Source organism: Ascaphus truei, chromosome 8 (genome assembly GCF_040206685.1).
Source record: "Ascaphus truei isolate aAscTru1 chromosome 8, aAscTru1.hap1, whole genome shotgun sequence".
Classification (NCBI taxonomy): domain Eukaryota; kingdom Metazoa; phylum Chordata; class Amphibia; order Anura; family Ascaphidae; genus Ascaphus; species Ascaphus truei.
In genome coordinates, this window is record NC_134490.1 from 56,085,800 (window position 1) to 56,146,942 (window position 61,143).

Below are 61,143 nucleotides of genomic sequence, written 5' to 3' on the forward strand. Positions count from 1 at the left end.
GTCTTGCTGTTTCACTTTATTATTTTACTAGTTCACACACATAAACAATATTTTATTTACATACATACACAAATAACAAGAATTCATAGATATTATTCATACACTTTTTTAATAGTCACATTTACATATATATATTCAACTTCCGCATATTCAACACGGTTATTTCACACTTATTATACACTATTATTATTATAGTTATTATACATCTACACTCACATAAGGTTACATATTAGTTACAATACATTATACACCCAAAATTCTACATATCATTTTGATATTTCTTCTGTCCTTGGTAAGTAACAACTTTTGCTGTACCTCTGATTCAAATAGTTATCTATTTTTGCATTGATAATTCAATTACAGGTATGGATGTGATTTTCACTGAGGTTGGATTTACCCTGCAATGGAATAATTATTGTTTGCCATGTTAAATGATATGTTGGGAAAACTAGGTATTTTAATACTTACTGTCACTATCCTTTTCCAACTCTTGAGAATTTGAATAACTAGATTTAAATTTATAAATAAATAGTATTCAAATTGTGTGGTAATTTATCATCAATTAATTCATTTAAGTTACAAACTATATGTCTAAACATTCTATCTAGCCATCACAATTGTTATCCAAGTCCTATTACAACTATCAATTTGAATTCTATCCTAATTCTATCCTAAATTTATTCCTTAGTTTGTCATAAACCATTTAAGTAAATTATATACATATACAAATGAGCTATGTTTCATCTTTTGCAAAAGCAGTGGTGTCTTTATAATCATTCCATAAGAATTAAGGCAATAAGGTAACTTTAGACCTATGGAGTGAATCAAATCATGTAACTAACGATTTAATTGTTTTCCTAATCATGTATGCAAATTGACCTTGCTATAAGTACTGTGGGGTCACAGCCAATGGGCATCCCCTGAAGAAGTCATCTTTGATGACGAAACGCGTTGGGCGTGGCTAAGACGGAGGAGGCACTTTCCCACTGAATGCAGCTATCGCGGACTACTTGGATTGCAGTGTGAGAGCGGCGAGCCAGACAGGAAAAGCGGACACATCCTTACCACTCCTGGGAGTGCAGCAGCCAGACGCAAGCAAGCTAGGGCACAGGCTGTGGTTCCTGTGGTTCCCGGAGGGATATCCTATTGCGGGGCACACGACCGGGAGGACGTCACTTCCGGTGAAGGAGACTGAGCCACACGTGTAGGACAGGTCTCCATTGCTGATCCGGACGCTACTACTGGCATATGAGAGCCAATCTCATAACTGCTTTATTTTACCGTTTGACTTGTGAGTGGGCATTTGTCTTTTTTAATGTTCCATAAATTGTTTGTTTTACCTTAATGCACTAGGTGTGCGCCTGTTTTTTTCTCTTTTTCTTTCATATATATATATATGCACACACACGCACACGCACACATTATATATACTACAATGGATGTCTTTCCCCTAGCTCGCACACTGCCCCTCCCCCTCAACATTTCCTGTTCGGCTCGGATTCCGCCCCCTCCATCCCCCCTATTCCCCGAACTCACCGACCTTTAAAAGTAACAATTTTGAGGGAAAATTAAAAAGCTAAAAGCTTGATAAAAATATGAATTATATATAACTAAAGTGGCTTGCGTGGATAATTTAAAGCACTTAAAAAAACAGCGCCCTAAAATAAGTAATCAAATTCAATTAAATGAAAATCAGCGGAAAGGTGCTGGGTTCGGTGATGGAGCGGCCTCAGAAAGCAGAAGCACATTGCAGGAAGGGCTCGGTCCAACACTGTTCACTGGTCAACTCCATTGGCTGGGGAGACCATTACTGTACAATCAAAACAAATCGGTTCAGTAGCAGGCGTCTCTTATTCTACTTCCCTTAACCAGCCTCTCTCCAGTTTCCATATCTCTCATTTCTTTTTCTGCATTCCCTTTTCCCTCTGGCACTATCTCCAATGTATGCACCTTTTCCCTCACACAGAGCAGAGACCACCATTTTGAAAACACCCAGGCCTATATTTGCTCAGAGGTGTTAAACCATAAGGCAATTTATGGGCCATTCACTTGTCAATACCAGAGGCAGCAGTGATGCAGTGCAACGCAATGTGTCACTGGCCCTGCTGGCAGTGAAGGGGTTATACTTGCCATAGTGGTACTGTGGCTGCAATACTCCTCCTCAGCAGCATCTTGGCATCACAAAAATAAAGGGATTACCTGGGGATCTGGCCACAATCCCAATCCCAGAAACGGCTTCTATTGATATAAAACATATTATTGGGAGATGAATGGCTTTATATCACGGAACAATTGCAGTTTGGGAAATGTTTCTGATTAAGTGTGCACATTACAACCTAATAATGGGTCTTCTGTGGCAAAAAGGTGACATTCGAGTGGAGTCCTAGGGAGAAAGCGATGATGCTGAATCAGAGTCTCTCACATTAGTGGCTGTCTCCTAACTTGTGTAGAGCAGTATGTTCTTATCAGCTGGGGAGAGAGGGAAGGGGGTTGGCAGATTGTTTCACATGAAAGAGCTTTGCTGCATTTCCTCTCTCTGGACTGATTCTGGTAGGTTTCAGCTCTGCTCTGAGGGATCATTATTCTTCACTTCACTGGGTAATTGGGAGATTTCAGGAACTTGGTAGCAGTGGAGTTCTGACAGGTCTGAGGATGTGCAGCACAGACTGTTGTAATTAGTTCTGTGCACCCACGCACCTCCACCCCCTCCCATCACAGATCCTTCAGGATACATGGAGCCTCGGCTGGAATGACACTTACCCCCTCCCTCAGCAGTCACTTAGAAACTCTTCCTACAGAGGAAGTGCATGACCGTAGGCATCACTTTATATGTGAAGCTAATGGAAGTTCAGACAAACTGATTAGCCATCACAGAAATAAAGATGTCACAGTTTTACCACACAAGACCGTAGGAACACCCACACACATACCTAAACACCCCGCCAACATAGACCTGAATAACACACATACCAAAACACCCTGCCAACATAGACCTGAATAACACACATACCAAAACACCCTGCCAACATAGACCTGAATAACACACATACCAAAACACCCCGCCAACATAGACCTGAATAACACACATACCAAAACACCCTGCCAACATAGACCTGAATAACACACATACCTAAACACTCCGCCAACATAGACCTGAATAACACACATACCAAAACACCCTGCCAACATAGACCTGAATAACACACATACCAAAACACCCTGCCAACATAGACCTGAATAACACACATACCAAAACACCCTGCCAACATAGACCTGAATAACACACATACCAAAACACCCCGCCAACATAGACCTGAATAACACACATACCTAAACACCCCGCCAACATAGACCTGAATAACACACATACCTAAACACCCCGCCAACATAGACCTGAATAACACACATACCAAAACACCCTGCCAATATAGACCTGAATAACACACATACCAAAACACCCTGCCAATATAGACCTGAATAACACACATACCTAAACACCCTGCCAACATAGACCTGAATAACACACATACCAAAACACCCTGCCAACATAGACCTGAATAACACACATACTTAAACACACCGCCAACATAGACCTGAACAACACACATACCTTAACACCCCGCCAACATAGACCTGAATAACACACATACCTAAACACCCCGCCAACATAGACCTGAATGACACACACATACCTGAACATCCGCCCCCATAGACCTGAATGACACACACACATACCTAAACACCCCGCCAAAACAGACATTAATGGCACGCACACATACACTGGCGACACACTTTATTCGAGCTCGGCTAGTCCCACGAATTCGGGTATACCCGGCTGTATTGAGGTTTGTGACTGTTTTCTGCCCGAGTGCATTGCGTTATTTTCCAGGCAGGGATTGAAGCATTTTATTCCTGCTGGCTGCAATACTGCACAGTATATATATATATATATACTGCATTACAATTCATGAATTTATGCCATCTGGTAGACACGCGAAGCATTGCAGCCTATTAAATCCTAATCATTATCATTTAACAGTTCAGCCGCCCGTCAGCCAGGCATGAACCCAGGCTGGGAAGGCAAACGCAACGGGGCTTGTCAGAGGTGAGGAGCGGCGCATTCCAGGTATCTGCCAGGTACATACTGGGTATTTGCTCGAATAAAGTGTGTCGGTGCAGTAATTGAACATCCGCCAACATAGACCTTAGACACACACATCCAGTATGTACATGACAGACACATATTGTACCTCTCATCTCTCCAATAGAGATGTGAATGGCATACACCTTGAACACCTCCTACACACACTTCAGTACAGACACCCAGGGCAGTAGACAGATTTCCCAGGGCACATGACTAGAGTTACGTTTGCTCCCCCCCCCCCCCCCCGCCCTGGCGGTATTGCGAACCCTCCCCCCCACCCCCCATTTCACACCTCACGAGTCACCTCCATTTCCCCTCCTCTACCCATGTATTTCTCCCCTCCATCTCACTCCCTCTTCCTCAATCATCCCCCTCCTGTCTTGCATGTATTTCTCTCCCTTCCATCTCAATCTTACTCCCTCTTTTCCTCACTCCCTCCCTCCCTCTCCACCTTTCTCCTCTCACTCAACCCCTCCCCCCACAAAATACTTATTACCCCACTCCCCCAATATATTTTAAAAAGCTCCCCACTCCCCAAATACATTTCAAAAAGCCCCCCACTCCCCCAATAAATTTTAAAATGCCCCCCACTCCCCCAATACATATTGAAAAGATCCCCCACCCCCAATACATATAAACAAGACCCCCCACTCCCCAATACATATAAACAAGACCCCCACACCCCAATACATATAAACAAGACCCCCCACACGGCAATACATATTAAAAGACCACCCCACAATACATATAAACAGGACCCTCACTCCCCCAGTACATATAAACAAGACCCCCACCCCCAATACACCAATACATATAAACAAGACACCCCCAATACATATTAAAAGACCCCCCACCCTCCAATACATATAAACAAGACCCCCACTCCCCCAATACATATTTTTAAAAAACAGACTTACCTTGTGGATGGTCTACGGGGGGCCCAGCTGGCACTGCAAGTTGGGACCAACCTCTAGCCAGGCCCGGTTGCCAGTCTTCTCGTGGCTGGGCCCCGGCTCTCACTCACTGCAGGCCTCTATCCCTCTGTCCCATGCTGAGCTGGCGCACGCCAGGTCTCCCTCCATGCCATTGCACGCCGGATGCTGGGCCAAGCCTACTTGCGGCGTGCTGACATCACAGAGGCCCGTCGGTGTGGGACAGTGATAGAGGCGTGCATCTGAGAGAGAGCTGGGGCTTGGCCGGGATAGGACCAGCAGCCGGGGGCCCGGGAAACCTCTACCTTCTGTCTCCCCCCTTGTCAGCGGCCCTGCAGACACTCACACAGAAATATAAAAAATGAAAAAAACAATTTACAAAAGGAGGAAGTCACAACCTATATTAACATACAAATAGTTACCGCGGAAGAAAAGCATAGGCGACTTGATAATGTAAGGCAAATAAAGCACCTGGCCTTGATCACATGCACCCAAGGGTTCTTAAAGAGCTAAATGTAGTAATAGCAAAACCATTATGTTTCATATTCAAAGACTTTTGTTCCACAGGCTCAGTACCACAAGATTGACGTAAAGCAGATGTGGTGCATATATTTTAAAAGGGTACTAGATCCCAACCAGGGAGCTACAGACCTGTAAGCCTGACTTCAATAGTGGGAAAGCTACTTGAAGGTTTAATACAGGATAATATTGAGGAATACCTAATGGGAAACAAATGTATTGGTAATAGCATGGATTTATAAAGGATATATTGTGATAAACTAACCTAATTAGTTTATTTGAAGTAAGTAGGAATTTAGACCAGGTTAATGCAGTTGAAGTGGTCTACTTATATATTGCAAAGGCTTTTGATATGGTGCCACACAAGAGGTTAGTGTACAAAATAAAGGAAATTGTTCTCTGTAAAAATATTTGCACCTGGATTGAAAACTGGTTGGAGGATAGACAACAGAGGGTTGTCATAAATGAAACCTATTTAGGTTGAGAAATAGTTGTAAGTGTTATACCGCAAGGTTTGGTACTGGAAGCTTTTTAACTTGTTTATTAATGACTTTGAGGTTGGAATAGAGAATAAAGTGTCCATCGTTACTGATGACACTAAATTGTGTAAGGTAGTAAAATTAGAGCAGGATATACTGGAAACCTAGGCAGGTAAATGGCAGATGAGGTTTAATACAGATAAATGTAAGGTTATGCATTTGGGAAGCAAGAATAAACAGGCTACTTACAAATTTAATAAGGTCAATCCTTGATGGATAAGAATTTAGGAGTGCTTGTAGAGAGCAGGCTTAACAATAGTGCCCAATGTCACGCAGTAGCTGCGAAGCCAAATAAGATCTTATTTATGCCACTGTATAAACCATTAGTAAGACTACACCTTGAATATGGAGTACAGTTTTGGCCACCACTCCATAAAAAGATATTATGGAATATGGACTTTTGGAGTCAGATCTCAGGTGATAAGTGCTGCATGTGGTAGAGCTGAGGAGCTTGTTCAGATAGGCAGGTAGCTTGACCAAAAAGTATTTGAAGGCAAGACAGGAAAGATTAACTTTGCGCCTAGACTCAAGTGATGACCAATCTAGTCCTTTGAGCATTTGCTGTGATGTGTGTTGTAGTTGCATTGGAGGACAAAGCGGCATATTGAGTTGTAGAGGGTATCAAGTTTGGCATTAGCAACTGCTGTGTGATGCACTTTTTGACCAGCAGATTTAGAGAGGATTTGTTCCTATATAATACACCTAGTTTGGCATAGGTTTTGGATATCAGGAGACTGTCTAATTTTATGGAGACTGTAATGGCAGATACAATACAGTAGATATCTTCAAAAAGGTTAGACATCTTTTTAGAAAGGAAAGGTATACAGGGATATACCAAATAAGTAAACATGGCAAGGATGTTGATCCAGGGAGAAATCTGATTGCCATTACTGGAGTTAGGAAGGAATTTATTATGAGACATCATTGGATAATATTTCACTGGGAATTCTTGTTTGCTTTCCTCTGGATCAATATACGGTAAATGCAAATATAGGATTAGTAGCTGTTGACTAAAAGTAACATAGATTTAACTCATGGACATAAGTTTTTTTTAGATCTCATCTACTATGTATTTATGTAACAATGTAACACCTGAACACCCGGCCAACACAGACTTGAGGGATATACACATACCTAAAACAAGCCGCCAACATAGACCTGAGGGACTCACACACATACCTGAACACCCTCTCACAAATACTTCTCCACCATCCCTTATACTGTATAAATGTAAAACACCTAACTCTCCCATAGAGATGTGAATGACATACACCTCCCACACACACTTCAGTACCTACACCCACACGCATATAAATTATGTATGGTATATGCCTCAAACCATCTAACGGAAATACCAATACCTTACAAGCTACTAATAGGTATCAGTGATACATACGTGCACCTGTTATATTACATCTCAAGCACATGAAACACAAAATGTTATTTAAAAGACACATTAAAAATTGAATCATGAAAAGACATCAGGGAAACATGCATGTCAGCTCTTCACATTGTGACTGGAGGAAATTCTACCATACCGTTAACATATAGGATCTAACCCATGTAATTCACTACTCACAATAGTATTATAGTCTTATAGCTTATAGAGACATGCAATGTTTTTGTTTTGAATACTATTGAATTCCATCTATTTTGAATTCTCTTGGCGGTCTATTATCAAACTCCAAGAATCTACACATCTCCAGGGCCAGTATGGCTACTAGAACGTTCAATTACTGCACACCATATCTCCCCTAAATATATGACGATACTTGAAAAGTCTCGCACCATCAGATCCAGAGCATATACATCTCACCTTCTCTCACATGTAATATGAAAACAAGAAAGATGCAACAAGTCTCTGTCACAAAGACCTAACTATGTTTTGTAATAGTATTAATATGTAATAACTGGTACAAATAAATATACTGTAGATAACCTTGCTCAAGGTTACATATAGCTGACAATGAAACCACACATGCTGATTTATTTCACTGCTGTGGGCAAATCATTAGAGACTTACATTCAAATTATGCAGAAATACCTTCTATTTCCATCCAAGCCAAGCCTGAGATGTGTTTCAGAATTTACAGTGTTCCTTATAGAAAGATGTAGAGGGTATATTTCTAGGACCACAAGTTGCGATTTACAACCCTAGAAATGGAGTATAGACTTGTTGGCCAGTTCTCTGTGAGGGAGATATAAATGTGGGTAAATAGAGTTAAATTCCAGGTACAAGTGCCTTACACGAACGGATTTTTCAAAAGTCAAATATTCACCCGCACAGTGAACATAAATTTGGTCGTTCCCTGAAATACAAACCACAATACACAACTCTTATTAGAATGTTTTAAGACTTGTGTCGTGTGTATTTTATTAACCCCTTCAATGCCACGATGGCAGTCAACACAATTCACGAGATTTTGATATGTCCTAATTCGTGTAAAACTCATACCTGTGATGCATGCTGACTTCAAAGACTGTTTGAAGGCTCATCCATGATAGAGCCCCCTCTATATAATGGGAGCCACTGTTAGGAGAAATAGGTCCTTAATAACTAGAATAATATACAGTATTTCCATCCTGCAGATTTTAAACAAATGAAAGAAAAAGAAAACCTTTCATCTGTGTCCCTTAATGAGGTATTGTCAGCCCAGTTTCCTGGGATAGCATTCAGGATGTATCCACAATTCTTATAGTACATAACAAATATGTGTGAGAGCCTGTACAGTATGTATAACCTTTGACTTATTATATTCTGGTTAATGCTCCTTAATTCATTGCACTGCCCCTTTCCCCTCTACACTTTATGAGGGTCAAGTCCATTTAAAACAACTATACAAATGTTTCTGTATTTTATTTTCTTATTAAAACTCCCCAAATCCAGGGATTATGCTGCTTGTTAAGTAAAAAGAGGCATATTTGAAGCAACCTATTCTGGTGTGCAGCCCTGTGCAGAATTATAATACTGACTTGGGACAAATATCGTTTTAAGGAGTGTGTGATGATAAAATGAAGTCTAAATGCACTTTGATAATGGTCTACAAAATAGGAATTGATGAAACGGAGAATTATATAAAGGCTTTTATATAAAGAGCTCATGTGTATGAAAGGGGGGGGGGGGGGCAAGGTGCATTACCGATCAAGGACTCTATGGAGAGGCACCAAGATTATTTTCTCACAGAAGAGTGATGACACAATGGGACTCTTTCCAATACAAAGTACTGGCTGCTCATTCATTAAGCATTCTTAAATGCAAATACATTATAATGTATTTCTGAGTTCTCCATTCCTTCCTTTCTGTAGCAAATGGATTATAGGTATGTGCAAGTGCCCTACTGACTAATTCCATGGACACAGAATTTTTTTTTTTCATATTTACATTGTAAGTAACTATATTGAAAAATGAAAGGGTACTTGTACGAAGTATGAATTTCTAACTGGGTGTTGAAATAAGTAAATCCTATAGAGCAGTCACATCAATTATATAATATATGACATAGTTTGGATGTAATAAATATATATATATATATATATATATATATATATATATAATCACACATTCTATCTATCTATCTATATCTATATATATATCTATATCTATATATATATATATATACACACATATATATTACACACATTGCTTATTAGAGGCTTATTAACATGAATAATTAAAAAGCCGGCCACGTCATCTATGTGAACATGACACATTAATTGTTATACATACAGTTGTACACACACATATGCCGAATCTACAAAAACACACATCTGCACAATACAAAGATACTAATGTGCACAGTCTCATTCTTAAGTAACAGCTGCCTGTCCCTTATTCATTTTGCATTTCAAAAGCAATAAACTCATAACTACTGTATCAGCTCAGTCAGTGCAGTCGTTACAAGGATGTAATCAGTAGCACATGTTCTGTATACAGCTGCTGTCCGATGCTGGGAGGAGAGTCTCGATCTCAAGGAGAGCCTTGATCTTTGGCTTTGGTTGTCCAGCTGCTGGGAGGTGGGCACCGCTCTGAGTCTCTATGAGAAGGTTCCTCTGGTAATAAGTTGGATTGATTCTCACAGAGGGAGCAGCTCTTTCTCTCGCTAAACCCTCCCCTTACCATGCATTGCACTGTGCAGCTTCCAGCTCTTTTTTTTAATAGCACAATAGGCTCCACATCTAATCTGCATGGAAGGATTTAATAGAAATTGAAATTAAAGCAAATTCTAAATAACCTCTCACCTGTACTCCTGCCAGAGGGCTCGGAGGTGAAGTACATCCACAAGTATCATCCAATGATTTAATCTCTAGAGGTGCTGCGAACAATTCGCATGCTTGCTACAGAGCATCACAAGAGGGGTACAACAAGGATCAAGTCATCCAGGGCAGTAGATGCTGGCTAGTCAGAGGCAGAATGGAAGCAAGCCTTGGTTCCGAGTATGCGTAACCTGTGAAGGCTCCAGCAATGGAGCTGTGGGGGATACTTGGCTGCTTCCTGTTGGTTCTGCTGATCCTTGCTGCGCTGCTGTCCAACGGGATGGTGCTGATCTGCTTCCTACGCTGCCCTGATATCCGCGGGCAGGTCCCAGGTTTGTTCACTCTCAACCTTACCCTCTGTAATCTGCTGCTCTCCGTGATCAACATGCCCCTTACACTGGTGGGAGCCATACATGGTCATCAACCCGGCGGTGAAGGGCTCTGCAGGGCTGTGGGCTTCTTGGAAACTTTCTTGACCAGTAACTCCATGCTGAGCATGGCAGCCCTGAGCATTGACCGCTGGGTGGCTGTAGTTTTCCCTCTGAGCTATCACTCCAAGATGAGGTACCGAGATGCTGCTGTCATTCTTCTTTATTCTTGGATTCACTCTCTTTCCTTTCCAACCGTGGCCCTCTGCCTGTCCTGGGTTGGGTTCCACCAGGTATACGGAACCTGCACACTTTACAACAGGAGACCCGAGGAGGAAACATCCTTTGTGGCATTCATGGTACTTTTCCACCTGCTCAGTTTCCTCCTTTCCTTCCTAGTGTTGTGTGTCACCTACCTACAGGTTCTGAAGGTGGCTCGTTCTCACTGCAGAAGAATTGATGTGATCACCATGCAAACACTGGTGCTGCTGGTGGATCTTCACCCTAGGTAAGTCTTCACCACTCGGTGAGTAGGTGTGGAACCAGACTCGACATTCCCTCACCAGAGAGTTAGGTGGAAAAGATAAAGATGGCTTCTTTTTTTTATTGCAATCACATATAGTGCAGTATTTACTATTATATTTATGAATATACAATTTCACCAAACAAAGCACTCACGCGGCAACGCGTAGGGTGTGATTTTATTTGATTTAACTACTACTTATATGCAACCATAATGGATCAATCCAATAAAGATACTCATACATACTGTACAGTATACATTGTTATTTATATAGCGCCATCCAGGTACATAGCAGTTTACAATACACGTGACATAATAGTATAACACATAATGGGAATAAGCACTTCAGGCATAAAACAATAGGAAAGGGAATATGTATCTATATTAACCGGACACTTCTCTTTTTGTGCTTATGTTTTCGCTTGTAAGTACCACTCCAGGACGTCTTCAGAATGACCCACATAGGGCAAACGTTAATATGAGCACAAGTGATATTTGAACTCTTCCTATGGAGAGGCCATCATTCGTTTACCACCCCAATACTTTCACTATTCTTTTACAATAAGAGATAAAATAGTGCAGGGGTGGCCAATGCCTCAGCCACTGATTTAGCCACCTGTGCTGAAGCAGGGATATCCTTAACATCTCATCTGTTGGTAGCCCTTGAGAACTGGAGTTGGCCACTCTGCTCCAGACTCATCTGTGCTCCACCAAGGTAGCATTATTTCTGGAAATGTTTGGTAGAGGGGGAGATAGTAAGAGCTAATTCATTATTGGACTGGTTCTGGACTCCTTTAAAAACATTGCCACTGCCTCTACACTTCACTTTGAAAGTTCTCACAATTGTCATTTTAATTTGTTATACAGGATCAATAGAATAAGGCAGGGGTAGCCGACTCCCATCCTCAAGGGCCACTAACAGACCAGGTAGTAGGGATCCCTGCTTCAGCACAGGTGGTTCAATCATTGGGTCAGTCATCTGATTGTGCCGCCTGTGCTGAAGTTAGGATATCCTTAAAACCTGACCTGTTGGTGGCTCTTGAGGACTGGAGTTGGCCGCCCCTGCAATAGTGTGTTTCCATATTCATGGGAAATCCATGTAAGCAGTCATTTTATAAGATGGATATCTCAGATGCTGTGGGGCTGGATTAGGAAAGATTGGCAGATATAACTGGATGTGTGCTGTGGGATTTACTTATGGCAGAGATGAGTGATAAGTGGTGGACAGGTACTAGAATGGTTTGCAGAAGAGAATCCCTTATGAACATGTTATACCTTAATTGTGCTGCTGCTGAAAATTTGTGCAACTGTTTCAGGCCATAGAGAGTCTGGATATCTTCTCAGAAATGAAAGGTATTCATAAATACAACAAGAAGTTGAAAGTATAAGGCAGATAGTTGATTCAAGTAGAAATAAGATTGTCATTAACGTGAAGCAGGATGGCATTTATTTTTAGATTGTTCTTGTGAAATAGAATTGACACATTATACTGTTTTGTTTCCCTTCCCATAGAGTTTAAAGTTGTATTAGCCACATTGGTCCAAGAGAAATGTAAAGTAGGCTGTGTTCCTCTTAGGGGACCAACGTGAGATTTCTTTCATATAGAGATTTTGACTTTCTTATGCATGTGCACTGTCTGTCTGGATCAATGGAACTATAAAAGGTTTAACAATAAACAAAAGGTTGACGTCAATGGACATATTGGATTTTTTCACCTACAATATTGTATTGGGTTGCTCTATGCACCAGCCACCAATGTTTTATTCATCCCAATTCCGTGCCTGGTGAATCCAGTATTAAAGCATCATAAATAATTTGCAGAAACACACCTAAGATGGACACGATTGTAATATATTATCTCTATGAGCTGCCCTTTTTAAAGTACTGTAACCTCCCCAGCTACCACCAAGATTTAATAATATATATATTTGTTTTAAATGGGAGGTAATAATATCACCCACATTCTAAATGTATTTTGTTAAAAAAAAAAAAACAAATAAGAATGCATTTAACTGTTTGTTGGATGATTTAGGGCAGGAATAAGATGTACAGGTAAAACTGTCTTTGGGGCATATGTGTCAAAACAAAAGTGCAATTAGTGCAATTGTGAGACAACATATTTGCACCATGCAACAAGTATCAAAGAAGAAAAATGTAATTGAAATAAAAATAAAAAATTTCTTCAATACATGTGCATAATTTTATTTTGACCCAACATTGCATGACCTTTGCCTTTTTACATAGATCCCATATTGGTGTTGTGTGTGGAGTATTAGCAATGGCTAGTGCAGGGCATTACTGGAATAGGAGTGAGTATTAAGGTTTCCATTCTCAGTATTTTTGTGTGTGGTACTGCTTGTGTGTATTTAGTATATTCCCTTATTGAATCTGCACAGTGTGTTCTTTACATGGAACCTGTTTTCAGCATTATGTGCATATATCCTGCTGAGGTTTTCTTTCCCCGTTCTTTATATTAGTGTGAGGCAGCGATGTTTGGAGGAACAGAAAAGAAGGAGGCAACGGGCAACGAAAAAAATCAGCACTTTCATTGGGACATTCCTGTTTTGTTTTACTCCTTATGTTGTTACCAGGTGAGTCCCAGCCCCAATGCCTCAATCTGCCCTGATTAGAAACAAGAGAATATCATTCGTCATCTGCCAATACAACCAACCACAAGAAAGGATTTTCATGGAAGTTTAATCTCTCCATCCCCTATACCTCCCTTTCACTCTTGCTACGTTTTTCCCACCCCTTCCATGACTCTTTCCGTCTGTCCATCACTTCTTCTACCATTTCTCGCTCTTCACTTCACCCTGTCAATGCTTTACCCCTCAAGGTATCTTAATAATCTAAGTGTTGGCAGCAAACACTTGATGACCCAATTCTTTGCACCTGTCCTGTTTACATGTTTTCAGTTGCATATTTCTTTGCCACCTATCTCCATACAACTGTTGCCAGTCAGAAATTGATTAACACACACAATCACAGCTAGCTCAAACTCCTACACCCACCACATCATGAATATATATATTTATGTCAAAAAGAGTAAGTTTGAGCTAGCTGGGTATGTGTGTGTTAATCAATTTCTGTTTGGCAACAATTGTATGGAGGTAGGTGGCACCTCCCCCCAGAGCTCACTCCTCCTCACCTCTTTAACATGGGAGGTATTTACATTTTGCTGCAAGAACAGAATCTACTATGGTTCTTTCCCCTCATACAGAGGTAAAAGGAAGGGTTCACAGTGTAGTGTTAGGACATGCAAAGTTTGGTTATACCTTGGCATGGTATGCAGGCTTATGACGCTTTGGCCAAAGGATCAAGAAAATATTATTATTGAAGTATTTAACTTTATACTTATTACATATATGTTTTGTCAATTGGATGTAGCATTGGGCACCCCTGTCTTTTGTTGTATACTGTACATTTGCCACGCTCAGTACACTCTTTTGACATAAATATATATTCATGAATTGGTGGGTGTAGGAGTTTGAGCTAGCTGGGAATGTGTGTGTTAAGTAAAATAATGAAGTAATTCTTGGGATAGGCACAATTTTTTCCTAAAAATCTGGAAATTAGCCAGGCCTCCAAGGAGGGTTTTACAACAATTTAGAATAATGGAGCAAAATGTCACGTTGTCCTTACTTGTTGTCAATTTCTAGGTTAGTCTTCTCTGCAGTATCCCAGCATTGTGCCTGTAGTATGTTTACTGTTATTTTTATGGTTTTCATGTGCATTGGATCCCAAGACTGCTACAATTTACACTGATAAATGTCTCCCGATAATTAACATTATTTAAGTAACTTAAGCAACAAGATAAGAGTTTCCCAGGGATAGCATACAATGGTGGTTTACTGTTCATGCTGTGGAGTAATATCTACCACTACCACTTTCCGACAGTAACCATGTGCTTTTTTTCACTGCAGAATGGTGGAGATTTTCTCGTCAACTCCCATCAGTTCTCACTGGGGGATCATCAGCAGGTGCCTGGCCTACAGCAAAGCCGTGTCTGACCCGTTTGTCTATTGCTTGTTACGGAATCAGTATAAGAGTTGCTGTCGTGACATAGTCAACAAACTCTTAAAACGTAGTTCTATTAATTCTTCTGCACAGAGGGGGAATTCATGTGCAGGAAACTTAGTGCCATCCAATGAATAGGAGATATGAGGACACCAGTAGAAAGGACAACCAAATCCAAAAGAGTGATGAGGGAGAAGCTTTCAAATCTTTGTTTAAAAAAAAAAAAGAGACCTTCTTTAAACTTTCTTTCCGTTCTGGTGTAATATAATTATTTTAAAAATAGTGTCTGGGAACTGCCCAAGAAACATGGTTTCAAATGATAGGGCTGTCCTCCAGTGGTGTAACTTCACCTTAAGCGGACCCCGGGCGATGTCATGACATCGCTGCATCACGTCGGCACGTTGCCATGTGTTGTTGTGTTGCCATGACAACGCAGCATCACCTGACGCCGTGATGTCATGGAGGAGGGCTGCCGTGTTACAGAGGCCCCGCTTTCTCCCCGGCAATCAGTTTCATTGCTGTGGGGAAGAACGCGGGGGTCTCTATAACCGCTTGGGGGGGGGGGGTCATCAAGAGCGTGGAGAGAGAGTCCCGACTCCCTTTGGGCCCCCTCAGCTGGGACCCCTGGGATGTGTCCGGGTGGTAGTTACGCTACTGCTAGCCTCGATTCCGGCACAGAATTACCTTCTGTTTTAGGGCATTGAACAGTTAAGAGAGAAGGATGAAGATAAAACAATGAGTGGTATAAAAACACAGAGGAAGATGTACACACATTTTGTAGACCTTCTAAATGGACGTTAACTAGACCATAAGGATTTAACACAACTACTTTGCTTACTGGCTGGGAATGTGGGAGAGCTGGTCATCTATAAATACATGAAGAATTCAAAGCAGCACTCACATTAATTCTACATAATGTGATGGTTACCCCTGTCCTATACTCAAAATAGAGTTTCCTGTGGACCTGGATGCAGACAGTGTTGTGGAATTTATTATAAGGTGCATAATTACCTCTCTGCCTCAGAGAAAGATGTATTGTTCATTTTATAGTTTAAACATACTATTTTTTCACCGACATTTGTAAAGCCAATGGAAGGCTTCCACCAGGCACAACCTAAATCCGGAATTAACACAGCGAGAGGCAGCCAGGTCACAATCTCCAAATTACCACTGCTAGCCATTGATGAAATACAGTAGGGGTTGACATAGTTAATCTGTGTAAATTGATAGTAAAACAGAGAACAAGAGCACTGAGATCTGGAATAATTGCATCATTGACACTTAAAGCACTGCAATTTAGTCATCTGGAAGTGTGAAAAATAAAATTTAGAAAGTATGCCTGTTACTGGTGATTTAGGCCAGGGGTGCTCAACTCCAGTACTCAACTCCCCACCCCCTTCTTCATCCCCAACAGGTCAGGATTTCAGGATATCTTAGGCATAGGTGGCTCCATCAGTCCCTGCTTCATCACAGGTGGCTCCATCAGTTCCTGCTTCAGCACAGGTGAAAAAATCAGCGGCTCCATCTTCAACTGAGCCTCTGATTGAGCCACCTGTGCTGAAGCTGGGATATCCTGAAAACCTGACCTGTCGGGAGGGACTTGAAGGCTGGAGTTGAGCTCCCCTAATTTAGGCAGCAATGTCTGAGGGAGAGGAAGCAGCCGAGTGTTGTATTCATGTTTTACTATGGGAACCCTATAAAAAAGGAACCATATATTGGTACCAGACAAAACCGAGCAAAGTCCATAAGGGTATCAGATGAATCCCAGGTCAATGTCAGAGTGGTATCTGAGCTTGGCTTCATTTTCATCAAAAGTGCGAAGATAATTGTATTATTAGCTGTCAATCAAGGCTCATGTGGGAATTATTAAGATAACTTCAAAGATCAAAAAACTTCAAAAACCTTGGGGAGATCAGCAGTTCTGCTAAGATGTGTCTCAGAAATAATGTCATTTAGAAGATTCTAAGCAGCCTGATTTACTAAAGTGTGATAACCATTATTGATCAAGTAAACTGGATGATCAATAATGGCTATTTACTTTAGTCAGTAGAACCCCAGGGAAAGACGTGGGAGTGATTAATCAAAGTACAGCTGCAATTCTAGGACAACAATTTTATTTTTATATATATATATATATATATATATATATATATATATATATATATATATATATATATATATATATATAAACACAACTGAGAACAATAGGATTACTATTGGCAAATCTAGTGCAATTTTTCTGCATCGGTTTTGCTGGTGTTTTGCAGCTGGGACACTTATGATACATCACCCCCATCATGGTCACCTCTTACAGATTTGTATAAGGTTGTTCTCAGTGCCAAACCTTTAATTTCTAAAGCAGCATACAGCCCTCCTGCGTACAAGGGCTGCTTCTACCTTCCTCTCTGTTATTGCATCTCCAACTCCCTCCCACTTGCATATTCTCTTTCAGTTATTTTGAAGCGACAGAAGAAAAGGCTGCACAGAACATAGCACAGCTTTCCATGAACAGAATTGTGCTTGTCTACATGTATTTTTCAGTATTTGGTGGTCATTCTATTTTGTAAATAAATAAAGCACCCTGCCCAGTATCTGTTACAGTGTATGGTTTAGGAGGGTGATTTATATGAAGTAGTGTCCCTTGCACTGATTTTTCCTGGGTTCCGTATTCACATGGATGGTACTGCAGGGAAGTACAAATACAGTATACAGTGGGCTAGCCTCACATTGCAAAGCCAGTATAACCAGCTTCACACTGAAGAGACCCAAAAGGTCGAAACAGCTGTCTGTGAGTAGGGTTACTGGCCATGCACTTCTTTAAACCAGGCTGTGCTGAAAAGCTGGGTAATACGGCAGGCATACGCTTATAGGGTCCATGTTAAAATGGATATGAAGTAAAAGGTGACACCGTGCTCATGTGCATGTAATTTCCCAGAATCCCTGGCTGCAGTGAAAGCATTGTATGCTAAGAGATAATGGGGAAAAGCAGCATTGTAGACCCGTCTGAAACATGTGAATCTGGTCCCACATGTTATTTGCATCTAGGAAAGAAAACTGGGAAGCGTTGCCAATGTTCCCTTTTTATTTCAATATTATTGAACCTATATTATTAACAATTGGTTGTATTATTGAATTCCCTTATTGTATTTTTCCTACCACCTCAGCTTAAATGGTGCCCCGAAACACACATCCACCATTCTTGAGTCTCTTACATCTGGCCTAATCAAACTGCAGAGAATGACACTTGTTTTGTCACGTCTTTCCTTCTGCGTCATCTACACTTATGTCTTGCCATACATGTGATCAAGAGTGTGTGCTGCTTTTTCTCACGCGTCAAACGAACCAATATCACATGGTTTTGCTCAAAAAAGAACCGCCAGTTTGGGGTGGTACCATTCGAATTTACTTTCATAAGGAGTTCGTAAAAAGAAGGTGAATCAGTTAAGTTTCCAGTCTCATTCTTGCCCGTGCTCACTCTCCCTTGGAATTGAGTTTCTGCTACCTTAACTTTACCTGTTCTGTTTATTATTTGGGTGGGGTCTTCTACCAAGAAGAGGTTAAATTGCCATAGAGCCAATTGGCACAATTGAAGTCAATGCTAGTTGGAGTTTCCATGTGTTAGAGTCCCGATCGGCACTATCAGAGTTTAATTATTGGTCCCCTAAATCAGCGGTGCTCAACACCCCTCCCCCCTGACAGGTCAGGTTTTCAGGATTTCCCAACTTCAGCACAGGTGGCTCAATCAGAGGCTCAGTCAACCTGACCTGTTGGGGGGACTTGAGGACTGGAGTTGAGCACCACTGCCCTAAATGTCTGTTCTCACTACAATATAGGGACCAAATTAGTCCCACACTCAGAATTAGCCATTGCCAGTACATCTGCTTAGAGTTATTCTGCATGCAAGAGAGCACATTCCGGGTGAAATCCGAGCAGCTGCTGCTAAGACTACCAGTCAGGAAAAAGCATGAATGATATTAAAATGAGGATCCATGGGATTCAGTGGCAAAGTCTCTACCCTGCTCATCCCAAATGTCACAGCCGCGACAATATTGGTTGGTGCCAAAGCTCAGATATGCCCCAAAAGAATTCTCACTGGTATCACTCGTTGGCCCAGAAATGTCTGCGTCGTAATTTGCAACTTCTTTATTTTAAGATATCTCTTAAACAGATTTGAAAATAAAATGTGGATACAGAGCAGAAGAGACCACCCGAGTATTGCAGAGTAACAATGCAGCACTACCCTGATCTCTCCAGCAGCGAAGGGATTAGCGAGTATTGTACCATTTTATAACTCTAAAACAAAACAGATTAAATATCATGTAAATGAATAGCAGAGTCTCTTGGCAGGAGCAGTAAAAGGGAAACAGCCGAAATCAATTGGGGAAACACAATAAAAATGAAGAACAGCATCTGAGGCCAGAATATAGTAACCACAGTTAGTCCCTCCTGATTTAAACACTATTTGGTTTATTCACTTCTCCTCCAAGGGCTATAGAGTTCAATCCCTTTTCATGTCAGTAACATTAGGAGTTACTACCTTCTCATTTGAGTAAAATACCTTGAATACTTTTCATTGGAGTAACATGGGCGTTTTCCAGCTTCATGTATGGCATAATTTGGTTCATTTGACATCTACATGTCACAGCTATATCTCAGAAATATAAACATCTGGGGAAGAATACAGAGCTTGGAATATCTCAAGTATTTCCACAGACAGCATGTATGAAAATTGGTCAAAGGCTCCCGTTTGAGTAAAAAGTTCTAGGCCTGGGATACAATGTGACTACAAGATAGCCCTGCTATAGGTCCAGCAAACAGTCCAGTATATGATTTGCTCCAGATTTACCAAGTCACATACTGTGAGAAAAACTTCCCAAAAGATATATGTTTGATATACAAGATAGTTCCAAGTCTGGAATATTTAGGCATGAGAATGTTTGGTGATTAGCATATGCTCTTAAGAAGGTTCAGACACTCGGATACTGCTTTAGTACAAAGAAAGAACCTAAGTGAGCTCTAAGTTCCCAGGTCCCAAGGTTCATGTCATGAGCAAGTTGCTTACAAGTTATCTGTTCTATCTTCTTAGTCCAGACACCGGTTACATTCTAGGTTTGCCAAGGTCCACGGTCCCAGATTCAAAGTGTCTAAAGAATCCAAATCTAGAATATGTTTTAAGCACGATGATGACCTGATCTGAAGCGAACTCTTCTACGACGCAGGGACATGCTGACTGGATGTTTTCCAAATTTCTCCATGATCTCCTTGATCCGTGCCAAGTTGGATTTGGCGAGGATAAAGTCACAGCGTGTGGCTCCCATCTCATATCCCACCGCACAGCTCTTGGTGGAGGGCATGAAACCATCAGCTCGGGTTGTCACTGCATATTCTCCTGGGTTTAGCAGTCGCCAATAATCACCGTCACTTGCTGGGAACAATAAGAATGGAGAAAACTGAAGTATATCAATATGATTTTCCCTTCCACTTCTCAGTGCTACTTTCCGCTTTTGGTCTATATCAGTGATTCCCAACTCCAGTCCTCAAGAATCCTCAATAGGTCAGTTTGTAAGGATATCCCTGCTTCAAGTACAGGTGGTTCAGTCAAAATCACTGGGCCACGCATACTGTATAGGAGGTTCTTGAGGACTAGAATTGGGAACAAGTATCAAGATCCCATCTTCAATTACAGACTCAAGAGCATTGGTTTCCATGCCGTGTCTACATCATGGGGGCTATTTGTTAACTGGCTGCAAAATTGGTTCAATTACTGGTGAAAAAACTAACTCCACAAGAAGAAAATGGCAATGTTTTTAATGCACATGGCGTTTACTTTGAACCAGTAATTGCACTCATTTGAAGAATGGAGACATAGCTAAATAGGGGTCTACTGTAAGGGCTGGGAAGGACAAAGAGATTGTCACCACAAATTAATTTCCATATTTAGGACAGTAATATGCACACACGTGCACACACACAACACACACACAACCCCCACACACACACACCCTACAGAGTATGCCCCATGTCTGTGCTATGATTCTCAATGGCTTCAGTAGGGATACTTTGTTAGTGCTGCCTTTACAGCAGATGAGGCCAACAGGCCAGGTTTAGGGATATTCCAGCTTCAGCGGCTGTCGTTCACTGAGCCACTGATTTAGAGATCTGTGCTAAAGCTGGGATATCCAACAACCTGACCTGTTGGGGGGGTCTTGAGTACTGAAGTTGAGCACCTCTGATTTAATTATTAACACCAACCATTCACGGCTCAAAGATATTAAGTGCAAACTAGCAACATGGCGTAAACTAATAATGTATACTACACCTTATAAAAAAAATGCTTTAAACAGCATTTAAAACACACTGTTTAATTAAAATTAAAGTAGCAATCCCCCCAGAAGCTTATATGAGATATTTAACACATAAAATGTTAATATGTCTCCCCCTGAGCATGTTTTGCTCATATATATATATATATATATATATATATATATATATATATATATATATATATAGTTCTCTAGCTTCTGAGGTTACCATTGTAGCCTTTAGACTGCAATTGGATCTTGGCAGATCTTCATTTTAACATCCCCTAGACATAATATTGCAAACGCATACAGTATCTCCTGAACGTAGCATCACATCTTAAAAATCAAGAAAGCTTTTGAAAGGACAACAATATATCATTCAAAGCAGGGGTCTCAAACTCAGTCCTCAAGAGCCACCAACAGGTCAGGTTTCAAAGATATCTCTGCTTCAGCACAGGTGGCTCAATCAGTGGCTCAGTTGAAGACTGAGCCATTGATTGAGCAACCTGTGCTGAAGCAGGTATATCCATAAAACCTGTCCTGTTGGTGGCCCTTGAGGACAGCGCTTGAGACCCCTGCTTTAAAGCAAGCAAAATACAAAAAAAGAGGCGATCAGCTCAATCAAAGCGCTCTTCAACTGAGTGATAGATAGCTGTGTACATGATGACAGTATAAAAAGCTGGAGAGAGCAGGATATCTGTGTCTTACTTAAAGGGTGAGAGGCAAAATAAGAGATAGCTAATGAAGAAAAGCGAAAGAAAAGAAAAAGCATAGCAGGGTGTGGGAGTGTGGAATTAATTCTGGCAGCGGATACACACAGCATGTAGTGGTTGGAGCTGTTCCCAGTATTACTGTTCGTTTCTAATTACTGAACTGTTAATTACATGGGGAAATATACACTTAATCCCCTGCTCAGCATAAGAGACTTTGATAGTTTAGGATGAGGAGAAGATGTGCTGTTTGTGCGGTCACATTTCTTTACAACGGTGAGAATAACCATGATAACTAGCATCAAACTACTAGTGCAGGGTGGCCAACGCCAGTCCTCAAGGGCCACCAACAGGTCAGGTTTTAAGGAGATCCCCGCTGCAGCACAGGTGTCTCAATCATCATGACTGAGCCACTGATTGAGTCACCTGTGCTGAAGTATTCCTAATACCCGGCCTGATGGTGTCTCTTGAGGACTGAGTTGGCCACACCAATAACCTATACTGCTTTCTACGGGGGTACACACACATATAAATAGGGGCAGGTTATGACAATACTTATAATGATACAGTGAAGGGGGAGTTACAAAAGGTGCTGGGGCAAAAGAGTAACACAAAATATTTATTAAATCTCCGAAATTTTCTTATTGCAGGACCAAGGTTATAAAGGCAACGTTGCTATGGTCCAAAGAATGTATAGCAGAAATGAATTAGCATTGCTACTTTAAGTTGGAAAAATGGCTTCAGAGCCAAGTGGTCTACAGGAAACTGCACGTGCCAGAGGTGGGGTGCATGCTGGGTATGCAGGAAAACAGCTTTCCATCAGGAAAAGTCATTAGCAAGTGTGATCTTTCCATGAAACTTGTAACTTCAGGTCCCCGGAGATATGAATAATGGAGGCGGCTCAGTAATACGCTGCAAGACACACCTACATGTGCAGGCTCAGGAAAGGGAAGGATCCATTTGTGTATCCTACCATACCTTAAGGGATGCAGGGTAATGACTGAGGTGCAGGATGTGCAGCCAGGATTAAATGATAGTGAGATGCAGTGATGGGGCAATAGTTACTGAAGGCAAGGTTACCCAAAGGTCAACATATACAAGTGCTGTAGTAGATAAGGGTGAGGTTCAGTGAAGATGTCAGTGGCGCTATACAGCAAGAGATAAGTTCAGTGAGGAGGCAGGAGCATCTTATAGGGTAGGAGTGAGTTTCTGAGAGAATGCAGGAGGTGCTATGGGGCAAAAGTGAGATTCAGTAAGGAGGCCAGGGTGAGGTTGCGTGTGGACACAGATGATATAGGGCAGGATTGAGGTTCAATGAGGATGGAGGCTGTGCTGTAGGGCAGGATTGAGGTTCAGTGAGGATGGAGGCTGTGCTATAGGGCAGGATTGAGGTTCAGTGAGGATGGAGGCTGTGCTATAGGGCAGGATTGAGGTTCAGTGAGGATGGAGGCTGTGCTATAGGGCACACATACGTTAAAGGTGTATGAGCTACTTAAAAGCAAAATATCAGATGAAAAAAAGGGGACAGGGGTAGCTGCAATTTAAGTGAACAAAATACTCAAGGAGCCAAGGCTCAGTCTCGCCATATAACGTGTTTCCTGGGATTATCTCCAACTGAATTCTATCCCTGAGCCAACAAGAAACAGAGCCAGAGCCAGGACTGGGTATTACTCTCTGGCTCTGTGAGCGCAGAGCTCTGTTACACAAACACTAAGTGTAGCCGAGATCTGCACAAGCTAGAGGCCATGAATTGCCTTGCTACTTCTTAGCCCATCAAAGGAGTCAGTGGTATACAATAGGATGGAAGGTTATGGAATAGCACAAAAATACGTGCATAATTCATGCAATAATTCACGATGACACAATGTTGCACAGTCATACAATTATGCACAGGTGTGATAACACAAACAGAGCCATGATACTGAGCACAGTCATTATACTGTACAAACAAATGACAATGAATACATACACAATAATGGTTATGTAGATGAAAATGATACAGAGCTAAAAATATCGCTAAAGAAAATACAGACTTATTTGTAAAATGGTTATGGAACTAGGTATGAACCCTTTTGATGTCAGAGGGGCCTGAAATTCATTGCACTTCTCACCCACAGAACATACACAGTGCATTGATCCTTTTACCTGTGCGTATATCGTGATTAACTCCTTCCACAGATATAATAGCATTTGGGATCCCTCGTCCATACACATCCCTCACAATCCCCTTAATCCCACGATGAACCTGAGAAATAAGGAAAGGAGGTGCTATTTAGGTACCAAAATCCATCTAGATGCCATGTAAAAAGGGATAAGAAATTAGGTGGGTAGGTCACAGTTGTCTTTTTATACATTGAGCGGGAGGTCACTTCTATCACCTCCAGAAGGCTAATAACGCACTGCAAAGCGCTCTGTCATTGGAGTGAAAAGATAGCTGTGACGTATGCAACATACCCACTGTATTCTGCCTTGCAGTCTAGTACTCCCCATAATAAACCAATGCAGTTACAAAATGGTTTGTAATGGGATCGTTACTTTAACACCGCAGGAGCCGTCTCAGGTTCTAAAGACTTGTGATGACTTATATTGCGGGTTATGGGGTACAACTATCTTTTTATTCACAGTCTTGGAGTTCTGTTTTTTTTTTTTAAATGATCTCCTGCTCCTTTGTGGTTTAAAAACATATACAGGGTTATTTACTAAAGTTTTTCAGTGTGGCAAAACCAGTGGAAATGAATGGCAGCAAGAAAAACTCCAATAGCTTTTAATGGGATTTTTTGAGGTAAATATTGTTTTTGGCCCCGCTTTACAGTCGTGCTATGAGTTTTCTTAAAATGAGGTCCAAAGAGCCTCGTCCCAATATAAAACAGAATTTCCAAAAATCTGACGTCCTACCACCACTTTTTAAACCGCTCGGAACATTGACGTCAGTACTAGCGCAACCTGTCAAATTTTAAAGACACGTTTCACAATCTGCTGATCATTCTTCATTTGTACGTTTTTTATGATTACACAGGGCTCACCTGTTCAATGAAAACAATGAGGGATTCCCTGTTATTTTCCCACTGCTCAGCCAGCTCACTCTCGTGGGGGAATTTATCACAATCAAGGTATATCGAGAGCTCAAAAGTATTGGTGTGCAGGTAGCTGAAGTCATTCATACCTGTCAATACAACCAGGTGAGAAAAAAAACTTGCACAAATGATGCTGGAGTGGAAGCCATAATACTGCCACAAAAAAACATCATCAATAAACCTAGAGCAGGAGATGGAAGCCATTCGCCACCCAAACTCTTAACACTTTTAAGTGGCTAAGGAAGCTTCCTTATTCAAAGATTAGAAGAACCTATAGTCATAAAAAATAAAACGGCTTACACGTCTGCTGCACATTTTACAAGGAATTAGCAGAAATTAATAAGGCTGATAATGGGTTAATTAAATCCAGTAACTTTTGTTTATTTCTTTGTTCATGTTTGTGCAGATGTTTCTAATAATGCATATTTAATGTTAAATGTAAATTAAATTGTTTAGACATTGAATTTTCCATTTAATTTGTTATGCCATTTTCTTTAATAATCAAATGAAGATGCAGAGGATATGACCAAAACATGGCCTTAATACAGAAGATTTCTTTGTCTTTCATTTTTTGTGTGTGCTTATTTGCATTATTTTTCTTTTGTTGTTGGAACGTTCAGAAAGGTACAGCTAGGAAAGCAAGAATAAGGAGGACATTAAAGTAATAAAAGCTTATCAAAAAGGTACGTTCATAAATTCCAACAGAAGATACAAGATCCTATTAAGAAGGGCCAATGCCAATGATAAATAGTAAATGCAAGGGGCTAATTAAATAACATCCACTTTGGTCTTAATTGAGTTAGCCCATAGGTGTAATGAGCATTACAATTTTCAAATTAAAATTTTACATGTCCTCCTCAGACCTCCGGAGAGAATGGATGTGGTAGACCAAGGATAATAGAGGTTGATCGGGCTGCAGGGTGAGCCCTTAGAACATGTCCCTTAAGCCAGGGGTGCGCAAACTGGGAGGCGAGATTTTCTGGGGGGGGGGGGGTGTGGCACTTACACAGGCCCCACGCTTTTCCCCAAAGCATTTAAAATAAATGCCGGGGGACCACGCGAGGCCTCTGCAAGTTCCCTTACCTTGTCTCTGAGGGCTACAGGTGACGCATCGCAATGGCAACGCTACATGAAATAATCCCACGGGGTCACGTGACATCATGTTGTCATTGCAACGTGACGTCACATGACCATGCGGCATAATTTCATGCTGGAGACAAGGTATGGGGTGGGGGGCATGAGCATTGGGACAGAGGGGAAAATGTTTGTGCACCCCTGCCTTAAGCTACCTTTTGCCCAAGCACTGGAGTAAGTGTGAGCCCTGCACAGGATCATTGGAAGAGACAGTAGCCGAGCAAAGAAGCACATACTTCCAGCCACGGTGTGCCAGGAGGCCCCATTCACTGTGCCTTCTTCTTTGTGGAAGTCCTCAGAGTGGCAGGGCCTGCGGCTGGAGTCTGTCATGTGCCGATGGGTGGAGGCATAGGAATACGCCAGCCAACGGAATACGTGGTCATCGGGCGTTGCAGTGTACTCCTGAGTCTTCCATTTTGAACGAACCATGTCAAAGGGATATGCCACCACCAGCTCCCCACCCTGAAGGTTTCCTCCCAACACAAAGGGGATCTTCTCCATCCATGTGATGAGGGCTCGTGTCTCTATGGCAACCTGAGGCACAAAAAAGTTGGAGTCAACAATAAGGAGCAGGGCGGTTGGACCTGAGATTACAATGATCAACAAAATACCGCAAGATGTGACACACTGCACCCCTAAACTTACTAAGAGGCTGCAACACCCACAGACAAAGCACCCTGAATTCTGGTAAAACAGCATTCACCGACATACAAAAGTAGCACCCTAAAACATGTCAATCATGTAGGCACAGGACTGACAACCCTGCAAAAGCTGCACTAATACTCATAGAGACACAATAAAAGGCAGTCAATAAAAGTCCTACTGTATAATGCTCTCTATGGTTTAGCTGTGTAAAGGTGGTCATGATGTAATGTCTCACATGGCGCTTCACAGAGTAGATGCCATATCTCACATATGGCATATGAATGATGAACAGTCTCTGTTCATTTCCTCCTTAAATCCCTCTCCTGGCTTTCCTTCAAGTTCCAGATCATTTACAAAGTTCTCCTCCTAAACTTCAAGTCTCTTCACGCCTCTGCTCTGAGTTAGCTGGAATTAACACCTGATGAAGTCAGCCCTCCTGATGAAGTCAGCCCTCCTGATGAAGTCAGTGTCTTAGCTGAGGAAACGCATAGGGAGTCATCAAGTCTACACCTGTGGATGAGCTGCTTTGATGATCAGCTGCTTTGAGAGTCCCAGCGGGAGAAAGTGCAGAGTTTGAAGTTTCTCTTCACGAAGCATCTCTCTTGCAAGTATTGGAGGAGTTAATTCCACCAAAGCTGCAGTCAGCAGACTCACACCTTGAGATGCATGGGATTTCACCTTAATGCTGGACTTCTATGGGAAATACCTACTGAATAAGGTACTCCAGGGGTTAACACCGTCTGCATATACAGATTTCACTACATCAGGTCTGCTATAACCTGCTCTCATTCTATCTCTGTGGTTCCAGCTGACGGGCGCACGTTGTGTGTTAATCCCGAATCAGTCATATTGGATTTCTCCCACAGTAGTAGAGGAACATTTACACCTACTTTCTGGATTTTCACTTATCTGTGCTGCTGGAGTTAACCCCCACCTTTTTTCATTGCAATGAACCACACAGGACTCCATTGCCTGCTTACACGCATCTGCACATTTGTCAATTGACATTCTCTTGATCCTCAGAGACATTTAGCCCTCAAGGCTTTTATCTATTAATTCATGGTATCAGCTCCACCGGTTTGAATTTTTTTATTTCTTTATGTTTATTGTGTTTTATATGTTATATTGCTAGCGGACCTTGTCCTTTTTTTAAATAAATTGTTCCTAATACTCTATATGCACTAGGAGTGTGCGCTCTTCATTTTTATGTTGTTTTATGTGTATTGGGATTAGTGTTCCCTGAAGAGCAGAATCTCCCCGGTTATATGCACACCTCATTCTAGTTATCACTGGTTTATTTATTTATTATTTTCTATTTATTTATAAAAATGTTTTACCAGGAAGTAATACATTGAGAGATACCTTTCGTTTTCAAGTATGTCCTGGGCACAGAGTTATAAAAAATACATGGTTACAATAAAAGAACAGGGTTATACAGGGAATTCACAGACATTTCATGGGCAGATAAAGTAGGAAAATTGGGTACAGGGGATAAAGGGCTTGTGAGTTTCTGATAGAAATAGAGCAGCTTTAACATCAACTAACATAAGCGAACGGCAGCAAACGGCTCACGCCCTTTGGCTGCGCCAAAAGCTGTGCGCTTTTGGGGCAACGCAGATGTACGCTGGAGTGAACAAAAAGATCTTTACACCCTAGTAATCCATTAGTTCTTTATTGTTGAACTTTCACACCTTTCTACCATCTTCCAATCCATATATTTTTATTAGTATAATCCTGTGCGCTAGTTCTTTTTCTTTTTCAAAAATAGACATACATCCATGCATAACATACACATGATACATAAAGCTTGGCCCCCTGCAGACACACTTACCAGAATGCCCTCCTACTGTCTCTGTACGTTCTTCCTACCTACCAATTAGATTGCAAGCTCTTCGGAGCAGGGACTCCTCTTTCGAAATGTTACTTTTATGTCTGAAGCACATATTCCCATGTTCTGTTATTTGTATTATTTGTTATTTATATGATTGTCACGTGTACTACTACTGTGAAGGTGCTATTTAAATAAAGCCATACATACATACCGTGGCATTTTGGAACTGGTACCAGTCAGGCATGGGGATGTGATGGTTGGGAACCCTGCGGATATTCCTGGGACGATCCTCTGCATCCCACAGCAGTGTATTTAGGTCTGGGAAGTTGTTGTTTATGTCAATACCATCAGAAGTCCAACGGCCTAGTGACCAGCCCCCTAACTCCGAGCCCTGTGGATTGAAGGGTACAGGGCATCTCACCAAAGCTTCAGACTAAAAGGAAATAATCTTGAAAGCTAATACCAGTTAGGGCACTGAGGCTGTGGGATGGATGGCAATGGCAGATGGGCTCGGCTAGAGATAGTCTGGCTGCCAGCCCTAGCTCTCCCCCCCCCCCCCCCTTCCAGCGGGCCTCCAATTTAGGCCCTGCCCCGGATGTTGGTGGACTGATCAGAGCAACACTAGAGGCTTCCAGGTAAGGTGGGGGGGGGTATTATGTGGAGGAGGGGTGTGCGTTTATTACATGGAGGAGGGGTTATTATGTGTGTTTATTGTGTGTGAGGGGGTTATTATGTGTGTGTGTTTATTATGTGGAGGGGGTTATTATATGTATGGGGGTATATTATGTGTATGGGGAGGGGGGGTTATTATGTGTATGGGGGTAGGAGGGTTTATGTATATTCAGGGAGAGGTGGACGCGTGGGAGAGGGAGGAGGTTGAGGATGGGGGTGTGAGAGATAGAGGGGGGTCTCGCAAGGCCGTCGACACTAGGGGTGGGTGGTCCCAGTGGAAACTCTAGTCTTGGGCTCCGGGAAAGCTGTCTGTGGCCCTGATACCAGTGTGTTTATCGTGACTAACATAAAAAGCATATGGGAATCATTTTTGGGGGTTCAGAGGAGAACCACACACTACAAGTTTCTGCAAGGCAGTTACTCCCTTGCTCCCTGCTTTCTTGGTAAGTTCCTCATAAATGTCACAGTGCCTCACCAGCTCAGCTGCCTTCTCATACCCATCAGGATTGATGGATGGGAGAAAGTGGAGGCGTGTGTGGGTGATTAGGTGATTGATTCGTGGGTTCCCGGTCTTGTATTCCTGGCAGAGGAACTGCATCAGCAGCAGAAGGAGCTCTCGTCCTAAAACTTCATTCCCGTGTGCTCCAGCCATATACCGAAACTCAGGCTCCCCTGCATAGGTAGGACAGGAACACCAGAGGAGCAGTGTACAATTACACACACCAGTGAGGTAGGGGGCTTCTCTAGTAGACACACACCACAGGAACAGGGAGATTCTCTAATACATACACCACAGGAGCAGAGGGTTTAAAAGGAGCACAGGCTTAAAAGGCAGGCGGGTTCTCTGACACAGCGGTGCTCAACTCCAGTCCTCAAGCCCCCCCAACAAGTCAGGTTTTCAGGATATCCCAGCTTCAGCACAGGTGGCTCAATCAGTCCCTGCTTCAGCACAGGTGGCTCAATCTGAGCTTAAGGCTTCGACGGAGCCTCTGATTGAGCCACCTGTGCTGAAGCTGGGCTATCCTGAAAATCTGACCTGTTGGGGGTGCTTGATGACTGGAGTTGAGCAACACACAGCCTAAAGGCAGGGGGCTATTCTAACACACACAATGCAGGGGCAGGGGGCTTCTCTAACACATGCAACTCAGAGGCAGTGAGCATTGATAACACACAGACACACTTCCTGTACATGGCATTGCACATAAACCAGGCAAATGCAAGATGCAGTACCATGCATAGACAGGATGTGGAAGATCATGTAGATAGGATGAAATCACAACACAGGACAGTATCAGAACGATATAGAGATGCAGAAAAGACATAGAAGAGACAGGCGGGACATGGCAGGACATACATAGAGCGTGTTTATTCTCCTAACCAACTTCGTGCTCCCCGGGGTTATCAGACATCTCCATCGCATACAACTTCAGTCCCTGGTGGCTCCGGCCGATGTTATACACACGTGTGATGTTGGGACACATTTCGTTAACCACCTTCATCAACTGGCACAGAGTGAAACAAGTGTGAGCTCAAAGAGTGTGGAGAGAGGAGGAGAAAAGCTGTGACAGAGGGTGTGAGACTCAGACCGATATGCCATTGAACTAGGAAACCCTTGGTTTGACTCTGAGCAACTTCCAAAACTCTTGTCTGTAGGGTATGCATCTCATTGGGCAGATGAGTACAGAGCCCTCTGTAGGGGATGGCATCTCATTGGGCAGATGAGTACAGAGCCCTCTGTATGGGGATGGCATCTCATTGGGCTGATGGGATGGCTTGGGTAGGGGCGAGTAGCTAAAGGAGAAAACACAGCGAAGCAGAGGTAGAATAACAGATGATAGGGAGACGCAACAGAACTATTCATAGTGGGGTCAAGAGGCAGAGCGATATAAACAATAAACGAGGGACCAAGGGAGACTGTGAAATGCATCAAAAAGCAACTAAATATGAGAGAGAGAGAGAGAGAGAGAGAGAGAGAGAGAGAGAGAGAGAGAGAGAGAGAGAGAGAGAGAGAGAGAGAGAGAAATATACAGAAAGTAAATACAGAAAGAAAGAAAGGGAGAAAGATTAGGGAGTTGGGGGATAATGTGAGAGGGAGGAAGAATGAAGAATCTCCATGTCGAGTCTAAGTGCAGCCTCAGATGTGTAGCAGTGTGTCAGAGAAATGTAGTACCAGCGCATGGCTCTCGAATGCTGCTGAGAAGCACTGCGTACCTGTCTCATCTCCTTGTAGTTGTGATGTTGAAAGTCCAGATTGTCTGATGTTGTCATCTCGTTGCGTCTGTGATAATAATTATTGGGGTCTGTGTGGAGGTAAAAGTTAATGCTATTTATTACACCTAATGATCTTTATGTCCATGTGAATTGTGCATTTGTTTGGACATGTGTATTCCTATATGCATCAATTGTGTGCATATGGTACAGTAGAATGTACAGGCACAATGAGATATAGAGCTTAAAATCTAATTGTAACCCCCTTGCCAGGGATAATGCTATGTATGCATGCTGACCCCTGGGTGGCTTCTCTCTGCAGTGTGCAAATGAGTAACTCAATGATAGACATACCCTCAGGTCAATAACAGTGACTCAGGGAGAGGAGGGACTAAGAGGAGAGAGTTTAAGAATCCCTGGCAGAGCACGAAGGGGCAGAGCTGCCATGACCCAGAGGGACCTCGGCCTGACAAGGTCAGAGACAGGCTGACAAGGTCACAGACTGACCCACTAAAGCAGTCAGGAGAAGAGCTCAGCCTAGGGAGGCATGAATAGGTACGGAGGGGATCCTCACCACAAGTGAAGGTTACCAACGTCTTTGCGAAGAGACTGGCCTGCAACGGTGCACACACTGATCTAAACAGCTCCAACCATAGTGCCAGCACCCACAAATATGGCCCTCATAACACAGGGGACATTGAGAGAGACTCTTACACACAGCCACGCAGCGATATATATGTGTATTGTATACCGGAATGGGACATTTGGTCTCGACTGTTTCGCCACAACCAAATGGTCGCCGCCGCTTCGACGCAAACTGATCCCCCGCCGCAGCGAAGTCGCCGCTGGAATCCCCGCCGCCGGCCGCTTGTAAGGTAAGTTTTATGACTGGTTAGGGTAGGGGGTTAATTTAAGGGTTTTAGCAGTTAGGGGTTAATTTAATGGGTTCTAGAGGTTAGAGTAGGGGGTTTTAAGGTAAGGGCTTAGGGTAAATGGTTTTACGGTAGGGGGCGGCCGGCGGTGAAGGGGCTCGCAGCAGTGGCAGCTGGAGGCCATTTGGTCACGGCGAAATGGCCACGACTAAATGTCCTAGACCGTCGTATACTGTAAGAGTGACGCTCCCTCAGGTTGGGGGTCACGTATATGCATATTGTTAGTACAGTGTGAGCAGGGGTCATATACATATAAACTGTGTTCTATTAATCAAAGCGCTGTGTCCGTGTACAGTTGTCTGGCCTTTGTTCCCGGGTGCAGTAAGTAGATAGCACCTGCCACACTAAGGAGGAGAAGTCCGACCCCCGCCCAAGGTTGCCATCACTACGGGTTTTGACCACGTGTCTCCGGGCTACGGGTTTACCTAGTAAACCTGTAGGTGGCGGTGGTGTCTCCCAGCATCCTCTGCGTCCTCCCCTTCAACTCCTGTAAATATGTTCACGCGGCGTCAAATGGCGCCACGTTGCCATGTAAAAGTGAACGCCACGTGACGTCACCGCATCACGTGATGCCCGTTGCCATGACAATGAGACGCTATATGACATCACGCGGCACCACGTTGTTATGACAACGTGACGTCTCAGCGCCATAAGGCATTCCGTTGCCATGGCAACTTGCCGCCGCGCAGCCATATTGACAGATTGCAGGAGGAGATGCTGGGAGGAGTTCTGAAGGATGCTGGGAGACAGCGCCACTGAAGGTAAGTGCTAAATTGAAAAAAGGTGGCAACCCTGCCTCTGCTCCAGCCATAAGAAGACAGTGGGATTACATAACGTTTAAACCATGGAGGACAAGAAGGTAAACACTATAACACCAGTGGGTTTCGTCCCTGTGCGGGTGTACGTGAAGGAACCACTATGTATAGGAATAGGTGTATGCATGGCCATCAAATGTCTACAAACCTGGCAACGGGCACCCGAGGATCTCCACCCTCATACAGATGCTCCCCTCTTCATACCAGGAACGTGGGTTGATCCGGATGTAGCGCCCAATCAGAGGCTCGGGAAGGTCATTTAGAACAGGGATCTCCTTCTCACTGTTGCCCTGAAAAATCTTTAAGTGCGAGTATTACTACTCTGACACAGCCCGTACCCGAAGGCAAATCCTGTAATAACCATTGACACACAGCAGCACACAATTTATATTCCCATACCCAGACACTGGTACTGCAACAACCAGCATTACTGCTCACACATAGCACTGAACCTCTTTATATTACAGCTGGGCTCTTTAACTGGCAGCCCACACAGGCCAAATATTGGCCACCAAGGGCTTTGATGTGACCCCTCGGACTCTCAGCTGCTCAAGCAACTTGTATGAAATTAGCAGGAGCCAAGTGAAAATTTCCCCTTTAAAGTTAAGGCAGGGGGTGCTCAACTCCAGTCCTCAATATCCCAGCTTCAGCACAAGTGGCTCAATCAGAGACTCAGTGGAAGACAGCATCTGATTGAGCCACCTTTGTTGAAGCTGGGATATCCTGAAAACCTGGCTGGCTGGTTGGCATGGGTGGGGGGGACTGGAGATGATAATGCATCGCAGGCCCTTATGGTAGCACAAGGATTGTTTTAAAATTCTCGCACTTAAAAGTAATAACCCCAGAGAAAGCTTTGGCAGACAGAACTCTGTTGCCCAACGAAAGTCGTGCCTGAATCTCTGGGAAGCTGCTATTGAGTGACGGCTGTAATCGGACAGTATCTGGAGCATTCATTTCAATGACCAATACTGCAAGTAACAGATACCACTGTCACAAATAGTCTATGGGTAAAAGTGATGCAGTTATCGGGCAAAGTGATTACGACATATGTATCAAAGAAAAGCATTCTACGGGTTCAATCTTTGATACACACAAAGTTTTTTGCACATAAATTGCACCAGATTTGCCTTGATACACAGGGGTTTCTGGACTAAAGTCTTCCAACTGCAAAATGGGGCAAATCCCTTGCAAAAAAACAGCACCAGATTTATTAAAAGAAAAATCTCAAGTTGCTTTTAATGGAATTCATTTTCTTTGCAAAATATATACAATTTACACCGGCCTTGTTAGCAATGACCAATATTCTCACCATATCCCCGAATTCATTCCTAGCAGTGACCCAGCTGTGGCTGTCATTGCTGACTGTCACTCGATACGACGTCACCCAGTCGCTCCTATGAAAAGAAACAAAGCCCTTGTCACAGTGTGGTGGCAGTTAAGTTAATTGTAACAATTTGCGTAAACAGAACATATTACAGCAATACAGGATCGCTGTGTTATGGGATAAAACCTGGCTGGGTGTCTGCACTGTGGGATGAAATAGAATAGGGGCGGCCAACTCCAGTCCTCAAGGGCCACACAAAGGTCAGGTTTTCAGGATATCCCTTCTTCAGCACAGGTGGCTCAATCAGTCTCTGCTTCAGCACAGGTGGCTCAATCAGTGGCTCAGTCTTGGACTGAGCCACTGATTGAGCAATCTGTGCTGAAGCACAGATATCCTGAAAACCTGGCCTGCTGGTTGTCCTTGAAGACTGGAGTTGGCAACTCCTGTAATAGAGCTATGTCAGTCCAGGGAGGGATAACAAACGTACAGTACATGTCAGTAATAATTGATAGGAACTGCGTGGGTGATATGAGGGTTAACACAGACGCCCCTTAATCAGTACAGTGAATGCAACACTGGACCTTTTTTGGAATTCCACCATGCAAAGAAAACATTGCCAGGTGTTCGTCTCATACTCAAAGGATGGTACAAGAGACTACATCATAGCTTCTGCACGGTGAGTGTAGCTGCTAATATCACAGGAACAGGACCAGCGGCAGGCGTCTGTTTTCTCATTTGTGTGTCACATCTCCAGTCTGTTGTACAGAAACAGCCGCTATCTTGTAAATAGAACAAGTGAGAGAGACAGATAACTCCCCCCGGGGACATCTGCTCCTCCTGCCCACGCTCTGTGCTCAGCTTACAGGAGCAGAGCAATGCAAACCACAGAACTGCAAGAGAGGCAGCAACGCTGAGCAGGCCGGGGAAGCTTTAATATCCCAACTGTCTGGAAATCCCTTTACTGATGGAAGGGGCTTTCATTTCCGGTAATGAAGTGGACAAAACCCTTCAATGCTAGGCAGGCAGGCAATGCAATGCAGAGTAATGTAGACCTGTTAACAGTCAGGGTTACCACCACTCCAGGTTTGACCCCAGAGACTACGGGTTTCAGCCACGTATCTTCGGCTACGAGTTTTCCTGGAAAATCACTGGGCGGCGGTGGAATCTCCCGGCATCTTCTTCCGCTGCACATCCCTTCAACATGGCTGCGCAACGTCAAATGGCACCGCGTTGATGACAACAGGATGCTGCGTGATGTCACGGCGCCACGTGACGCCAGTTGCCATGACAACAGGCTGTCACGTGCCGCCTCTGTGCAATACGGTGCCCCGTTGTCATGGCAATTTGACACCGCGCGACACAGTGATGTCACGTTGTCACGGCAACGCGCGCCAATTGACGTCGCAGAGCCATGCAGGCTGCACCTTGCAGGAGGAGAAGATGCCGGGAGATGCCGCAGGTAAGTGAAATATATATTAATTCATGTAAAAAAAAATATTGCATAAAATCTCCGGGTTAGCCTTTAATAGGAAGTGGCAATCTTGACTGTCTGATTTTTTGGAGTTAGTCTCACTGATCAGTGGACTCATAGGCCCTTATTCTGTACGGTGTGACAAGCGTAGATGACGTGCTACCGCAGAAAAAGCCCCATTAAGAGGGGCTTTTATACGATAGCACGTTATCTTAGGGTTGCCAAGTGGCTTCTCCAAAAATACTGGACACAATGGTGAAAGATACGATGCGCTCATGACACACACACCTCTCTCACCGCTCCATGCGGTTTCCTCCTCTCTTTGGCCCCACCCCGAGGACACCTGACACCTCCTAATTCGCTGCATTACCCAGCAGAAGCCAATCAGGGTGGAAGAAGCTGGCCAGCCCCCTGGCAACAACCCTGCTCTCTCCCTGCACTGGGAGATCCCACAACCCCCAAGCTGGTCAGGTCACTATGTCCAGAGAGGTAATACCGGTATACACATACATGTCCAGAGAGGTAATCCCGGTATACACATACATGTCCAGAGAGGTAATCCCGGTATAAACATACATGTCCAGAGAGGTAATCCCGGTATACACATACATGTCCAGAGAGGTAATCCCGGTATACACATACATGTCCAGAGAGGTAATCCCGGTATACACATACATGTCCAGAGAGGTAATCCCGGTATACACATACATGTCCAGAGAGGTAATACCGGTATACACATACATGTCCAGAGAGGTAATCCCGGTATACACATACATGTCCAGAGAGGTAATCCCGGTATACACATACATGTCCAGAGAGGTAATCCCGGTATACACATACATGTCCAGAGAGGTAATCCCGGTATACACATACATGTCCAGAGAGGTAATCCCGGTATACACATACATGTCCAGAGAGGTAATACTGGTATACACATACATGTCCAGAGAGGTAATCCCGGTATACACATACATGTCCAGAGAGGTAATCCCGGTATACACATACATGTCCAGAGAGGTAATACTGGTATACACATACATGTCCAGAGAGGTAATCCCGGTATACACATACATGTCCAGAGAGGTAATCCCGGTATACACATACATGTCCAGAGAGGTAATACCGGTATACACATACATGTCCAGAGAGGTAATCCCGGTATACACATACATGTCCAGAGAGGTAATACCGGTATACACATACATGTCCAGAGAGGTAATACCGGTATACACATACATGTCCAGAGAGGTAATCCCGGTATACACATACATGTCCAGAGAGGTAATACCGGTATACACATACATGTCCAGAGAGGTAATCCCGGTATACACATACATGTCCAGAGAGGTAATACCGGTATACACATACATGTCCAGAGAGGTAATACCGGTATACACATACATGTCCAGAGAGGTAATACCGGTATACACATACATGTCCAGAGAGGTAATACCGGTATACACATACATGTCCTGTATTACCTCTCATTTTTTACTGGACAGTGTCCAAATATAGGACAGTCCGGTTCAATTTTGGACACCTGGCAACCCTCCGTCATCTGAGCTTATCACACTTTACAAAATAAGAGCCATACAGGTCAATGAGATCACACTGATAACTTACTTTTCCATTACAATAACAATATTGGGTCCAGAACGCCCAGTACTCTCTGATTTTGGTCTTGGGAGGCTGACATCCCTGGCGATGCGTTCTATGCACTTCTGGCAGAGAAGGCTTTAATCTAAAACTAGGTGACATTAATCTAACACAAAGATGCATGAACAAGTTAACACATTGTGAAGATGATGGCAATGAGAAAAGGGGTTAAGGGATCAATATGTGTGATTTGTTTTTTGTCCTTCGTGTCAATGGATGAGGCTAATTTGTGTCTGTTTTGCTTACCTTTACCTTTCCTAAAATCAGGAAGAGAACTGGGGAATGACTGTGAAACAGGGAGAAGCAAGGGAGGGACTACTTCAAGGGTGGCCAACGCCTATCCTCAAGGGCCATCAACAGGTCAGGTTTTTAGGACATCCCTGCTTCTGCACAGGTGGCTCGATCAGGGGTGCAGTCGGAGACTTGAGCCCCTGATTGGGCCACTTGTGCGGAAGTAGAGACTGATTGAGCCTCCTGTGCTGAAGCAGGGACTATTTAAGCCACCTATGCTGAAGCAGGGATATCCTTAAAACCTGACCTATTGGTGGCTGTTGAGGACTGGCGTTGGGTATCCCTGCTCTACTTGAGGCACATGTGTTAATGATATATATCAAATCGTGTGTGCCCTGACGTAATTTTCATCCCCATGGGTAAAAGATTATTAGTATACCAGGTTTGAGCTGCATAAAACTTAAAAAAAAAATATTTACGGCCCCTGAAGCAGAGCATGAAGAAGTAGACAGTAAATCAGAGGAAAACAGGATTTTATTACAACAATTTCCAACCTGCGTGCCTAGACCATACGCTTCTAAGGGCGGTCCGAATATATTTTATTACCCCGCGACTTCGTTGAAGTGGTCCTCTTAATCTTAGTGTTTAAGTAGGAATGTATTACTGAGGAGGGGACAGACTTTAGATCCGCGTGACTCTAACTAGAAACATTTACCAATCTTTTCCCAAATGTCCTGGATTAAAAGTTGCGAAAGAACTTCAACATCATGTGTAAATTGGGGATTTAGCAGTGGGCCCGTACCACAGTGTAAACTTCTGCACAGGCAGAGAGGGACAAAAGGAAGACAGTGTTTGTGCGTTTTGAGGAAAGAGGGAGTCGGTCAAATTAATTATCTTGTGTTTTAGTCTAATTATAATCCGGATCTAATTATTCTCTGGAGCAACGGTGCAGTCACGTGGAAAGTCAGTCACAAAATCCCACGTTGGATATGTAGGTGTTATCCTACTTAAATGCCACCTATTTTTACAGAACAGGAGACTCTCTGAGATATGCGCAGACAGGCGCTTCAAACACGCGCACAGGCTGCCTGGCCGCAGGGGAGCTTATGCCAGATAAATGTTTTATTGATAGGGGAGTGTGAGGAGGGGGAGAAAAGGTTACTACTTCATCCTGAAAATGGGATAATTACATAATAATGTTACCGTATGATCCTGAATATAAGGCGAGCCCCTAATTTCAGTAGTAGTTGGAAAGAAAAACTTTACGCACACGCACACTGTCTGCCTATGTGTCTGTGTCTCTCGGTTTGCGTTTCCTGCCACAGGCAACATGGCTGCTTCAGGCTCCCAAGGTGGAGCTTCCTCCGTTTTACCCTCCTACCTCATACAGCCGACTGCTGATTGGCTCGCAAAGTGGGCGGAGCCCCATTATAAGGCACGTATGTACCTTTCAATTTAACTTTATTTAAAAATAACATTGCCTTATAATCGGGCCAAACATGTAACTAGCCCAGTAATCCATGGGAACAGGAAGTTGTTGCATGCAGGATTTGACATTTAATTTTCAAGATGTTTCATACCTGTATCTTACTATATCTCTTGTCTTTTCTTTCTCACTCCTTTCATCCCCTCCTTACATTTTGCTCTTTCCCCTTCTTTCTATTTTGCTTGTTTCCTTGTTTCTCTTCTCAACTTGTGGGCACCTCTATCCCTCTTTGTTTTTTGTGTCTCTATAGTTCTTGTTCTCAAAGCACACTGGCTAGGTGTTACATTTGACTCCTCCCTCACATTCTCAATGTAGCTAAAACCTGGCGGATTTCCCTCTGTAACATTGCAAAAACACACCCTTTCCTCTGTCACTCTACTGCTAAAACTCTAACACAGGCCCTCATTCTCTCCCGGCTTGACTATTATAACCTCCTGCTGTCCGGCTTTCCTGCCTCTCACCGGCCTCCCTTACAATCTATCCTAAACGTTGCTGCTAGAATCACTCTACTCTTTCCTAAATCTGTCTCAGTGTCTCTCCTGCTGAAATCCCTCTCCTGGCTTCCTATCGAATTACATATTCCTTACAAAATATTCCTCCTCACTTTTAAGGCTTTACACTCCTCTGCCCCTCCTCACATCACAGCCCTAATTTCTCATTATATGCCACCCGACTCTTGCATTCTGCTCAAGGATGTCTTCTGTCTACTCCTTTTGCATCTAAAGCCCTCTCCTGCCTTAAAACCTTCTCCCTCACTGCCCCACACCTCTGGAATGCCCTTCCCCTCAATATCCGACTAGCACCCTCTCTCTTCACCTTTAAGGCCCATCTTAAAACACGGTCTAGGACGTTTGACCACGACTAAATAATCACTGGCGCCTTGACGACTCACCGCAGGTGGTTTTGCCACTGGTCACCTCACTGGCTTCCATCCTTAAATGTCCGACTTGCATGGCCACCATGTCTAAATATCCTCTCCAGCCGCAGGGCACCTCGCACGGCCGCCACTCTGACGGCATTTGTGAGCACGCCCGTGTGTGCGCTCAGCAAGATACTCGGGGCGGTCGCCAGCAGCCAAGACACATTTTTTTTTTATCCCGACAATAAATTTAAAAATGTGTCCTGGCTGTTGGTGGCCGCCCTGTGTGTCTTACTGGGCGTATATACGGGCGCGCTCACAAATGCTGTCGGAGCAGCAGCCTCGCAAGGTGCCCTGTGCCTGGAGAGGACATTTTTAAACATGGCTCCCGTGCAAGTAGGACATTTAAAGATGGTGACTGCGACGGCCGCATGAAGCGAGGACATTGTAAAGATGGTGGCAAGGTAACCGCCAGCAAGACGACATGCCGATGGCAATTTGGCCACGGCCAAACGACCCATTCCTCTTAAAACACACCCCTTTAATAAAGGACATGGGTAGCTCCCTTGTCTGATACTATACAACTCATATGCATTGACCCCTTGCAAACGCACTTACCCTAATACGCTTCTATGGTCTCTGTAAGTTCTCCCACTTAGATTGTAAGCTCTTCAGGGCAGGGACTCCTTTTCCTAATGTCTACTTTTATATATGAAGCGCTGATGCCTATTAGGTCTTTTATTATGTGACGTGTATTACAGCTGTGAAGCGCTGTGCGCACGGATGGTGCTATACAAATAAAGATATACAAACATAGATACATACATAGATACATACATACATACATCAACTGTAAATATTACTGTATGCTCATTTGCATGTCTTAGACAGGTCTGCAACCCTGTCTTTCCCCATTGTCACCCAGCATATAGCGCTTCCACTGCAGCAAGGGATTCTGGGAAATGACATGCAAATGAGCACTCAGTGCCACCTTTTGTCTCAAGCTCGTATTACACAAGCCAATCCTCAAGCCAATGCATGCTGTTTTAAACACAGCTTTTAGACAGAGGCTGGGATGAGATGCAAAGCCATTAGACCCACTCACATACATGTCTCAACCTTGATGGGTATCATCAGTGTGAGGCTGGTCTTAATGGCTAGCAGGTTTGAGACTAGACTAGGTAATCACGACTGTCATTTAGGTTATGGTGGGTAAAAAAAGACAGTGGTGATTACCTAGTCTAGTCTCAAACCTGCTAGCCAACCTCAAACCCAACCTTCCCTTTCTCGTCGTCTCTTCCTCTTGTTCTATTCCTCCTTTTTCTGACTCTTATTTTCTTCTATTCCTGTCTGTCTTCGTTTATCTTTTTTCCCACATCCCTTCTTCATTCATTCTGCTTCTCCCTCTTCCTGACTCTTCTCTACCTGCACCATTTCCTTCTCCCTGCTTTCCTTCTCATCTATGTTTCCTCTCTGATTATCTCCTGTTCACCCTCCTCTCGCTTCTCCTCCAGTATTACTCTCTTCCTTGCCTTTCCCCTTCAGTATCTCCTCCACACTCTCTCTTCATTTTGTTTTGTGTTACTCTTGCTTTCCGTGTATTTCGGTCTCTCACACGATGCCCTCTGTCATTGACTAGCAAGCGTGCCCAAAATCTTCGTCATGTGGAATGCACCCAACCTTGGGAACTCTGTTGGGTGTATATTCAGTTATATGTCACATAATAATTAGAATGTTTTTTTTCTTGTATGCCACTGGCAGTGTACGCAGTGCTGTACTTGGAATTTTTTATAGGCACGGTCCCTGCCCCAAAGAGCTTACAATTTGGTGGTGGCTGAAGCACAGGGAGATAAAGTGATTTGCCCAAGGTCACAGGGGACGGACATCGGGATTTGAAACACATAAAGGTATATTGAAGTTCATGCCGGTTTGAGAGCGACATACTCACAGCCAGAGGGAATTTCTGCCTTGGGTGATGATTCCGGTGAACTTGGTCAGTCTCCGAGCATCCACCTCTAACCACTGGTGAATATCACTTCTCCCAGCACACCACGCTCCGTCGTACAAGTCGTTCTCGTTCACTCCCGCCTGACAGATACAGACACGTCAGACCTCAGACCTGCTACATAAGTGTCGACTGTGTAAATAACTGTGCAGTAAAGTGTGTGTGTGTGTAGCACAGCGTGTAGCAGGTGTATCTGAAAGTATTAATAAAACACAACGCACTTCTATTTATTCCTCCTGTGTTTGTAAGGTCCAAAACCTACGATAATAATCTCTTACAGACAGGGACTCAGCAATCATGCCTGTGTTGTATCATATTACCCTGTATTACTGTATATGTCTTGTTTACTGTAGTCTGCGACATACTGTATATACCTTTTACAAAATACATATGTACACCTGAAAGATATTAGTAACTTCTTTATTATATTAACAGTTAGTATTATTGTGTTACATTGCCAAAGACTGTGACAAAGTATGGTACCTGTTCTTGGTTTTGGCACTTGGAATGCAGACATACAATAGACATAGATAGATAGAAGATGCAGGAATGTATTCAGTAAGGCGGAATAGCCACACATGGAATGTGTTAACAAGCGACAAGTGCTCTCCCACTGTAATGATCAGACCACAGAGTGTATGCTGGAAGATGTACTATATTAGGAGTGGCCAACTCCAGTCCTCAAGGGCCACAAACAGGTCAGGTTTTAAGGATATCCTTGCTTCAGCCCAGGTGGCTCAATCAGTGGCTCAGTCAATGACTGTACAGGTGGCTCTTCAGCACAGGAGGCGCATTCAACTGAGCACCCAGTGCTGGTGCAGAGATATCCTTAAAATGTGACCTGTTGGTGGCCGTTGAGGACTGGAGTTGGCCGCCCCTGTGCTATATACTGATAGGTTACCTGAATGTTGAGACGGCCGCGGTGCGCTCCTAGGCCGTAGCGTTTCACGGTTGATGCGTGGAGATGGAAGTCAGTAACTTTTAAGGTCTCCAGTCCAAGAGGGGGACAGCCTGTTGGACCCAGAATGTTGCATGCAGCAATTAATCAGTACAAGTAGTTTGCCCCAATAACAAGCATATTTCATACCGAGACAGTTGGGGCATTCCAGGCATTTTTGCAGATTCACTAAAAATGCCACCTACAGAGTCATTGCTCTTATCTCACGGCAATAGCTAAGTGCACTAAATCATGTGCAAACAGCAACTGCTCTTACTTAACCCCTTTGTTGCCAGTGGGGCCTGCAACAGCAGTGAAAGGATATGTCAGTCTCTTCACTATTGTCTGTTTGGCTATTCCACTGTATGGCTACTGATTTATTTATTTATTTATAAAATATTTTACCAGGAAGTAATACATTGAGAGTTACCTCTCATTTTCAAGTATGTCCTGGGCACAGAGTTAAGACAAATAATACATGGTTACAAATACAGTTACATAAATGAACAGGGTATTCATTATATGCACAGCTAAAGAAAATATATATTATGGGCGAATGAAACAGTTACAGACCAGATTCAAATGTGAGACAGCCTTAGATTTGAAAGAACTTAGACTGGTGGTGGATGTGAGAGTCTCTGGTAGGTTGTTCCAGTTTTGGGGTGCCCGGTAAGAGAAGAAGGAACGGCCGGATACTTTGTTGAGCCTTGGGACAATGAATAGTCTTTTGGAGTCTGATCTCAGGTGATAAGTGCTGCATGTGGTAGGGGTGAGGAGCTTGTTCAGGTAGCTGGGTAGCTTGCCCATAAAGAATTTAAAGGCAAGACAGTAAAGGTGAACTTTGCGCCTAGACTATAGTGATGGCCAATCTAGTTCTTTGAGCATTTCGCAGGGATGTGTGTTGTAGTTGCATTGGAGAACAAAACGACAAATTTGAATTGTAGAGGGTGTCAAGTTTGCTAAGGTGGGTTTGAGGTGCCGAGCCATATACTATGTCTCCATAGTCAATAATTGACATTAGCATCTGCTGTGCGGTACGCTTTCTGACCAGGAGACTTAGGGAGGATTTGTTCCTGTAAAGTACCCCTAGTTTGGCATAGGTCTTGGTTGTCAGGGTATCAATGTGCATTCCGAATGTTAAGTGGGAGTCAAACCATATGCCCAGGTATTTAAAACTAGTGACAGGGGTTAGGGTGGTGTTAGCGTTGGTTCTAATCTGGAGCTCAGTCGCTGGCAGCTTTAAAAATTTAGTCTTGGTCCCAAATACCATTGTTACAGTCTTGTCAGTGTTTAAAAACAGTTTGTTTTGGGAAATCCAGTTTTCAAGTCTCAAAAAGTCAGACTGAAGTATGTGTTGAAGGTCAGAGAGGCTATGGCTGTGTGCATATAGGATTGTGTCATCTGCATACATGTGTATTGAGGCTTCCTTACAAGCTGTGGGAAAATCATTAATGAACACTGAGAAGAGTAGGGGCCCCAGAACAGAGCCTTGCGGGACACCACAGGTGATATCCAGGGGGTTGGAGTTAGAGCCTGAGATGGACACATGTTGGGATCTACCTGATAGGTCGAACTGAAACCAGTTTAAAGCATGCTTCCCTATTCCAGAGCTCTGGAGTTTGTTAAGCAGGATAGCATGATCAACTGTGTCAAAAGCCTTTGCAAAATCTAGGTATACTGCACCAGTGAGTTGTCCCCGATCCATTCCACACTGGATTTCATTGCAAACTTTTAGCAGGGTAGTTACGGTGGAGTGTTTGGGGCGAAATCCAGATTGGAATTGGCTAGGGAAATTTGTCTTGGTATAGTAATCGCTTAATTGGGAGTGGACACATTTTTCCATGACTTTGGATAGAATTGGGAGAAGGGAGATTGGCCTGTAGTATGAGACAGTGATGGCATCCTTATTGCTTCTCAGAGAGGCCCGCAACAGTATTGAATGGGTTAAGCGACCTAACATATCTTTGCCGCTATTTCACTTTGGTTCCGATAGGTATCTGCATCGTCTGCTCATATTTGCTAAGCTGTGCTATCGTGAATGAGCTTTAAGTTGTCTTCCGCAGCCTCAAGTAGGCAATCCAAGCCGTTTATTTTATTTATTTTTAAATACAGGATTGAAGCAAGGGGCCCCCGGAGCTGAACCCCGTTAATTTCAGCTTTGTAGACCCCCTGCTTCCGGAGGCACTTACTTCCATAGGGGGTGCTAGCAGCTGCTCTATGGTATATATATGGCTATATGGCTGCTTTTCAAAGCTTCCAGCTGTGACGTCATCAGGTTTGGCTTCATATTGTAGATTGGTTGGACAACTGGCCAGTAAAAAAGCACCAAACAGCTCACCGGGTTAAACAAAAATAAAAAAGATTTATTGGGCTACATATTAAAAAACAAAAAACATACTAGGGACAGAACAGGGAAAACGCTCCTCCCACGCATTTCACGCTCAGCAGCGCTTTCTCAAGGAGACTCCCAATAAATCTTTTTTAATTTTGTATAACCCGGTACGCTGATTGGTTGGACAACTGCCCAGTAAAAAAGCACCAATCTACAGTTATCTATCGTGCAACTTTTTCGAATGGAGTGACGCTTCAGCACTTTTTGCCGGTTCCGGTACTTGTTACACACCATCCGGTTCCAGAGGTGACGGTGTCTGGATCTTCAGCAGCAGCACGCTTGGCCATGAAGCAACTACTACGGAGGCTCCGGTACACTGGGAGTTTATGAATAATTTCCAGAGGTGACGGTGTGCAAATCTTAGCTGCATTATGTTCAACCGGGACTAAAGCGAGACGGAGGTAGGACTTCTATGTGGTTCGGGGGCTTCAGAGGTAATTCATCTTTCCTCTGTCGTGCATATACCCCCACCAGTTGTCCATTTATACCCCGTTGTTTACTCTGTCAGTCCTTACCTCTATCAAACTACCATTGTGTTGGTGCCGGACACTATAATACCTGCATGTTTAACTGTTGGATATACCCAGACCATATCACATTATATATTGCATTGGCAATATAATACGGGACTTTAAGAGCTCAAGTTAATTTTTCAGGCAGATCTTGGAGCTAGGAGTGATCAATTTCTATTTGTCGGCTTCATATTGGCCCATGTAAAGAAGAAGCTGAAAACTGCAGATACCGGAACCCCCTTCGGAGGCAAGTATCTCCAGAAGCAGGGGGTCCCCTGAGCTGCAATTAATTAGGTTTCGCTCCTGCTTCAACCCGGTATTAAAAATGAAGAAACAAACCGCTTGGATTGCTCCTTCAAAGTGTCTTTACATAGCAACGCTAACATGGCCCTTTGTGTGATCCTCAAACACTTCAAACTTTACTCTTGTATTTCGTGGCTCATGATATACTTCTGGTGTGTGAAAGATAGCCCAATTGCAGGGTGAAACGCGTTAGAGGTGCAGGGGTATTCCTCCCCTCCTCTTTTTAACCATTTTTCAATAAAGGTTTTTGTATGCAGCACAGTCCGGCCTCAGAAACTTTCTTCCTGCATCGTGGTGCCCGCTGGTCTGCCTGTCCCCGTCGGTATAGGTGCCTGTTCTACTTTTCAAAACAGCAAAGGAGCACACAGAGCCAGGTGTATCGTGCAAATACGTGAGTACTATTGCTGCTGTATGAGAGCTGCCCCAGGCATTCAGGGTCTTTATAGCTTAGGCTGACAGAGAGGTCTGGAGGGGTTTCAAGACTCCCCCTTACAACTCTCTATGCCACTGCTAGACCGGTTGCCATTTAGGGGTTAATATACATAGCCTCGAGCATGCATTCACCACATCACGTGACCTGGTCTCCCAAGCAGAAAGATTTTTATAACATTTAAAACAGTGGGTTAAAAGCTCTGTAGCATTGGTTAATTGGGGCTTCAACCCCAGTATTTTTTTGTTCTGGAATAAGTTATACTGCCAGAGCCAGAAGATACAGTATATTTATGAACCAGTCTGTGGATGTGATAATGGAGTCGTGGGTATGTGGGAGATTAAGGATGTGACAGTCATTAATCGTCACTCCTTCTAAGGAATGGAACTGTAACCATTCCCCATGAATACAAAATCTCCCAGCACCTCGAAGTACAGTATATGTTGGAATTAGTGAAGACTCTGATAGCTTCAGAAGTGTGGGGCATAGTATATAAAGTCTTCCTCATTTGCAGTGAGTGTCACTCATTCGTAGACCATCTCACTCACTCACCACCAACAGTAATCACATTAAAGGTGTCTGATGCCCTGTTCCATGGAATGCTCGGATCTGCAGGGGAATATGTGTTATGCTATTATGCTATGAATCGTACATAATATAACAGGAGTTTGGTTTCTTAAAAATATATAAACCCTACACAACCATTGTATTTCTACGTAGATAGGGTAAGCTGGCTGGGATTCTGTGAAATTGCAACACATTTTTAAAGCTTCTGCAGTTCTTGAGGTTGAGAAACCACTGGTATGGAAGATAATGTTACAGTAAAATATTCAACAGCCTTTCTGAATTATGAATGAGGTTAAAAAATGATGGTTTCTTCAACAGTTAAATATTTGCCATTACTACATTTTCCTCATTGAACCCCAGTACCTTGGACCTCCACAGAACACAGACTATAAACTAAAATATTAATGCGTTACTTAGTAAAGTCCCCTGGCTGCAAAACGGCACAAAACTGTACCAGATTTAGTTTAAAGAAAGAAGACTTCCTTTTGGGGAGAATAGTAAATACAAATACCACTTGTGGGTGCATTTGCATGTCTCAGACAGGTCTGCAGCCGCGATAATGGGGAAAGACAGGGTTGCAGACCTCTCTGAGACATGCAAATGCACCTGTGATGCTAGGGGTAGATATGGCTGCTCTTAAATAAAGGTTAGGCTTGCCGTTACCCCTACCTGTCAATAATATAATGCATTTATTTATGTATGTTTATTGTACCAATTCGGTATCTGTGTACTGTGCCCACATTTGGCTGATATTATATTCTGTAGCCTGGTTCCAACACTTTGGGAACCAGAGGCTAACGGTTTAAATGTGCGTTTTTTGTGTGGAAGATGGGTATCCAGCCTCAACACAAAAGAGATTCTGGACGAGATAAAGTGAGTGGCTTCGGACATTGTCGAGCGAGGCAGGGCTGTGGACTCAGGTGTGGGGGAAGTGGCTTCCCATGGGTGAACCATTGTTCGGCCCACACACTGACTCACCTATCCCTTGGTTTGGTGTTGGGAGGACAACGGGAACCGTTGCAGGAACTGTGCCCCGTAGGCATGATTCACATTGGTCTGTTCAAATGCCCTGCTTGACTTAAGCCCGCCCCTGTGGGCTGTGCTGGAAGTCCGATAACCTCCCCTCGCTCCAGATTGGTCAAACGCAGGCGAGCTCTCACTTGCTAATTGGAGTTCGAAGACAATCTGCTCTGGGATTATTCGAGCCGCCGTCCTCCATGCTGGTGGGATATATCAGTAGGAACCCGGCTTTGGTTTCAGAGACTTCCTGCAGAGTACTCGCAGAGCCGAAGTGGACCCTTTAAATATCCAAAGTCATGCTAGGGTGTTCCAGAGACTTGCGGAGGGGTTTGGAGGGAAGCGACGGCGGGAATTTAAAACTGCTGACTATCGAGGACAGCGGAGCAATTTTGGAACGCGTATTGGGGTAAACTTCTAGACGAAGGTCCCCAGACATAGGGCTCTAGGTTATTCCCCCAGTTGGGTGAGTTTGTGTGTGTGTTTTATGTACTGAAGGAATCTCTTATCCAATAAATTCACTTTTGTTCAACTCTGCAGTTCTGTCTATTGTATTGATCCCTGGTGTAATTGTCCTGGTCTCCCGTGGCAGTACCCACAAGTGGTATTTTTATTTACTGTAGGGAGGAGGGTTTGTGTCACTTTTTTTTTACCCACCATAACTTATTTAATGCTTTGGAGAGAATGGAATTTTCCTCCAATACATAAGAAGTGAAGGGTTTTTTGCACCTGTGTTGCACAGTTTTGCAGCTGTGGACAAGAAAAGCAAATTCAGCACTCCCCCTCCACCCACCCCCCCCCCCCCGACCCCCCGTAATGCAGTGACAATACATGCAACAAAAGCAGAACAGACAGATTCTCACGAACTTTCTTGGACGTCTTGGAAAATCGTTTCTTCACTGGTTCCAAAAACAAACTTCTCAGAACTTTTCTTGTTTTTCTCGGTCTTCTTGCTACCATTTTTGGCTGAGGGAAAAAAAAGACTTGTGTTATCACAATATTCAATGGATTATATCTTCTAATCATGCAAGGCTACAAATTATAATATAGGGAATAGGAATACAGCCATATGTACGGCAAACCTGCAAACCCTTTAAAAAAAGCTCCTTTCAGGGAAATTTGGGAAAGTAAGGAAATATTTTAATGTTCTCTTGGCATGCATTGTGACGGGGACTTTTATCAGGGGGAAAGTGCACAAAAGAGGCATTGTTCAGCTGAGTCTCAGTGAGCGTCACTATAAATAGGGTCACATTACCTATGAGATTGTATAACATAATAATCACAGAAGTATAGATTGCATGGATATTACCAACTGTAACTCCCATGTCATATACAATTATATTACAACAGGAATATACAATATCTTCAGCACTATACAGTATATCAGAAAATACCAGTGAATGGTAAAATATTCACGTGTGTGTGTGTGTGTGTGTGTGTGTGTGTGTGTGTGTGTGTGTGTGTGTGTGTGTGTATGTATATATATATATATATATAAATATATATATATATATATATATATATATATATATATATATATATTTAAAACCAGAGACATAACATAAAACACAGACAAAGCTCAGTGCACATCCAGAAAAACTTATATACGGTACAGTGCCTAAATATACATGTATAAATAACTAATAAATAAAATGGTCTTTTAGTTTAACATTTTGGCCAAATTGTTGTAAGCCCTTGAGCCAAACTTCACGGCAGACCACGTTTCAAGGGTCCCTAACACTAAAATAGATTCTTAATATACTGTGCATTGCCAGGAAGAATGATTTATAATAAATCTGTCAATATAAGTTGCAAAAGTTCTAAGTCTGATTGAAGCTTTTATTAACCTGTACATTACCAGGAAAAGCACTCTGTATTAGATTTGTCACAATCACACTGCATGTGTATATAAAAGAAAAGCGCCCGATCCTGGTGCAATAACGTTAAAAAGATACATTTAATAATCCGAGATGCACAAATTTTCACTCACAAACAAATGTATGTAAAAGGCGTGTTATGAGTAAATACTCAAGCTCCGATCAGTGACTGTATCTCCGCTGTTGTCTCCTCTATCGTCCGAGCTGCCCGCCATGAGTCTCTGTACCAGCAGGAACTTGCGACGTCAGTCCTTGGTGGAAGTTTCCTCAGACAACACACCACAAGCGTGTGTGGTTCCGGGTGGGGAATGAATTCCGTGTGGCATAACAAAAAGCCAGATGGTTTAAAAATGATGGGACTGGAGGTCACACCACCCTCCGTTCTCGCTGGGGAATGGTTTAAACTTCTTTCAAGGAAAGAAAGTTACTGGATTTTTAAATTCAACTGTCTTGTACCATTTGGTCTCAATGAGAATGTAGATATTAGCACTATAGTGTAGGCCTACATCTGGTACATCCCCCATCTGGTTCCTTAGCTCATTTATTTGACTGTCCATTTTTTGTTTTAGTTTTAGTTTCAGTTTTATTTCTCATTTCCTTATTTTTTCATTCATTATTTTTTTATATATATTTTGTTGTGTGGTTTTTTTTTTACTCCTTTTATTTCACTTTTTTACCTTGCCTTCTTTTTTTCTTTTTTATTGTTTTCTTTACTATTTCCTTTTCATAGTTCTATCAGGTATCTCTCAATGTCAATCACACTGATCTACATTTTGTTTATCTTTTAACCTTTTACCTCAATGGAAGTTTTAAACTTGTCATTTTAACTATTTTAGTTTTTTATCATAGATATGCCAAATATTGATTTGTTGTTTAATATGAAGTTTTGGGTGTGGAGTATTCAGCTCCATTTCAAACATTAACTGTGTCCTGTAGTTTTGTGGTCATAATATGCATCTAATCGATATTAATATGTTTAGAGTTATATAAAGGTTGTTTTTTTAACATAAATTTTAATACATTTGCATCTTTTTCTATCCAAAATCATTATAGAGTGTTCTAATCATTCTAATTATTTTGTTATGTTGTATTCCACTGCTGACCAATAAATTATTTTCAGCAATGTCTATAAATAAACAATGCCGTACCTTACCGCCATCCCTGATGAAGTCAGCTGACGCTGATGAAACGCGTAGGGTGTGATGTCATTACGCTGCTTTTTGACACGTGACTTGTGTGTGCCGATCGGGATCTCCTCCAAACAACGTGGATTGAGTGTGTACCTGTACCGAGCTGTGTTGCACCTATACTGCTGGTTTACATCTGGTACTGCCATTGTTGGTGTTGGGGTCTGAGGACTCTCATAGCCCATAGCGGCAGTTCTATCAGCAGGAGGCATTCGGACTTTCACTCACCACACCGCCTTACGATCTGGAGCTTCCCACAGCTGACTGTGCTTAACCACAGTGGTACTGGTACAAAGAAACCTTTCAACGATTTTAAACCGTATTCATTTTGTAAGTGGGCATTGTCTTCCCTCTATTCTTTAATAAATTCTATGTTTTTGGTAATGCACTAGGGTTGTGCGCTGTTTCCTCCCTTTTTTCTATACAGATTCTCCTTGGGAAGTGATTCTTCCCGGATACAGCAGCCCCCATCCCTGCTTTTCTGGCTTTACAGCACAGGAATTGTGTGTTTGGACTGCAAACACTTTCCCTTGTACTCCTGGACTGGACTTGTAACTGTGTATTGTTATATCCTATATAATTACTGATACATTTACATTGTTCATTTTTATTGCATCAATTTTTTATAATCAGAGCACTGGTATTATATATATATATATATATAATAATATATATATCTCTCAAATGGAAATATATCAAATGGAAATATTACTGTGTGCTCATTTGCATGTCTTAGACAGGTCTGCCATCCTGCCTTTCACCATTATCGCTCAGCACACAGCGCTTCAACTGCAGCAAAGGATTCTGGAAATAACATGCAAATGAGCACACAGTGCCACCTTTTGCTTCAAATCCATTTTTACATATATATATATATATATAGATATATATATCTAGAACACACCAAGTTAAATACTACCTACACTACACACATTATATACACTGCAATATGCAATACTCCCAGAAGTAGATAACATAACGATGCTCACATCTTTTCATATTTCTCTACATTACTGCTGAAGATGGCTCTCTCTTTTTTTTACATCTGTGTTAAACTCATGGAAACTTTGTAAATCAGTATCACTGTATCGCTGTGTCACTGTGTCGCTATTGCTGAATCGCTGTACTGTATCGTTATTTCTCATCTGTCATTTACCTGCCCAAGTTTCCAGGCTCTCCAAGTCCTTCTGGAGAGAAATTACATCCTGCTCTGATTCTACTACCTTACACAATTTAGTATCATCAGCAAAGATGGAGACTTTGCTCTCGATGCCAACCTCAAGGTCATTTATAAACAAGTTAAAAAGCAGTGATCCCAGTACCGATCCTTGAGGTACTCCACTCACAACCTTAGCCCAACCTGATAAAGTTCCATTTATGATAACCCTCTGTTGTCTGTCCTTCAACCAGTTTTCAATTCATGTGCATATATTTTTACTGAGTCCAATTTGCTTTATTTTGTACACCAACCTCTTGTGTGGAACCGTATCAAAATCCTTTGCAAAATCTAAGTAGACCACATCAACTGCATTACCCTGGTCTAAATTCCTACTTACCTCCTCAAAGAAACAAATAAGTTTAGTTTGGCATGATCTATCCTTCATAAATCCATGCTCACAATTACTAATAATTTTGTTTTCCATTAGATATTCCTGAATATTATCCCGTATTAAACCTTAAAGTAGTTTCCCCACTATTGAAGTCAGGCTTACAGGTCTGTAATTCCCCGGTTGTGATCTAGCTCCCTTTTTAAATATAGGCACCCCGTCTTCTTTACGCCAATCTTGTGGTACTGGGCCTGTGGAAATTGAGTCCTTGAATATTAAAAGTAATGGTTTGGCTATTACTGAACTTAACTCCTTGAGAACTCTCGGATGTATGCCATCGGGGCCAGGTGCCTTATTTACTTTAATTTTTTAAGCTGCATATGAACTTCTCCCTCAATTAACCAATTGTTCATTAATATGGAGGTTGTGGCTTCCTCCTGCGGCACTACAATTGAAATTGATTCTTCCCTGGTAAACACAGAAGCAAAGAATTTGTTTAATACCTCTGCATTTCCCTTATCTGCAATAATCTGCCTGCCCATCTCACACTGAATGGGTCCTATATTTTCTTTTCTAATTTTTTTGTTATTAAGGTACTTAAATAACTTTTTAGGGTTGATATTACTTTCTATTGCAATCCTTTTTTCATTATCCATTTTTGCTAATTTGATTGCCCTTTTGCAATTTTTGTCTGTGTTCCTTCTGACTTAAAGAATCTAAACGTCTGCCTCTTCTTTTCCATTTCCTTCCTACCTGTTTATTTAGCCACATTGGTTTTGACTTATTTCTTTTATACTTATTACCCAAGGGTATACTGTACACTGGTGAGTCTGCTTTTCTAACAATGTTTTAAAGACTGTCCATTTTCTTCTACATTTTTCCCTGCAAAAACATCATCCCAATGTATTACTTGTAGATTAGTCCTCAGTTTATTAAAATCTGCCTTTCTAAAGTTTATGGTCTTTGTTGAACCCAAGTAATCTGTTTTTTGATAATTTATTTCAAATGAGACCATGTTATGAGATCACTGTTACCCAAATGCTCCAGGACTTGAATATTTGCTTTTGCTTCTACATTGTTTGATATTACCAAATCCAGTATTGGTTCCTCGATAATTTGGGTCATATAATTGTCTTTAAGCACCCGCAAAAACCTGTTTCCTTTTGTTGCAATGTTAATCTCGTTGCCCCAGTCTATGTCTGGATAATTAAAATCACCTATTATGCAAACATGACCTATTTGCAAAAAGTATTTTAGCTTCCTCAATCTCACAGATATTTGGTGGTTTATAGCATATCCCTAAAAACATTTTCTTTATACTTTTACCTCCACTGCTAATTTCTATCCACAAGGTCTCTACATTTTCATCATTCCCTTCATGAACATCTTCCCTTATAATAGGTTTTAGATCCGGTTTAACATATAAGCATACCCCACCTCCTCTTCTATTTGCCCGATCCTTCCAAAAAAGGGAATAACCCCCTAAATTAACTGCCCAGTCATGAGTTTCATCCCACCATGTTTCAGCAAGTTCAGCAAACTTGCACTTGCCCCCATTCTACCTCCATAACCCCTTGTTTTCTCATCTATTCTATTTAGATCATTATCTGTTTCATTCCCCTACCCCCTCCACCCTAGTTTAAAATATCCTCCAACCTTTTTAACATTCTCCCCCCTAGCACAGAAGATCCCTCTTCATTGAGGTGCAATCCGTCCCTAGAATAAAGATGGCACCTCTCAGAAAAGGAGTCCCAGTGCTCTAAAAACCCGAAACCCTCCTTCCTACACCACTTTCTTAGCCATGCATTGACCTCCCTGATCTCTGACTGCCTCCCTGCGGTAGCGCATGGCACTGGTAGTATTTCAGAAAATACTACCTTGGAGGTCCTTGCCTTAAGCTTTTGGCCTAGATCCCTGAAATCGTTTTTGTAGGACCCTCCATCTTTCTCTAACTTTGTCATTGGTGCCAACGTGTACCATACCGCCGGGTCAATCCCAGCCCCTCCCAACAAACTGTCTACCCGATTCACAATATATATAGCGTCAACTCAGCTGTCGATACGATTAGCTGTTTGGTGGTCCCGCTCGCGAGCAACAGAGCGCCGGCGTGCTGCTACGCAGAGACGCTCAGCTGGGAACCAGCAAAGCTGTGAGGCAGATACATAGTAACTCTGCCAGCCGGTCTGTGAGCCCGGCGCGGCTCTGTGGCTGAGGCGCTCCAGCAGTGGATCAGCTAAGCTGTGTTCTGCGTGGCTTCCACGGTCTCCAGGTGCTGCGAGCAGTCAGTCCAGGGACTTGGTGCACCGGGTCCATACAGAACTACATCATTGGACTCTCACTTGGACCTAGTTGAACCCAATTTTACTTTCTTTAATGTAAGTTCATGCATTTGTTGTGTGATTTTATATTACACATATTACTATTCACTTCTGGTGCGCTGTGTCTTGTTTTTTTTTGTGTGTGTATAAATATATATATATATATATATATATATATATATATATGTCAATGAAAAAATAGTTTGCACTCACGGTTTCTCAAATGAAGGCAGATGTTCGTCCCATATAGATACATGTACAGGGTAACCAAGGAAATCCAGGTAACAAAGAGACAGCACACCGCAATATGATGAAGTAAATAAAGTGTATTAACAACACAGGGCAGCCAACGTTTCGGTCCTCAGAGTGGGACCTTCCTCAGGGCAGCTCAACCCCCTTATAACGCTGTGCTTGGGGTCCAACATTCCAAGATAAGCGGATCGCGTTAGAAATAATGTACAATTGTATGCACTGTACAATAAAGTATTTAAGATAGCAATAATCGTGTAGTAAAGTATTCATAAATACGAAAAGTGGGAGCCACGCTTGCACCGCGTTATAAGCGGATTCGCGTTGTAACGGATCGCGTTATAATGGGGTTGAGCTGTATATACGTGTGTGTGTGTATGTGTGTGTGTGTGTGTGTGTGTGTGTGTGTGTGTGTGTGTGTGTGTGTGTGTGTGTGTGTGTGTGTGTGTGTGTGTGTGTGTGTGTGTATATATATACACACACACACGCGTGTGTGTGTGTATATGTAGTCATTCCCATGTTTCCAAAGTTCAGTTTTTGCAAGTCAACGAACTGAGAACAGCACAAATAGATGTTTAATTATGCAAAAATACAATGAAAATACTCTACAATTCAGGTAAGTTCTGAAAAAAAAGCTTTACTTTTTTAGTGAAGATCAAAAATATATTTCTCAACATGTTTCCCCAAACTCTACTGTTATTTTTTCTGTTAAATTGGTACCAGGACTGTCAACCAAACTGCTTAATAGAAACCTGACGCCACTGCAAGTCAAAAGTTACACACGTCTGGAAATCAGTCTTAATAACACGCTTTGTCAGCCCAAACTGTAATTATGTCTTTTGAAGAAACATTATGCTCCAAGCAGAATATTACAATGGTAATGATACTGTACTTGCAATGCATGTTACGCGTTACATAATCTTCCGGCATACAAGTAACATGCCACAGGGCAATGCTGTTATTTGACTATTTAGCTGTGTAACCATGTAACCCTTTATTCCCCGTAAATTACTGAAATTGTGAGATAGACTTCAATGATGAAAGATATATTTCCCTGTGGGAACTACATGCCAGATCAGCTTTCTGTTGCACACTATTCACATCAAAGGGTGTCTGTTCGCTGACATGCCACAGGTGTTTGTTCTGGTTTGTGGTAGTGAATCCCACTCATTATAATAATAACTGTATTCCTTAGAGCATTTTTCTCCCACTGGGACTCAAAGCGCTTCAGTAAAGTGCACAGGACGCAGCACATTGGAATATTTTCAGGCATAAATCCCTGTGCCGTAGAGTTTACAATCTATGTTTTTGATGCCTGAGACACAGGGAGATAAAGTGACTTGCCCAAGGTCACAAGGAGCCGACACCGGGATTTGTACCTGCTTCAAACTCAGAGTCGTTCTTTACAGAGGCAGTGTCTTTACTCACTGAGCTGCTCCTTTTCCTTCTATTATTAAAACCCCTGAGCCTTCAGACTGCAACATAACACAGGCACAGTCAGGAGGAGAGTTACCATCAGAAGGAATAAGCATGGTAATGCTTTGCTTTCTGCCTGCTCTGCACAAGATGATTATGAAAGAAAACTGCCTGGCTCATCTGTATCTCATTAAACAGGAGACAGGTGCCCCCTAATAGTAAGTGAAGTGAAACGCACACAGTATGTGTGTTCTGGACTGGCTGCAGCCTGCAGCCTGCAGCTCATTCCTTGGCACCAATTCCAGTCTGCAACACGGGAGATTGATGGAGATCTTCCATCCAAAAGCAACAGGAAGCTTGCAACACAGCTGAACATTCCCAAGAAGATATCAACATCAAGTAGAGAGGGATCTGAGAGAACCCTGGAGACAGATACCCCAGCACTGTCTGACAAGCAGAGCTTCTCAGGAGGATGTGAGGACCTGTCATACCCAACATACCAGGCATTTACTGAGACGTGCCACTCTATAAGACACCTTCCATGTTGATAGGCAACATTTGGTACCATTTCAGAGAATGAGCCACAAGAGGAGATGTTTATTAAGATGTGTTACTCCATAAGCCAGCTTCCATGCAGGAAGACACCTTGCAGCCCATTTCATTATATGACATATTTATTGTACATCTCATTACCAATATGTCTATTTTATCAAATTATATTTGTAAGGAAGTAAGCAAATAGAAATGATTTTGTATCTAGACTAAATTACCACTGTTATGTAGAGGTTCTTGTTAATCTGTACCAAAATGTTGACAGAACTCAGTCCCTCTCATTTCCCCAACAACAAAACATAGCCCTAATTTTATCCCTACATGACATCTTAAGAACTTTTTTTGGACGTCAACATTCTTGCAAGTCAACATTCGTGCATACCTCCAATTGAAGTATTCACTACCAGCATCACACCTACAGTACAATAACCAGTGCAACTTGTAGAACTCTGCATCACTTTCAATAAAACTGTTGATCCTGCTTGGTGTAAATTAAGTGGGTAAGAAGTATATGGAATGGTTCCAAAAACACTCTTCCTTAAGGTACAATGAACACCATCATCATCATCATCATCATCATCATCATCATCATCATCATCATCACTATAAAATCATCAATAAAGTTTATAAGAACATATAGTATATTGAGAATGTTCTGTGTCTACCTTAGCTTGGCAGCTGTACATGTTAGGGGGAAATAACACCCTACATCTCTAAAGAGGCTTCTGCTGCACTTCTTATACAAGTTTATATCACCCCCTGTACATTAACCCTTGCCAATTCTACCAAAGAGATTTTATGTCCAATTCCATTAACAATGAGTACCCTAAATAGTGGTTTCTTTGATGTGGGGAGGGGGTTCAATGGCATTAGGGGCATGTCAGCAACTGCAGTTATTGGGGGAGAGTCTCAGTGCATTCATGGGGGTATTAAATAGCAAATAATATGTCAAGATTAGCCAACCATGTACATTTGTCAGTCCTTTAATGACAGTTTCATTAGTGTATGTTATGTGTCAGTTTCACTCCCATGCTATGTATTACAGCAGTATCTGCCTTACTGATCAGCTGCTGTTCTGGGTGACTTGTCTCTGACTTGGGACCCTTTGGACTGCAAGTTACCGGTGAGTAAAATGGGATGTTAGTTACTTCAATGTTTTGCTGGTTACCATACTGGGTGTTTGGGTGATTACCTTGTGCCTGCAGGTGAGGCTTGTGCTCCTTCTTGTTTACTTTCTTGAGTGGGATATCCTTCCTGGGGACTTGATATATCTCTTCTCTGGTATCCTGGGACTCGTGGACCTCCTCCTCCATTACAGACTCCTGGGGCTCTCCAGGCTCTGGTTCTGGCGCCAGGGGTGTCTGTAGCTCCTCAGGGTCCGGGTAGGAGTAATAATGGTCCCTTGTCAAAATCTCTTGGTGATAATAGTCCTGATCATCAGGAGGTCTTGCCAGGGATCCCTGCAGAAGCAAGACCCCCAAAAGCAGGAACGAAAAACCAAGAGATCTTGTCATCTCTTGATCCTTTGGTACCCCTAGAGCACAAATCAAGTGATCTAGAGAGAAAGCCAGAGAAACCCCGTATTAGAGAGAGATTCAACAGGATGAGAGAGAGAGAGAGAGAGAGAGAGAGAGAGAGAGAGAGAGAGAGAGAGAGAGAGAGAGAGAGAGGAGAGAGAGAGAGAGAGAGAGAGAGAGAGAGAGAGAGAGAGAGAGAGAGAGAGAGAGAGAGACTTCAGAAAAACACTCAAGAATATAGATCTAGACAAAAACACAGGCACAAGTGATTCAAAGAGAGCCCCAATTATAGAAATGGCGACAGAAACCATATTATAGAACTTATAGAACTCCCAGAGGTAGAGATTGTAGACAGAGACCCTCCGGAACAGACTAGGGGTGTAGAAAGAGACCCACCCCACGCCACAAAGAATAAGAGACAGTGAGACAGAAATCACAGCTAGCAGATCCTAAAGGTCCTCTCAGAAATAGACATCAAAAGTTACAGATCTAGAGGGAAATTCAAAGTACCGGGATTCAGAAAGACAGTGAAGTATCAGGAGCTGGCAGTGCCAGGTCAGACCTGCGTCTGGCAAGTGCAGAGAGTGAGAGACACAACCAGTATACTGACCACAGTTCAAGGAAAGTGCCCCCTGCAGAGACTGATATAAAGATGCTGTCTCCAGAGAGCCTGCCTTTAGTATCAGTCACAGAGAAGTGGTCTGAAGAGGGGTAGGTTCCTTTTCATGGGACTGAAGAGAGCACCACGTTCAAAAAGAGAGTGTTTGTTATTCCTGAGAGACTGCTCCTGCATCTTCCAACAGACTCTGCCCCGTTTCTGCAGAAGGGACTCTCTCGTTCCTCGAAGAAAATCCCGTATATCCCCTCCTGCCCCAGGAGACAGTCTGAACTGAAGGAAGGGCTGCTGCTAATTCCTCTCAATTAGACTGCTCCTAGAGTGTTAAGTTGCAAAAGGAGTGACAGGCGTCCTGTATTTCTTTCCAGAGGGGCTGCCTTGGTCCTGAACCCTTTTTGAGAGGCAGCTGTTTGGTGATAGATGTGACAGGGTGTGTAATCCTAGTAGTGAGGCAGGGTGGAGGGAAGAGACTCCCCCTGTGTGTGTGTGTGAGAGAGAGAGAGGGTGAGAGAGAGAAAGAGAGGCTGGACTGAATGACAGTTATTGCTCTTGAAAACTTAAGGGGGAGAAGAGGGAGGAGTGTAAATGAAACAGAGAGAGAAAGGGAGAGGGGGAATGGGAGAGGGGGAATGGGAGAGAAAGGGAGAGGGGGAATGGGAGAGAAAGGGAGAGGGGGAATGGGAGAGGGGGAATGGGAGAGAAAGGGAGAGGGGGAATGGGAGAGAAAGGGAGAGGGGGAATGGGAGAGAAAGGGAGAGGGGGAATGGGAGAGAAAGGGAGAGGGGGAATGGGAGAGAAAGGGAGAGGGGGAATGGGAGAGGGAGGGAGAGAAAGAGAGATATCTGCCAGGCAGTGAAAAGGAGAGGAGTGAAAATAGAGAACAAGATCAAGTGAAGGCATAAATAACGAGGTAAATAAGACCTACAGCCAGGAAGAAAAGGTAAAAGAAAAGTGTGATAAAAGTGGTGAGAATTGTTATTTGTCAGACTTGTCCTGCAGTTATTTTTCCTGCTGAGCTGGGAATGTGTATCCCACCCTGTATTTTACCTTATATC

The 61,143-nt window shown here is 42.8% G+C and overlaps 2 protein-coding genes across 3 annotated transcripts; one reads left to right on the plus strand and one right to left on the minus strand.

Moving 5' to 3' along the window:
- Positions 1 to 9,999: 9,999 nt before the first annotated feature.
- On the plus strand, positions 10,000 to 17,396 carry GPR26 (G protein-coupled receptor 26). Its single transcript, XM_075612157.1, has 3 exons — positions 10,000 to 11,264; positions 13,757 to 13,870; positions 15,203 to 17,396. Exons 1-3 carry the CDS (start codon positions 10,597 to 10,599, stop codon positions 15,432 to 15,434), a joined length of 1,014 nt encoding a protein of 337 aa, XP_075468272.1. The 5' UTR covers positions 10,000 to 10,596; the 3' UTR covers positions 15,435 to 17,396.
- Positions 17,397 to 17,543: 147 nt separating this feature from the next.
- On the minus strand, positions 17,544 to 60,692 carry CPXM2 (carboxypeptidase X, M14 family member 2). Of its 2 annotated transcripts, none has more exons than XM_075612155.1 (15): positions 60,083 to 60,692; positions 59,148 to 59,510; positions 49,677 to 49,775; positions 43,553 to 43,662; positions 42,595 to 42,734; positions 34,929 to 35,013; positions 33,768 to 33,918; positions 31,876 to 31,964; positions 31,043 to 31,166; positions 30,140 to 30,336; positions 29,204 to 29,383; positions 26,753 to 27,050; positions 25,332 to 25,471; positions 24,454 to 24,553; positions 17,544 to 20,721 (listed from the first exon to the last, which is right to left on the minus strand). In XM_075612155.1, the coding sequence occupies exons 2-15, from the start codon at positions 59,467 to 59,469 to the stop codon at positions 20,468 to 20,470; spliced, it is 2,289 nt and encodes a 762-aa protein (XP_075468270.1). In that variant the 5' UTR covers positions 59,470 to 59,510; positions 60,083 to 60,692; the 3' UTR covers positions 17,544 to 20,467. The 2 variants fall into 2 exon arrangements, with proteins under 2 accessions (XP_075468270.1, XP_075468271.1); XM_075612156.1 differs by lacking the exon at positions 60,083 to 60,692 and adding an exon at positions 59,983 to 60,039.
- Between the last annotated feature and the right edge of the window lie 451 nt (positions 60,693 to 61,143).

Coding starts and splice junctions, on each gene's coding strand:
- GPR26 (XM_075612157.1), top strand. CDS start 10,597: ATGGAGCTGTGGGGGATACTTGGCTGCTTCCTGTTGGTTCTGCTGATC. Junction 11,265..13,756: donor CTGGTGGATCTTCACCCTAG/GTAAGTCTTCAC, acceptor TCTTTATATTAG/TGTGAGGCAGCGATGTTTGG. Junction 13,871..15,202: donor ACTCCTTATGTTGTTACCAG/GTGAGTCCCAGC, acceptor TTTTCACTGCAG/AATGGTGGAGATTTTCTCGT.
- CPXM2 (XM_075612155.1), bottom strand. CDS start 59,469: ATGACAAGATCTCTTGGTTTTTCGTTCCTGCTTTTGGGGGTCTTGCTT. Junction 43,663..49,676: donor TTTCCAAGACGTCCAAGAAA/GTTCGTGAGAAT, acceptor TGGGTCCAACAG/GCTGTCCCCCTCTTGGACTG. Junction 42,735..43,552: donor GCGGCCGTCTCAACATTCAG/GTAACCTATCAG, acceptor TGTATCTGTCAG/GCGGGAGTGAACGAGAACGA.